Genomic DNA, 70,392 nt, shown 5'->3' with positions numbered 1-70,392 from the left:
ATGAACATCACTCCTCTTTTTGTGCTGAAGGTCAAATCACTGGAACCCAAAAGTGTGCATGTTGTTCTGGGGCTGGGGGGGCAGACAACAGTTTTATTTTTTCTCCCACTTGGGTTGCGAACCTATTTGTGTGTTTAAACAGATAACCGAAGCCTCTTTAATGATGCACTAGACAGTTTAGACATGGCTGAACAGGTGGTCGCACAAGTGCATTGTGGGAGTTCACTGTGTTCTCCTTCACCAGCGAGTGTTTCGCCTGATAGCTTCACTCAGGGTGCGTTCATTTGAAATGTGTTCTCAGAGCACACTCATTTTCTAAACCGGACTTTTTGACCGGTCTCTGGCCCTTTTACGACCGTTTCAGGGCCATGACATGACCCTGTAAGAGAAGCTCCCTGCGTGTGTCGATCAGGCAGAAAACACGCCCTCCCCGGTGCAGACGAGCACATCCCTGCACTTCAGCTGGAACAGAAGCTGCTGTCCTTCTGGGCCACCGGTCACTATCTGGATGAGCGGTGGATGCACTTCTCTTGGAGAGCAGTACTGGTGCTCCCAGTGGCGGGGGGGTCTTGTGCTGCGGATGATCGCTCCTATAGGGGGGCACAGGAAGGTCGTCTGAGCCCCAGGCTGGACAGAGCTGCCAGTGCTGGACAGATGTCTCCTAGGTTGGGAGCTCGGCCCCTGGTCTGCAGAGGGAATCAACACTCAAGGGGCAAGAGTGGCACAAGGCACTGGGCTGAGTACCCTCAGTGCCGCCACACACACCGCCGGTGGCTGCTGTCGCTTCTAATGGTTGGTTGGTTGGTTGGTTGGTTTTGGGTGGGTGGCGGGGGCTGGTCTCAGTGCCACAACATCCTTAGAGCTACAGTATGATATTACAAGACGTCATCAGACGCATTTATTGTCGCATTTGCTTGTGTATCCGCGCCGGTGGATTTGGGATTTGAGCCTCTCCGCGGTCCGTAGCCAAATGAAAACGCGCTGCTCTGATCCCGGAGCGGCCGACAGAACCGCGGCTCTTCAATCAGACGCGCCTCCTCCCCCCGCCGCGCTCGATGGCAGGGTGTCTGCCCGGCCCTGCGCACAGTGCTGCCGGCGGTGCTGTCCCGGGGCAGGGGGCTGTCCGGGTGTTTTTAAAGGTGGATGTTTAAATATAATGTTGACAACAACTTACCGCACGCCACCCCGGACACCAGCACGACACGGACAGGGGCCTGGCCGTCTTTACGACACCGTCCCGCTGTGCGGCCGCACTGTAGCTGCGGGGCCCCGGCTCTCCAGCAGGGGGCAGCAGACACTGCGCCGCTCGTCTCATACACATGCATCCACAGGGGTAGAATTGCATTTGCTTTTATTATTATTATTTTCCTTATACGTGTTAATCCAACAAAAGAAGGGAAAAAAACAGTCTACTCCCTGCATGCATTTATATGTTGTTTACTTGTTTGGTGGTGAAATATGAGGCACTCTGATGCGTCCAGCGCCTGCAGACTCTCAAATCTCCCATATATTTATATTATGCAGATTCTGTAAGATGTGAAAATGGAACAATAAAAGCAAGCTGGCAATAATGAAAGCCTTGCCTTTACATTAAGCTCCCTGGCACCGTGCGCCACATCAGACAGCACTGAGAAAACACGCTCACAACACACACTCGCAGCAGCTACTTTTAGCAGTTTATAATGAGAAACCCCAAACCTGAAGGTTTCTATAGCAACCTTTCAAGAGCCCCTCCAGCATTGTTTCTCCTTTTGGGGGGGAGCACTTCTCACCACACGAGCTAGAGCCCTGCCTTAAACACAGCCCTGCACAGCACCATTGAAACAATTCGGAGGGGAATGTTTTATAGTTCTGCAGAGACTTTAGTTACTCTCGGAGGATGCAGTCTTTTTACGCTTATTCCAAAGGGGCCCATCTGAGCTGAAGTTGTCCGCTGATATTAGTATTTCTCGGGTTTCTAGCCTTTGGACAATCTGAAACCTGAATCCGCCGGCCTCAGAACCAGTCTGCGGGTTCAGCTTTGTACCACTTAAGAGTCCTTTCAGGAGGTCAGCGAAGGTCAAGCCATGAGCTCGACAATCTGATAAAACCCATATTAATTAAACGCTGAAGAATTCACTGCAATGTCCACACTTTCTTCCCCCTCTTTGGCTTAATCGTTAACTTGATTTTCTATAAGCTCCTAAAAATGTAAAGCCTCACCTGCAACTACACTATGAAAACATGCATTTTGGGTGGAATCTCAAAATGTACTGGCTGTACACTGTACACTCGTTCCAATGAATCCAACCTGGACAGGAACAGAGCTGAAACGAAACATTGTTTTTTGTGTGTTTTTCTTATTTTATTTCATTTGTGGCTAAAACCACACACACACAATAAATTGGGACATTGAATCTATGTAACAACCAGACCTCAATCCCCTGCCTTTACTGCGAACTCACCCCCGTGTCTTTGTCAGGGAACCCAGCCTACCCTCCCATGTTGTCTTTTGATCTTGTACTCTCGAGATTCGGGAATGAAAAGAGCCTTCTTAAAGAAAAAAACGCGTTTCCTGCTCAGGTTAATGCGAGTGGTAACACGAGATATTGTTGCTAACAAAGGGAGAGCTATAGGCTGCCGAAGGAGATGTATTTCGTTTTGTGAGTCTATGTGCCACTTTAATTGAAGCTGCTGTTTTCTGTTCTCTTCCTCCATGAAGTGACAGTTTCTGCCTCCTACATCGCTGTCAGAGCGGCTCCAGATGCTGGTGGCTGCCGTGCGTGAAGCATTTCTTTCTTTATTTCTTTTCTTTTTTAAACACAGATGAGTGAAGATGTGGTTTGCAGTCAGGAATGCCACTATAACCCATCCGAGACATGAAGATGGCAGTGGGTTCAAGAAATCACATGATGTTACGAGCAAGTGTTTCGCTCACTCGGTGGGGAGGGAAAACTCTGTTAACCGTGAGGAACCCAGTGTAATGTATATGTCACATGCAGAGGCCTGGTCAACTGTGATCATGTATTTGTATCATGCTTGTTAAATGTAAACTCCACAGTGTGTTCTTTAGGATTAATCTAAAGAATTAGATCATGGGTTTGTTTTATTGCAGAATATTGGTTGGCACGGGATGACACTTCAGATTTGGCTGGGGGGTTGTTTTGTTTTTATCTTTATCAGTTTCTTTGCACTATGTTCACTTCCTTGTTTTCTATCAGCGGTTTGTTCCAAAAGTGGTAATGAACCTACAGTACATTTAAATAAACCCACAAACACAGTCCCGAGAGTCTGCCAAGCAAGACTAGTGGGAGAGGGGGCTACAAAGCTAAGATTACCTGCAGGTCTTCAAACAGTGGCTTTTCACGAGCAAATCAGCCGCATTCCTGCTGAGACTGCAGTTTCTAGAGAGGCAGCAGCACTTTCTGATATGTGAGTTCTTAGAAAATAATAAGTACAAGCAACAAAAATAGTTTCAACACACACCTTTTTATAACTTGTTATATGTACTGCTAATTAACTGGGAAATCAACACTGCTTTCGGGTTCGTGTAAAACCCTTTACATTTGGCATAAATGAGAGCATTGAAGAGGTAGATCGGTGTAGATTTCTAAATTAATTAATAGTTGCTGGTTGGAGAGCAATTTTGTAATTGTTCTGAATCAATCAAAGTTTGTACTCTTGACTCCTGTGAAAATTGTAAGAAGTTCCTCCTCCAAACTTAGTAGCCAATCGAATATCCGACTGAGCTGATACGTTGAAGCAGACGTCCCACACCGATGGTTAGCATCTGGAGGTCTGTTCATGTGAACTGGGGTCAGGGCTTAATTCCCAGAATCACACAGAACATCATTTCAGCTTCGGGCATCTGCTTTGTTCTCTGCTGAACTACTAGTACATTGTCATCAAACAGCACAGGCCGAGACTGACCAACTAAGAAGAAGAATGGACACAAAGCGATTTATGTTGTTGTTTTGTTTTGTTCTTGTTTTTCACTGTCAGCTGCAATACGTTTATAACTAGAATATCCATGTCCACGTGTCTGCTGTGTATTTCAGTTTGAAATGCAATAGAGCGCACAACACCAGCAGTGAACACAGGGGTTGTGTTTTGTTGACCTACTTGTGCTGTAGTAATATCTCTTATTCTCATTGCTTGCAGTTCAGGTCATACACACAAGCATCAGCAAGACTGATATTACTGCTACTACTAATAATAAACCATCATTTTCTTTTAAGGTTAATTGTTTAATTGTGCGACTATTTTATCAAGTTCTTTGAAGTACACTTTAATGTTACTGTTATCATTTTATTTTTAGAAGAGACGTCATCCTTCTGACCTGACTGGAAATGCAATTACTTTTTCCTCTGGCTCTGACAGATAGCTGAGGTTTCTGCTGTGTTCATCAGAAAATTGGCAAATTTTTAAAGGGATTCGTTTAGATTTCCCCCCAATATAGAACCATGAGAGACCTGTGATAATGGGAATTGAGGTGCTAATTTATTGAAAATGAACACAATTATTCTGAATAAAATGCATTTAAAAAAAAACAGGTGCTCTTGCTATCATTTCTCCTTCCAGGTGGAGCTCATAGCATCCTGGTCACAGTCTCAGATCAATGATTCAATTATTGGGCTGATATAGACAAACTGACCCTGCATGCAAAGTAATTTACTAAAATGTTAATTGATTGACCAAGTATTGACCTCCAGACATCCAAGTTATATTCAATTGTTACATCATATGTATTGTGTTAACTAAATGTATATTAAACATCACTTCATGACACTAAAAATGAAGTGCTACCATATAATATTGTAAAATATAATAATGTTCACCAGAGAGGGTCAGAGACCTCGGAGCTAGTCTGACTTTCTTTTTAAGCCATTAAATTCTTGCAGTTGAGCAAGGGTTGAATGAATATATTGGATCCATTATTTATTGTCGACTCACTGCTGATTGCTACATAATATCATCATCATCATCATCATCATTATTTTAGCGTGTTGTTGGGGATCTGCAACTCTCCTCGTCCTTTACCTCCCCTCCACACTGTAGAAAGTTATTTCAAAAGTGAGATCACGGGCCATTTTTTCTACTTGCTGGATTCTTCTCATCTTCTCACTTTGTTATACACTCACCTAAAGGATTATTAGGAACACCATACTAATACTGTGTTTGACCCCCTTTCGCCTTCAGAACTGCCTTCATTCTACGTGGCATTGATTCAACAAGGTGCTGAAAGCATTCTTTAGAAATGTTAAACCATATTGATAGGATAGCATCTTGCAGTTGATGGAGATTTATGGGATGCACATCCAGGGCACGAAGCTCCCGTTCCACCACATCCCAAAGATGCTCTATTGGGTTGAGATCTGGTGACTGTGGGGGCCAGTTTAGTACAGTGAACTCATTGTCATGTTCAAGCAACCAATTTGAAATGATTCGACCTTTGTGACATGGTGCATTATCCTGCTGGAAGTAGCCATCAGAGGATGGGTACATGGTGGTCATAAAGGGATGGACATGGTCAGAAACAATGCTCAGGTAGGCCGTGGCATTTAAACGATGCCCAATTGGCACTAAGGGGCCTAAAGTGTGCCAAGAAAACATCCCCCACACCATTACACCACCACCACCAGCCTGCACAGTGGTAACAAGGCATGATGGATCCATGTTCTCATTCTGTTTACGCCAAATTCTGACTCTACCATCTGAATGTCTCAACAGAAATCGAGACTCATCAGACCAGGCAACATTTTTCCAGTCTTCAACTGTCCAATTTTTGTGAGCTTGTGCAAATTGTAGCCTCTTTTTCCTATTTGTAGTGGAGATGAGTGGTACCCGGTGGGGTCTTCTGCTGTTGTAGCCCATCCGCCTCAAGGTTGTACGTGTTGTGGCTTCACAAATGCTTTGCTGCATACCTCGGTTGTAACGAGTGGTTATTTCAGTCAAAGTTGCTCTTCTATCAGCTTGAATCAGTCGGCCCATTCTCCTCTGACCTCTAGCATCAACAAGGCATTTTCGCCCACAGGACTGCCGCATACTGGATGTTTTTCCCTTTTCACACCATTCTTTGTAAACCCTAGAAATGGTTGTGCATGAAAATCCCAGTAACTGAGCAGATTGTGAAATACTCAGACCGGCCCGTCTGGCACCAACAACCATGCCACGCTCAAAATTGCTTAAATCACCTTTCTTTCCCATTCAGACATTCAGTTTGGAGTTCAGGAGATTGTCTTGACCAGGACCACACCCCTAAATGCATTGAAGCGACTGCCATGTGATTGGTTGGTTAGATAATTGCATTAATGAGAAATTGAACAGGTGTTCCTAATAATCCTTTAGGTGAGTGTAGTTCTCTGTGTGTGAGCCAACTCAGAGCTGGCAGTGAGGACACAAGTGTTCACAATCCTGCAAGGTACTGAAAAAGTTCTGAATCCGCAGGGAAAACAGAGACCTCAGGACTGAAAACAATAGGCTCTTTACACAAAGAGTTGTGGGTGTCAGGAACACACTACTAAGCCACACTGTGAAAGCACATCTGCTGGGAATTTGAGTGCAATGATGGGGTTCTTGTATCAATATGGTAATAGCAATAGTTTGTTGATATGTTATTATGGAAATAAATGTCTCAGTTGTGCGTTTAGTTCCCACTGGCCTTTTTTGTTATCATTCAAAAAAGATTCAGTTGGTTCCCCACACAAAAAGAGTGGGCATCATTGACAAACAAACAAAAATAGATGACTAAATCTAGAACAGTTACGGGTCACTCGGAAGGAGTCTGGGCTGCAGAAACGAATGAGAAAACAGCAGACGGGGGTAAGAGAAGAGTGACTGTACTGTATTTACGCTCACCAGAGAGACTAATCTCCTTAAGACTGGACCACCCACAATCCCACACAACCCCGTCTCCAGCAGTTATTCTCACTTTTGATTCTGCAACCCAGAATAGTTCTTTATCTCTTCCAGTTAATGAGGGAGATTTGTCAAAGTGTGCAGAGCCGGCTCAGTTCTGTTGATTCCAGCACTAAAAACAGCCCCTCTGAGCCAAGGAGTGTGTGATGGCTAATTATATTCCCATAAAAAATTAGATTCACAAGCACTTCAATATGGTGCTCTATCTAAACGAATGCACACAATTAAGCCACTGTTTGAGAGCATCCCCAATTACCTCAGTGAACAGGTCACACACACACACTGAGCAATCGGTTGCTATCTGCCCATCCGTTCTGTGCAGTCCTGTCAGGATAAGGAATGAGCTCTGAGGATTGGATTGTGCCACCACGGTCTTCTCCCAGAAGGCACTGCCAATTAGGAGATTCTTCTAGAGAGACACAATGTAACTTCCCAGCCCTATAGAAGGAGAGGACACTCAACATTTAATCTTAAAAACAAAGGAAAGACAAATTGTAGGGACTGTATTCAAATATATCCGTCTTGAAGTCACTTCTGTTTTTTTATTATTTGGTCGTTTTCTTCCCCATCTGGATTCAGACCCACATATTTCCCCGTAACTGTCATTTTCAGGCAGGGAAACCGAATGTCCTCTATTACAGATCACAGATTGGATTTCGAAAGAAAAACAGGCTGTGCAGAAAGGTGTCTAGAGCGCTGCCATAATCTATCACTCGCTGATGTATTTTTATTTATATATTTTGCAGATAACGGACTGTGTAGAATGAATGCTCGAGGGAGAACATTGTGTGTCTAGACAATAGTCATACCTTGTCATTATTAGTAAGACACATAAAGGCTTTGCTTCTTACAGCTGGAAAAGAATCGCCTTTTCTCAAACTGGGACCACCTTCAAATCCTCCTTTTAAGCCCCCCACTAGGAAAACTCTAATTTAGCTCATGAAAACCAAAGTGCTGATATGTTAATGCCATGTTGTCAAGGTGAGGACCACTGTAATGCACCGCATCATCGTCACATGGGTTTCCAGCCTTATTCCTAAAAAGCAAAGAAGAAAAGAAAGAGGTTCAGGGTTTTGGGATATTCATTCCACCAGAGGACTCGTTTCCTTAGTCGAGACTAATGAGATCATCACTGATTCGACACGCTGGTAAAACCCGTACAATCAGGACACCTCGGGCCAGGTGTCGGAGATCATTGAGGCTCTCACAGTAAGACACTCTCTTGTGTTACAGTGCTGATTTAAAACCCCACTGAACTCCTGGGAGGTTTATTATTTCTCAACTCTCATTGACTGCCCATTGAAGACAGTGTGTGTGTGGAGGGGGGATCCTCTTTTTGTAATTTTATTTACTGGTTTGGTGGAATAAGATTTAATTCTGGATCAAGCACCTTTACTAATTTGTGTGAAATTCTGCATTTTATTAAGGTGCCACTGGACGGCTCTTACAGTGTTTATCAGTATTTGTGTTATTCAGTATCAGTACTGACTATTATTATTCAGAATCAGTATTTCTGTTCCTCTGTGTCTACCTGTGAACATCATGTTGAGCTGCAATGAGAATGAGGGGGAAAGGTGACACACAAGCACTATTTATCTGAAGCACATTTCTCGCCTCCCGAGATGTAACCTGTGCCCCAATATTCTCGTAAAGGTGTATTTTTAACTCATCCCATGGCGTAGTTGTGCGGCGTTTTGTGCGGTGAACTCATGTATCACCGCACTGATGCGCTGTGGCTGCTGGGAGCAATGCGGAGGCCACACAATAAAGGCTTCTGTGTTTTCATTTGCTAAACAGCACGGCTCCCCCAGTCCTGACCTCCCCTCCTCCGCCGTCTTTAAAAAAAGCAGTAACAATGATTTATAACAGCCTAAAAAGTTTGACTTTTCCTGCAGTCTCACAGCCTGTTAGCACCAACACGCAGGAGTTTGTCTTTGGGAAACAGAGCGAAATGTGCCCTGCGGCTCCGTCTCTGTCTGTCCTACTCTCTCTTTCTCTCCGCTGTGGGTGTTGGGGCAGATAGGGTGGCCCACTCTGATTCTCCTAATTGCTGGGGAGGTTCCCCACTGATTGGCTTATTATCATAAGAAAAGGATTGGGACATCTATGTTTACAATCTGATACCAGAGAAAATCTAATTGCAGAGTTGAAATCATTACCACACCAGCTCTGTGAGATGTTTCAGTCATTTAACAGAAACTGTGGGCTGCTAACTGGAGCTACAGAGAACTTCAGATACTTTAAGTGATATTATGCGATGGTGCCTTATTAATTAAACACAAAGACATGCAATCATTCTCTCACAGAAAGACTGTATTTTTGTATTTGTTTGTGAACTGTGTTAATTGACAGATGGCTGTCCATTAACTTTTATCTATGCAGAGCAGTATTGATTTGAATCAGCAGAAGGTAATGTGAGCCAACAGGCACACTCAAAATGTTGGATTGCTTTAAATGATAAAATGCAACAATGCTGACCTAATCAGATTAAACGTAATCTCTGACATTTAATTAATCTTGTCTCGTGAAAGTGACTGAAATGGATTCATATATATGTGATTTCATTTTAACACTGACTGGAAACTATATAAACTACCAATCCCTGATTTATTTACAACAAAAAACAGCATAAACAAACCTGCATGCAATTAGCAGGGATTAGTAAAAGCACATTGACAGTAAATTGTCCCTTTCTTTAAAGAAGCGGAGGATTAGCATTCAGCAAACAATGGCAGCCTACTCCAAACAATGGGTGGTATGATGGTAATTTTGTTTTACTAACTAGCTTTTCTGACTGTATTTACAAGCCCGGGCTCTGAGTTTGCATGCACATAGCCCTAAGTGTTCTGCTAATTGCTTTAAGACATTTGTGGTTTAATGAACATTGGGCAGAAATACAGTATTGACAGCCTTCCTACATAAAGTTACACAACAATGAGTGCAACATTCTTCAGATATCAAGTAAACCGCTGGGTGTGTCATTGTCTGTAGCTAATTCTAATGGCTACACTTTATAAACTCAGGTTGACAGTCTATATAGGTGCTCAGTGACTTACACTTCACGCAGATACACCCAAGCTTAAACCAAATTAAACTTCCCCTCAAACACACGCTGAAAACACAGGTCTGATGGGGAAATTGCATCAGGGAAATAAATAATCTTTTGTCATACTATATATATATATATATATGTATAGCTTGTATCTTCTGTGAATGCAATTACAAGTAGATGTCATGAAAGAAAACTATTTGAAGTTAGACAAGTAAAAACTGGATTATTCTTATAATCATTATCATGTAAATCAGTAAAACACTCATTTACCTCATGAAAACCCGGGCAACCTCTTGTGGTCCGATGTATGTGAAGACCACAGTACATACTATATAATGTATAAACTTTACAGCACAGTGCAATGTTTCCAGTCATTTCAGGATGATGTGTGGTAAGTAACAAACTGTACTCTACTGCAACTCTCTGAGGTCATTTGAAATGTTCTGGAGACCCATAAGTGCTGCTGCCAGTCCCACTCCCGGCTTCAGAAACATTCATCTCATCTGAACCAGCGCTACTGCTTTCTGCTCTAATTGAATTGGGTTTCATTGCTTTTTCCTGTGTTTCCAGATTTGTAAATATGATCAGATTTAACTATGTTACTGTGTAATAGCTGTGGAATAGACCAATGTAAATAATGATATGAAGAAGAATACACTTTTTTCTACTAGAATGAATTATGTTCCTGTTAAGCGTACATCAGTCTCTATGATGATATCTGAATCATATTTCTCTCTCAATTCATTTCATTTTAACTGTGCAACTATTGCCCTTATCAGACATATCACTGGAGAAGCTAATTGTTAGTGGTAATGAATTTTAAAGGTGAGATGTAATTTGTCCCCAGCATGTTTGTAACTCATTTCTTATTTTTGATTTGTAATGGCTTCCTGTGAAACAATACTTTTTCTCAGACAACCATGCCTTTGAAAAGCCACGAGGTGGTGATACAGGAAGTGTATTTCTGCTGTTCCCTCTACTGTATCCCCTCCCCCGACCCCCACACTAAAGTGACAGCCTGGATTTCATTTAAAAACACACATGACCTCAGACACCATTTTGGGCAGGACACCACTCATTTACTCACAGGCAAAACTGAAACACAACTCAATGAACTGATGACCAACAACCTAGACACAAAAAAATAAAGAAAAACAGACGTTGAGGTGTTGTCTCCGTCTGTGATGTAAACTGCCGCCTTGAACACATTTTCCAGCCATGATAAAATGGCTTTTACTGCCATTGGATAATTGGCGTACAGAGCTTTATAGTTTTGGCAGATGTGCCAGCACCGGCTCACTGCTCCAGGGTGAAAAGTACCCAGTTAGATAAACAGGACTGGCCCCCAAACTCGCCCAGCTACCCTGCGGAGTGCCGAGACGCCCCGGCCTGGTTTGTTTGCACAGTTGGTTCCTCAGAGTCTCTGGGTTCGGCAGCTGGACGATGCAAAGAAAAGGAGAACACCTGTGTGTCACTCAGGGACTTTCTTGACTAGGTGACCAGCTTGCGCCTGCATTCCCGCCAGGCTTCCCAAAGGCAGACAGTGAGACGTACTGTATCAGATTACTTCCGCTGACCCACTCTTCTGCAGGCCAATGTATTAAAAAAACTCCTGGTGGCTTAGGGTCCGGTTTCTAAAAGGAGGCTTAAGAGAAAACTTATTTAGTTTGAGCATTCTATTTAATTTAAAAGAGAGAAAAAACACACCAAAAAATAGATTAATTGAAACACACAAAAAAACAAAAAGCCCCTAAGCAAAAATATTATGTTTACACCATTGTTCTGTTGACTGGGATAAGAACATAAGAACATGAGAAAGTGTCCAGTCGAGAGGAGCCCATTTGCCCCATCGTGCTCGTTTGGTGTCCATTAATAACTAAGTGATCAAGGATCCTATCCCGTCTGTTTCTGAATGTTCCCAAATTGTCTCTTCAGCCACATCGCTGAGGAGTTTGTTCAGATTGTGATGACTCTTTACATGGCATATAGTTTAATCTCTGGATGCAGGTAAAGGCAAAGTGATGTCATGCTTTTTACTCATTATTTGACATTAATTTCTTGAGAGATCAGGACACTTATATGTAACACCACATGGATTCATAATTAATAATATGATCATCATCTTGCATGTATATAATCGAGAAAAATCCCAAAGCCCATTAAAACTGGGATGTGACTTTTCTGCATCCCAAATAAAATAAGTATTTTACAGAGTTCATTCAAAACATATTGCTGCAAATCATTTGATTGAACAGGATTTGGAAACTGTAGAGAGAAGATGAAGTTTTCTGTGGTTACAAATAAACCATTTTATTGTTCTTGTTTTACCTTCTAGATACCATTTATCATGCTAAAATCTACTGAATTAATCAATTCCAACTGATTGCTTTACACCACTTTATTTCCTCATTTGGCTAACTTCAGATTTACATTTTCAATTAAATAAATCAGATACATTTCACAAATTTGAAATACTTTATGAGTTGCACATCCTTACCCCTTACTTTTTTATTTTTTTAGTCACTCATCTCTGATTATAATACAATAAAACAATAACATTAATAATAATACAATCAAAATCAATCATGCTGCTGTGTCGTTTGTGGTAATAATAATACAATAAAGTCACATTTCGGACGTATTTTGTTAAACAGAAAGTAACTTAATGAGGTTAAATCTTAACTTCAATCAATCCTATTCTTTGTGGGGAGCATTAATATGCTAATAGAAATATGAATTTGGCCTGTGTGTCAAAGGGCTTGATAATTATGACAGCTTCTATTAAATTTAAACGTGCTGAAGCAAAATCTCATGATTGTGATATCAAAACTTCCCCCAAAGTACAGCTAGTCCTACAAACAGTATCTGAAACCAAATGGATTCCATTGAAGAATAATGGGGAACCAAAAGTTATGGATCCCCTGCGTCTCCAGCACAGGGGTTATCTGTATCTGAACATTCATTGGCAAATGCATTAGAGACCGCACTTTTATAAGCATTATATATTTTCCCACCTAAGCTGCTTTGTTTGAATTCCAGGTAACGTTTCAGGTGTTTATTTACCATATACATTTAGAAAATCATTTCTAGCACCTTTTTAATGCACACTAACGTACATGATATGGTTTGATTTGTATGCCATATATTACATTTCATAAAAAGTATTATCATGACCTCATTAATGCACATCTTAGTCACGCAGAGCAAAGACTTGTTAATTGTGTTTAATTGGGCTGAAACCCCCCGCCGCCCCTGCGCTCCGCCTCCCGTGGAGAGGGCCGGTCCGGCGGGCGGGGGGATAAAACCTGGAGCCGCCCGGCCAGTGGTGCCAACCCCCATCTGCGACCACAGCTGTTACCCGCGTTTCCACAGCCGAGCTGCCTCCTCCATCTGATCGACCCAGAGAGCAATGCCACTGGACACCCTGCTGGAACTTTAAACTGGGTTCAGACGCATTACAGCTCCACATCTACCCGCTTGTGCTGTTTGGACACCCAGCGCGATGCCCGCCTGCCAGCTGCTCGGTGCCCTGGTGCTCCTGACCTGGGCATGTGGCCCGGACGCGGTGGCCGCCGCCGGGGAGTACTGCCACGGCTGGGCCGACGGGTACAACGTGTGGCACCAGGGCTTCCAGTGCCCGGAGCGCCACGACGGCCCGGCGGCCCGGTACTGCTGCGGGACCTGCGCCCTGCGCTACTGCTGCACCGCCCTGGAGGCCCGGCTGGACCAGGGCTCCTGCGACAACGACAACTTCTTCGAGTTTGAGACTGATGGCCCGGCCAGTCAAAAGCCACCCCGAGGTAAGCCTCTAAAAATACTCATTTTTATTAGCAATAGTAGGGAAATAGTTGAGTACGTTGTTTGTGTGTGCGTGTGTGTATAATCTCAGAAACCAGTTTGGTCTCCAGTTCTGCACGAAACGGATTTCCTTTGTCTTGGGGGGGAATCTAATAGTGTGCAATTCAGCGCCTGCTTAATGGCTCTTGGGAAGGTTTTGAGTTTCACTTCAGGGTCGCAGGAGATGAAGAGTGTGCGGTTACACAATCCAGCCTGTTCCCTTTCCCTCTCACCGGCGCTCACAGGGCTTCCCACTATCAAGCAGAATGAGTTCTTAAATTAGGGAGATTGTATGTAGCCTACATGTTATTTTAAAATCCTGAACTTGTGTTAATTGTTTGTTTTCTTCCCCAGTGCCCACATACTTGCCTTTCCTCATCGTGGCCAGCGTGTTTGTGTCTTTTGTGATCATCGGCTCCTTCGTGGCTGTTTGCTGCTGCCACTGCCTGAAGCCCAAGGCAGAGGACCGGCCGAACGGAGCCGCCCCCATCCAGAGCCGCCTGCTGGAGTCGGGGACCACGTCCGATGCCAGGACCCCCTCGCGCCACTCCACTACCAGCTCCAGCTCTGCAGGGAGGAGCTCCGTCAACGGACGCCCGCCGAATATCTGCACGGTGGGAGCAGAGCCAACCATGACCATGTACATGACCACAGCCAATGGGTACCCGGTGATGGGCTCTCAGGGCCAGCAGTACCTGCCCACGGCCCAGACCTCGGCCCCTTACCTGCAGCCCCAGTACCTGAGCTACGGTTTGCCCCCAGAACATGCCATGCTGATGGCCCCAGCGTACTTGGAGAGCAGGACTGCCTATGGCCAACAGCAGCCCCATTCTTTCCCACAGGCCCCCATGCACACTGAGCAGCTCTACTCCGGGGTGCAGATATGAAAAAATCACAGTTGTGCAACGGACGTCTGAAAGCTCCTTCCACACCTACCTGGAGGTCCAGCGCCCGGCCCTCCTCGGACAGAATGTGTGCTAGAGAAATGGCGGGGTGGTCATGTCGGGGTGTTGTCTGAAACGTGTGGGTTTAACTTGATTAGAAGGGTTTCACACTAAATGGCGGCGTTTGTGTGTTTAGTGTCGTCCTGTTGAGCGTGCCAGGAGGGGAGCTCTGACAGTCTAGCGCTATTAATGCTATAAAAGAAGCCGTGAGTGTCTTTGATTAGAACATTTCCTGGGGAAATGAAATTAAAAAAGTAATCATGTACCTCAGAATGTAACTGGTGTTTAGAATGAATGTCAGTGGAAACATTGTTGCTGCGTAATAATAATTCTTTTTCTGTGTTTACTTTCAGCAAAAGGTATTTTTGCATTTGCAGAACAATGTGATGGGTCAAATATTGTTTATATTTGTAATATTTGCTTCTGGAAAAGGAGTGTTTTTTTTTTGTTGTTTTTAAAATTTTTGTAAAATGTGCATTTTCACTGATTTCAGTGTCCTTTTTTAAAATAAAAAGTAAAACTGGCAACTTTATTATCTCTACTTATTCCTAGGATGTTATTCTGACTCCGATAACTGTCTAAAAGAGAATCCTAGATACACAAAGTTATTATAAAAGCGAGATTGAAAGTGTTTGGACTTAATTTATAAATATTATGCTTATTTTAGTTTACATTCTGTTACTTGTTTCAAACAGGCTTGAAATATATTCAATTCATTATTATTCACAAACACACAGAATCAACTCATTGAAAACTAGTAAACTATTCAGAATCAAGGATGGCAGAACCCCCAAAACCTATTTTCTCTAACTCACAGTATAGTAATATATAGAAGAAAAGTGGCAGTGGATTTTATTTTCCTGAGCCGCTTTCTCAGTAACTTAATAGTGCCAGGTAATTACAATGCAGACTGTGGCACATTCTTACAGGCAGGAGAGCATTAACTGCTAAAGCCCTTGTTTATTGTTGAGCTAAATGGGCCACACTCTCCGACTGGAATTTCAGGCTATGCGGTGCGCTGTTTGTGATTGTGCTTTGTCTTAAGGAGACCCAGAGATTTCGGACATTTAAGCTTTAATTGTGATGCAGCCCAGATGTCTGAACAAGAGTGACCCTGCTGCCGGGGGGGTTGTCTCTGTCAGAGGGAACAGCAGGAGGGGAGGTGGGGAGGGCAAGGGAGACAAGAGAAAGACTGCTATCTCCACACACCCAGCGTGGCTTAGAAGAGTCCAGGTAAAAAGGATTGTGTTAATCTCTGAGAAATGGGTTTGGTAGAGTGTGAAAGGTGAGTACATAAGTGCCTCCAGCTGTGGGGATCGGAGGGGGAGGTGTGAAGATAACATTAACTGCTTAAAAGCAAATATAAAAATAGCAACCAATTATGGGACAATATATCAACTTTATTAGTACCCCAGTGTACCATGATTATGCATCAGAACAGAGATTTCTAGGCTAGAATGTAGCGTCAGTGTTTCCAATTTAATTTGAATCTACAAAGGGATTCATCAAAATCATGTTGTTTGTTGTTGATGTTTTGTTTCAGTTTTTTTAATTGTTGTAGGTCACAATTGAGGTAAATATTAAACATATGGTTTGGTATTTGGTGGATGGATTCTATTTATTCACAGTTTTAAGAATAAACAAGTTTTTGACTTTGTTGAGAACTAATGTGTAGATGGCACCATAAACAATCGTGAGAAGAATTGAATGTGTAGATACTTTATCTTGGTCTCACACTGATGAAAAACTAAATTGAATTTCATGCCTGTTTCCTTCAGACAGAGTGTTTTAACTATCATTGATGCTGAGCACCTCTTATTAAAAAGGAAAATGTGTTACATATTAAATAGTTATTCATTTATGTTGAAAGGCACATACATATTTTCAATTCAGAACTCAAAACAACAACTAAATCACTAGTCAAGGTCAAGCACGGCTCAGTGGCGGCTCAAGTTCCACTTAATAAATCCTGTGATCAAATTATATACATTGGTCTTGTCTTCTCATTGCAGCAATGCAGTAAAGGGGATACAAATTATCCACTTTAAAAGTATCTATTTGCCTGTGTTTATCGGTCTAAAAATTGCAGTAGGTCAAAAAAGTAAATAGGGCAATAAAATAAATGATTCTGCACAACACAGGACATTTTTTTAAATCTCAAGGACGTGTTTCTTGTCCTTCTCTGTAAAAATAAATGTTGTGCTCTTCTCTCACTTCTCTTTAGGGAAAACTGCATCTGTTCAAATCTGAGGGGTTTACCACTAAACAGCATACATACGCAGAGACCCTTTCTCATCACTGTCATTACTTCAAAGTATCTGCATTTTGTCTTAATCTGCTTTCAATTTATTTTAATCTCTTAATCTTCCCCCCTTTTGTTTTGGGATGACCATGCAAGTGTTCATAAGGCATTGACAAAAGCTGCTCGGGTCATTTCTCTACAGGCTAAAACAGGATTGCCTGGGATTAGTTCTCCACCCACAGTGCGGATCTCAGTTTAGGGTTGACTTTTTCAGGAAAGCCGGTGTCGGTAACTTTCCAGATGAGGGTGGTATCAGATGATATTCACATTAAGATGATTATTTTGTGGTCTAACGTGCTTTATCCCTTCAACCATCTCCAACGAGATCATGTCTTATGTTCTTATTACTTTGATAGTTAAAAGCATTTACTGGCAGTTTGCTTTGTTAGGAAAGTCAGACAATGTAACTTTTTGGTACCAGTTATTTCAGCGTTAACGTTTTAGTTTTTCTACTCTTTGTTCTCAGAGGTTATATGGTTTATATCCAGCTTGTTGGTCTAGACAAGAGGTTCTTATTGTAGACCGCATGTCACCTGTCATACCCTACAATTAATAAACAACTTGGCAAATTACCTAAAAACAACTGGGTAAATAACCATGAAGGACTGGTGCTGCACTTTTGTAATGTTGTTTTATCACAATGTTACAGGCTGCTTGACTGAATGTTAAACATAGTAACCTACGCTCCACATTGAAGACTTATATCCAGGTGAAAAAACAAAACACAAATAACTTCTTTCTAAGGGAAGGGTCTGAAATAATGACTGTAATGAACAGTGATAATGATATGACACTCAGAATTCCTATTAGATCAACAAAGACTTCAGTTTTCCTACAATTAAAATATTCAAAATGTGTTCAGGTCATGTATTCTTCCACCTGGCATTTTCATAACTGTTTTTAATGTCTCTCTTCATTATTCTTGATAGCTTAAACTTCTCTTCTACCAGGGCCAAGACCGAGTGAGGTCAAGCAGAGGTATTGGGTTTGAACTCCTATGGTTTTTGACCCTGAGCTGGCTTATCTAAGGCACAGAAAGAGTGCTGGTCTCCTGCATGACAATAAACAAAAAGAAGAATTGAGATGTATCCTGCTGGTATTAATTAAGTTTCCATAGTCATCATAATGTATTTTTACTAGAAGATAATTGAGCGTGTTAAGTAAGTAATATTCCTAAATCACTGGATTGCTTTAGAACCCACAAGTGCTTGAAATAAAAAGATGATATAAATCACAAGTTCACTGGTATGCAAATAAACCACTTGAAAAAAAAAAAAAACATTTTGAAATCCCGACTCATGGAATTGTCATTTAATCAATTTAATCAGTGAACCTGTTAGTTACATGACATTTTCACTTTTTATTCCCCTTAAAATGAAAGTGTGCACTGGCAGGACGCAGTGGGGAATTGGTTGCACAGTGACACCCAGTGACAGAAGTAGTGGCTGCAGCTCCTCTACAGGTTTCAAAACTTTTAATTTAGTCTGCTTTTTTATTATTTTTTATGACATTTAATTTGTTATGTGTATGCAATGCTTAAACGCATATATGGAACACATTGTAAGTAAACTAATTATTTGCACAGTATTGCATTCAATGAGATTTAAAGAGCACTTTTTTTCTTTCATGAACTATAAAACAGAGGCAATAAACAACGTGTGACCAACTGTGCTGAATGGTTGAAGTGCCCGGTATAAAGAAGACCCATAAAGAAACGCTTTGCCCTCATAATAAGCCCCAGACCTGCTCTCCAGACAGGGGCGTGGCCGGCCGGATCTCGCGTTGCGTGCGGCCCCGGTCATGTGACTGGGGTTGCGCTCACTCAACATGGCGCCGTGGTGAAGGGTGATTTCCTGAGGAAACAGCCAGGGAGAATATAAATTACAGCGAGTGAGAGAGAAGCGGTCACAGCCCCGGCCCGGCGGACTGGCACATCCTCGCCATGGAGCACATCACCACGCCAAAGGTAAACGAGGGTTTAATAGAAAATGCACTGCTATAGTGCGTAATATGCGTGAGGAGACATCATCACCCAGGTTGTGAAATTAGACTCAAGTGATTCAACAGGACGTGCGGACAGAATACACGGTTTTACATCCCGGCACTTCAGTGTCTGCGAGTGGTTTGTAGTCAGGCTGGGCTGCTGTTGTTTTACAGTGGAGACCCTGTGAATTGGGCATCCCGGAGATTAGCACTGGTCACGGTCTAGTGGCGCAGACGTCCGCAGTTCTGCGCAGTTTCCATTGGTGGAGCTGCGCCGATCTGCTGAGCCCCGGCGCTCCCATTGGCGGAGCCCTGCAGAGCTGCGTTAATCTGCGCTGCACGGCACTTTTGCGAGGTCCAGCTGTTTAATGTTGACATCTCTCTGCTTCACATCTGTCAGCATCTGCCAGCTGCAGTGTAGTGATGGATGATGCTCCGGACTCGTGTGCCAAACTCACCCTGCTTTAATACTTCGACACTGACGTTTTTCGGCAATGATATTGAGCAGTAAGTCTAATACAAAAGCAAACTTATGAAAGTGTTTGCTTTTTTCGTTCAATTACGTAGATTTATTTTTTAAACATTAGAGCAGCAGCACGTCTTTCAAATGAAATGTTATTGTAGTTATACAGTTATAGGGTTACCAACAGCCAGATGAGTTCTGGAGTGAAACTTCATACATTATAGGCATTTCTGCTTTAAAATATGATTATTGTGTATGTCTATAAAAGTGTGCCAGTTTGTCACGACTAGATTCACCCCAGTAGTCAATCTCTGATATATTTGCGAATGTTATTCTGCCTAAGGGGTCCTGAAATGTAGATTGAATGTTTGTTGGCACTTGCCTATGAGCCGCCCAGCTCTGTTATGATATTTCAGGCATATATTTGGAGTTGTTTCTATTTGCACAAACTTATTGTTTAATAACTCTTGAAACCAGCTTGTCTTAAATAGTGCTCCTTAGTCATGTTTAGAAGCATTTCTGGATTATTTTGATTATTGCTTATAAATTAAATATTTTATCCCCGAAATATACTGCATCTATATATAACTATACACCTTCTATAAATCACTACATTTAACTCCAGAAGCAATCATACAACACCACCCCTCTCCAGTAATAGGAATTGTAAGGACAGTAAGATCATATAATTAATCCTTGCTTTTTGCTGCCACAGTGATTCTACAGCAATTGATGTTCTGTGTCAGATTTCTCAATCGTTTTGGATCTAGGACAGGAGATATTTTCTCCTGCAGTGCTCCTTAATGGTAAGCCGCTGAGGGGGTGCTGTTTAAAGGAGGAAAACGGACTAATGGTCAACTTTTGGGATACAGGAGTCCTGTTTTCCTTGTTTTGTTAATCAGTACCAATTGAAATATGGAGAGCAGTTGAGAGAACATTTAGTGAACCTCCAGTGAGGCGGAGCTCCTTAGCGGATGAGGATATGAGAAGCCACATGTCACGGCAAGTCAGCAGATCGGCAGGAACTTTCCGGGACCACTTCCACTAGCGACTGTGGCTCTGAACACCTTTAGGCTGCCTTGATACCACATTTTAATCATCACTGAACCCATGAGTCTCTCTGTCTCTGTCTGTGTTCATGCCTGGCCCAGGTGTTAATGTTTAATTGTGCAGTTTCACCGTAGGCACAATAGAGACCAATACAATAGTACTTAAGAGTTTGTTTGTTTTTCTCTCCTGTTGTTAAGCATCTGTCATCATGGTTTCCTTGTCTTACCAATGTTTATTTGTTTAGTTTTTTCTTTGCTTGTCATTCCCTTTATTTATGAACTGTGGCTAAACTCGTTTCTCTCACCGTGGAAGTGGTTCACCCCAGTCGCTCGTATGAAGTTCTAGAGCTGCTTTGTAAATCCCGGCCCGTGTAAATTCACCCTGACTCCAGTACCTTTCAATTCAATGACACAGGTGGAACAAGTCAAGCTATTAGACAGATACACGAATAAGAAGCCGGCCGTTGGGACCCTTTACCTGACTGCCACCCACCTCATCTACGTGGAGACGTCTTCAGACGTTCGCAAGGAAACCTGGGTAAGTAGCAGGTGCTTTTCTCTCGAGGCCTCAGGATTCTCTCTCGACTCTTGGTGGAGTCAGTCAGAATTATTGCTATTGTGGTTGGCTGACCACTGACTTTTAAAATGAACAATGAACTAACACTGAACAATGAACTTTATTTGCTAATCCTCATCTCGGGACAGGAACTGGGATGAGAAGCACTGATAGGCTGATAAAAACAAAGCTGCTGTTTTTCATTTGTCTCTGCAATGGACCATCCATTCCCATTTGTAGGATCCTAGTGATACGAAGCCTCATTTGTCTTATTGTGATTTTCATAATGATAAATGTACTTCCCTATTACTCCACACCCCTTCCTGTAGAGGCTGTTAATCAATCGTCTGAGGGTAAGAAATGTAGAAATTAAAGAAGAAAAAACATCCTGTTCGAGAATACTTGGCCACCTACGGCAATGAACATTTCTAGTCGGTTCCTATTTTTCACGTTCGTCCCGCGGTTGGGTAATACCTGTCTGACTGTATGTGTGTGTCCTTGTTGTTGCCCCATTTTGTGAAGCTCTCTGTGTAGTTTCCAATTCACGGTCTGTTTTTTAAGTCCTACATGGTGAATGGCACAAGTTAACAATAGTTGCAATGCAGTGACAGCTTCTCATGATACCTCGGTTTGAAATCATTTATTTATTCATGTGTTGAACCCGGAACTTAATTTTTAAGTTAAGTATATAAAGCACTCAACATTATGATTAGTTTTTGGGTTTCGGAATTGATTATCCTTTTCATTGATTATTCTGAGAAGAATTTATCCGCCAAGAATAATAGGCTGCCCTCTGATTCCTTTGATTTAAACTGGATCTTGAAAAAGAATCGGATAGCTCTCTGAATGATTGCAAACAGGACCTGTGTTAAAGTCTTGCAATCCCTGCTTCTCCCCGCTCAGATCCTGCATCACCACATCGCCTCAGTGGAGAAGCTGGCCCTCACCACCGCGGGCTGCCCGCTGCTTATCCACTGCAAGAACTTCCGCGTGGCGCACTTCATCATACCGCGGGAGCGCGACTGCCAGGATGTGTCCACGTCCCTCCTGAGACTGTCCCAGCCAGGTGACGGGGCCTTCTCCGGGTCGTCCATGTGACATTTATCTAGTTTTCATTTGTAGGCCAAGCGAAGGTGAAATGCCATGCATCTAAAACAAAGGATATCGTAGGCCTCTCAGTCTACCAACTGCTTTTCCTCGTGATTTTTCCTTCAGAGATTCTGTCCTTGCCTCCCATCTTCAAAACGCTGGGAGTCTAATGGTTGGAAAGCCTTCTATTGTCAGTGTGTAAAATGGCGGTGTGTCGAGCCAGCCATCTGCTGTCAAATTCCCTGTTAGTCTTGGGCTTTTTATAAAGTTCCCGGGTGCACAATGTTTCCTTCAGATGAGCTAATATCAGTTCTGTTAACGGTGAAGTCAAATATCCGGTGAGGAATCTCTGTATTCCCCCTCGTTGTGATTGTATTTCCTATGATTCATTTACTTGGCAGCAAAGACTTATTCAACCACTTGGGTGTCATAGCAGAGGTTCAGTTCTGAGCAGAAGCTGTGTTGAGGTTAAAACGTTTAAAATGTACTTGAAGGGGGGATGTACATTTTTAAAGTATCTGTAGAATCTTCCTGTATAAAAAGTCAGTGGAATAAGCCAACATAGTGGAGAGAAACAGACAAAAGCAGATTCTTTGTGTTGTCTGTGTTGCTCACGACACAGTCATCAGGAATTCCCATTGCAGGCCTTGTGTCTGAGTTCAGCCCTTGAATTATGTCAGACAGCAGACGATCGTTTGAACATTCGGTTCTCACGGGTAGTTTTTCTGAACCCATATTGCGAAATCCTTCCCCAACTTTTCTCTGCTTGCTTTACTTTTTGCTTACTTTTATTTTGTGGGAGGATTGGCTTGTGACTGGAGTTTTGGAAGAGACTATTTCAGTAACACCCTGAATCACTGATGAAATGTGTTTCTGTGTTTGACAGCCAAAGCAGAGGAGCTCTATGCGTTCCTGTACAACCCCCAGCAGAATGAAGAGGCCCGGGGGATGGGCTGGGGCAAAGTGCAGGTCAAGGAGGACTTCAGGAGAATGGGGTTGCCCAATGACTTCTGGGAGATGACTGACCTCAACAAGAACTATGCGGTACTTTGCGATTTACATTTTCTTCTCAGAGTAGTTGATATAAATTCATACAAACGCTATGTTCGTGGATCAGTCATTCAGGACTGTGTCTGATCTGCAGGTCTTATAAAAATCACATGACTGAGTAATTGTCTTCTGTTTCCTTTGAAAGTTTTTCATGTGTAGTTCCTGTTCTGCTTGCGTGTTGTATGGTGTGGTATTGCACAGGGGAAGCAGTGCGATTCGGTGTCATAGCGAATGTGTTGAAATCTGATCTTTATTGTTCTTGGAGAATAAGTGCCCTATTTAGATCCCAGCGCAGTTCAGAAAGGCCTGCGTTTGATAATGGTGTTTTCTGCTTAGAGTGGAAACCTTCTGGAGTTGAATTATACACCTGTGGGAGTCTGGATTGTGAAGGTGTCTACACAAGAGTAATGCACACACAATCAGAGTGTGCATTGAAACATAGGATCATCTTGCATTAAAACCAGAGATGGTTAGAAATCACTGAACTTGATAGATTTTTTATCTTTAACAGCTGGGAATGATTTTAAAAACACTGTAAATTCACACATTGCCTGTTAACTGTTACTTTTGACTAATCGTGAGAGATAAGGGACTCGCTAGGCATGGGGAGCGGCCAGGATACTATACAGTTACTCTTACGATATGGTACGTGTGCAGGAATGTGTCTGAGTACCGATGTGCTACTGGCTCTTTCTTTGCACAGATCTGTAGTACCTATCCATCTGAACTGGTTGTTCCCAAGACGGCAAACAAGTCAACAATAGTGGGGAGTTCAAAGTTCAGGAGCAGGGGGCGCATTCCTGTCCTCTCCTACTTCCACAAGGACAGTCATGTAAGTTTTAATTCAATAACGTTGCAGTTCTTCCTGATGAAATTGTCCAACATTATGAGGTTCAAAATCTTTTTATTCCTTCCTCCGGATTGCCCAACTTTCACTGGGAGCTTTGGGTGAAAACAAAGCAGCTTTTTTCCCTACCAAACATGTAATATTAGGGCATATGACATAATTTTAGTTAAGCTTTCAAGTCAAGTAACATTGGAACTGTGATGAACGTGTAGGTTTAGAGCGGTTGTCCGAAGGGAGTCAGAGATTGTGTCCAGATGTTCTGCCTCTGGATTAAAAGTTCGGTGGCCGCGGTGCTCTGCTAGTGATTGTCCTTGGCGTGGACTCGGCGCTGAAGTGTCCTTCTCTCCCTGGCGCAGGCTGCCATCTGCCGGTGTAGTCAGCCTTTATCGGGGTTCAGTGCCCGCTGTGTGGAGGATGAGCACATGCTACAGGCCATCAGCAAGGCCAACCCAGACAGCACCTTCATGTATGTGGTCGACACGCGGCCCAAGGTATGTATCGGTCAGAGGACCCCGTGTGTTTCCTTGTGTTGGCTGATTATCAGGGCTGCTCACCGACCCCTCTGTCCTGATTGACAGTTGAACGCGATGGCTAACAGGGCGGCTGGGAAGGGTTATGAGAACGAAGACCATTACTCCAACATCCGATTCCAGTTCGTCGGCATCGAGAACATCCACGTCATGAGGAGCAGCCTGCAGAAGCTTCTAGAAGGTAATTCTCTCCGGGCTCTTCCTTTTAAAATGTAAAAAAGCATGTACCAATTTAGCACTGGGGCAGGTGGCTTTGACCCAGCGTGTTATATGACATTTATTTTCATCTGCCGCTGTCTCTACAGTGTGTGAGATGAAGTCTCCCACAATGAGCGACTATTTGACTGGCCTGGAGAACTCTGGCTGGCTGCGGCACATTAAAGCTGTGATGGACGCCGGGGTTTTCTTGGCAAAGGTAAATTCCATATTCCATAAGGCTTGTACAATGATGCTAGGTAAATCTGACGTTTAGAGTTCACACTGTCTTTTTTTTAATTATTATTTTTTTTTATTGATTTGTGTTGTATTGTTAGGATGTCTGTCGAATGAAGGTCTGGCTTATATATGTGGCTGTAATTCAAGTTGTTGAGAATACCCAGATTGCAAGCTTAATGAAACCTACTGCAAGATATTTCTACAGCATTATCACGTATCGGATGTACACAGGAAATGACCGTACTCTTGCACCGATAACACATGGGTGAAGCTGTTTTTCTGTCCGACTCTTATCTGCTCTGAATGTGGCGTAATGCTGAATCGACAATTTCAGCCTTCTTTTTGGCTCTTGACAAATTCCTCATTCACACATTTTAATAAAAGGCATTAATGTTTCTGGAATTCATTGTGTTTGCTTGAGAAATAATGCTCTCTGTATGGTGAAATTACTGTGGTCTTCCTCTTCAAACCAGGTGAGCAGTAGATGAAAGTCGTTTGTGCTACAAACCCATTGACGCAGATCCGTTCTTAGCGTGTTTGACCCTTTGTTGTCCTGGCCAGGCCGTGACAGAGGAGAAGGCCAGTGTTCTGGTGCATTGCTCTGACGGCTGGGACCGCACGGCCCAGGTGTGCTCCTTGGCCAGCATCCTCCTGGACCCGCACTACAGGACGATCAAGGGCCTGATGGTAAGAGCTAGGATTTAAGCCCCACTGCTGCTATACTGTTCCTAACTGCGTGTGCGTCTTTTTTACTTTAGTGTAGGCCTTTATAACCCTCAGTTAATGGTTTACTTCAGTAGCACTGCAGAACGGGTGCAACATGCCAGGAACTGTACGATAGGATCAGCACAGTCTGTTTTCCACAAGCTAAATGTGAAACCGAATCTGGCCAATATTTTAACAAGCCTTCCAACTTGCAATTACCCAAAGCTTTCCTGCGATCTGGGTTCTCGCCTGGTCATATTTAAGATGCATCAGATTACTAAGAATTAATGTTTTTCAATGTATTTATGAATCATTATTGTGTAACTGTTCTAGCTCAGTCTGTTGTTACCTTCACTAACTTCGCAAATTAAACATCTGCCAACCGTTGTTCTGAAAAGTGTCCCGTTTTAATGATACTAATGATTCTTTGTTTTCTCACTTGAAGGTTTTGATAGAAAAAGAGTGGATATCAATGGGTCATAAATTTACACAAAGGTATTGGCTTTTAATCTACCTAATGATAAAGAAACTGTGCGTTATATGAAAACTCAGAGTGGCCGGGTAGCACTAACAACATAATTTTACCAATAATGCAGATACTCACAAAAACTAATGGGCCAAAGAAAATAAACCGACTGACTAATGCTTATCTTCCTCACATTGTGTGTTGGAGGAAATACCGTGCAGCTCAGTACAGCAGGAAGAATGATAGGGACAGAAAAATCCTGAAGTTGGATAGCTGTCTTTTTGTAGCCCTGGTTGCTTGAGGCCCACTTTCCATTGACTATCGACACAAATAATAACTAACCCTGTCTGCACATTGAGGGACCATCATCAAGGGAAATATATTTATTGTGAGCTGCTGTTGTTATTTTCAGGTTGCTATGTGGTTGCTGTCTGGCAGTTTCACTCCTGTTGCGTTAGCCTGATTTAGCTTAGCGCTTGCGGCTTGTCATCGAGAACAATAGAGCGAGCAGCCCTAGCTTGACTGTGTAAGAGTCTCATGTATGAGGATACCTTCCAGTAAAGCTGTACACTGAAACTACAGGACACCTTGGGTCAATCGCAACGAACTGAAAGCAGTGTACTAACGGGAGTACTAACTAGTATGCAGCTCCGTACTAAAGTAGTCCGCAAATACCTATTGCAACAAACTCGGCGGCTGAAGTTCGTCTCCAGCTGCGGACTAAACAAGGTCTCCATTGCAACGAACCCCAAAACCACTGCTGCTGCCTCTAGAGGAGACTAAGTCCGGGACTGACTCGGTCCTGCTCCAGCTACGGACTAACTATGGATATTACCGTACTAAGTACAAATCACAATGTATTGACTACTTTTGTAACTGAACTACTCACAGCTCGATTCGTAAGCACAAATCGTATTGTTTTACATATTAAATAGTTACTTTTTTGTTTTTGACATTGAGGAAATGTAATGTATTAATAATGCTGGTGAAATTGACACCACCGCTAACAAAAATCATAATTAAAATAAGACCCAGTGTACAATTTGTCGGTCTAGGTTTTATTAAATACTATGAAATAACTGATAATATAGTGAAAGCTCACTTGGAATTGCCCAACCCAGCTGGAATTGCAATGCACTATTATATTAATATATGGAGTTATAATACAGTTGTGCTGTATGTAGCCTATAGCCGACTTCGTATATTAGTAAATGCCAGTATAGTAGTACACCGTGTCCAGACAGGGCTGAGAGCTCAGCTCGGGACTGCAGCTCTGTTCAGTGGGGCGCTGTAGGGCTGCGGTGTTGGGGACGTCGGGTCCGAACCTCCGCCTGTGCATCATACCTGTTCTATTCTTTGAAATAATTCCTACCAAAGTATTACATGTTTGGGGCTAGATTAAATCAAAACTTTGACCTACCCGCTAATAGCAAACTACAAACATGTACATCATAGCGGTTACATTTCTGATTAGAAGAAAGTGTCATCTTACTGAAAATGAAGCTGCAGTTGAGTACAGCTCTGTAGTTTTCTATTATCGGGTGGGTCAAAGTTTTGATTTAATCTGGCCCTTATTCTAGATAATGTTTTTGGGTCTCGCTTGAGGAGATGCAGTGCAATGGGAAATGCAATTTAGCTTTAACAATATATCTTTGTTCCATAAATAGTCTTGAGTTTAAATCATTAAATTATATAAAACATCACAAACAATATCGTGTTATATGGCATTGGCATTTTAACTCAATTAGCAGTGCCAAAGCACAGCAGCGTTAGCATGTCAGCACCAGCGCTCTGCTCAGGTTTGAGTCAAGGCCCGGCCTCTTCACTGACTTCACCGCCTACTTAGTAGCAGAACAACAAACCTGATCCTTAGTCTGGCACTAAAGCTGGGAATCAGCTGGCAACTTTAGTCCGCAGCTGGGGATGATCCTGACCGCACTAACTAGTACTCAACTCCGTACAGAGCTGCGCACTAACTCTGCAAGTTCGTTGCAACTGACCCCTTCTTACAAGCAAGAGTAAAGGTTGTTTAGTATTTTACAACCTTGTGTACTAGTGAGATGAGTAACACTCAGGCCATTAAAACACGCACTGTTTTTCTTCTCAGGTGTGGCCATTTAGAAGGAGACCCCAAGGAGGTGTCTCCAGTCTTCACCCAGTTCATCGAGTGTCTTTGGCAGCTGATGGAGCTGTTTCCCTGTGCGTTCGAGTTCACCGAGAGATACTTGATCGAAATCCACGACCATGTCTACTCCTGTCAGTTCGGGAACTTCATCGGCAATTGTGAGAGAGAACGACAAGAACTTAAGTGAGTGGGTGACTCTCCGTCTCCCACCCCCCGTTCCTGTGTCGGTGTCAGTGCCATCCTCGAGACTGCGGCGCTCGGACCTCGGGTTAATGGTTTGAGATGTTATATTGCTGGTAACCTCGGCAGAAGTTAAAATGTAAACTCGTTTGGTTCTTGCTGTGCCAGTTTCATGGGGGAATTTGAACTTTTCTTGCTAGAGACCCAAACCAGCTCCTGACTGCCTTCCAAATCTCTCAGGGCTCCCTTATACATTATTAGAACATGAGTGTCCATCGTGCTCATTTGGTGTCCATTAATAACTAAGTGATCCGAGGATTTGTAAGATTAGTTTGATAAGCCGATTGTTTTTGTACAGGGGAGATTCAAAATGTGTGTTTGATGCATAGTTAACAACATAATAATTAAAAGATCACATGTCTGACTGGGGGGGACAAACTGCTGTTCAGTTAGTCAGTGTAACGGTTTGGAGTCTCGTTTCTCAGGCTTCAAGAAAGAACCTATTCCGTCTGGCCCTTTCTTCTGGAGAAAACGCCGCAGTACACCAACCCTATTTACAAAGGCTTAAAAGCATTCGGTGTGCTCAGACCCAACACCCTCCCTTTCAACTTCAAGTAAGTTTTCATTCGTGAATTATGTTACTCCTGAACACTGATTATAAATCTGATACACGTTCAAGTATCGAAATGAAAGATATTACTTTGGCAAAACAAAACTGATACAATATCGCATGAAAACACTGGGGTTAAATAAGGACTAGACCCAATGACAGTTTTGATCCACCGATCTGTACCCCGTCACAGTTAAATGCATTGTTAGAAGCCGCTCTCTGCTATATATATAAATCAAACTGCGAAAGGTTACAGCCTGGTGATTTGCCATCTGCGCGGCTGAAGGTTAACTTAATAAGAATCCTGTTATTTCATAAAAATGACGGATGAGTTTTCCAGAGGGCTGAAGAAGTGTGTGTTGTTGTCAGAAACGGAATGATGTTTTTTGTTTTGTTTTGTGTGCAGGTTTTGGTGCGCCATGTATAATCGGTTTGACAAAGGGATGCATCCCAAGCAGTCCATTCTGGATTACTTACTCACACTCAAGCGCCAGGATGGCGAGGGGCAAGTCAGCGCACTGGAGGATGTAAGTATGCTGAACGCTGTGGAACTATAGAGCTTTGAGATTAGATGTTTAGTGCGTCGTGGAGCACAACACAAGTAGTCTTTTATATCTAATTGGCACAATCGCTCTGCCAATGAAACAGATTCACTCGTCTAGGCTGCTCTCCTACATTACTGGAGCGATTTTGAAGTTTGCGGAATTGAAATAAAATGACAATACAAAGTTGTAAGATTATAATTTATCACTTAGAACAGTCTAATGAACATTAATTAGTTTCCAAACGGGGGTAGTAATATTTCAGACTGCATCTGTGTTTATATGTATGAGTGCTAAACAATGCTTTTCACAACAATGAACAGAGATGAATTGCTTTTTAAAGACCACTGTTCCTTGACCTTTTCAGAAGATAGCGGCCGTTCCCAGGACTTTGCCTGATGAAGCCCTGGCGTCTTCTAACGGTCTCACCCCTGACCAGGCCTCACCTCCGCCTCCGCCTCCTCTTGGGGCCCCTGCGGACCGGAACGGGGCGCTGACCAATGGCACCGGAGCGGAAGACAAGGGCGTCTCTCCCAGGGCGGTGGAGGAGAAGCCGGCCGGGGAACCTCCGCTGATAGTCGCCAACGGAGAGACGCGTACGCCTGAGATGACCAAGTCCCACGGGAAGGTGGAAGAGCCCATTGGAGCTCCCACTGCTGTCGTAGAAGAGTAGAGATGGAGGCCGGAGTCCTTGTGGGGACAGGAAATTGGTAAAGGCGAGATGGCTCCTGCAGGGGAGTGGTTGTATCTAGTATTATTAACTGACTGATTCCCAATGTGTCCTAACAAACGAGTGCGGGGATGTCGGTGACCGCTGTTCAATAACTGCCAAACAGGGAAGGAACTCCGCAGAGGGTGAGGGGTGGAGAGGGAATGTTTTGGATCGGTGGTGTGTCGTGTTCACGCGGCCGATTGATCCCCTTTCAGATGCTCTTGAGGTGTTCGTTTGTCCGCTTGTTAATTTAACCCGTAACGACTACGGGCTTGAAAATTCACTCACTCCATGTCTTGCGTCTGAATTAAACGGCCTTTGTACCGAATGTACGTCCTAGTCAAGCCCGCTGCCGTGTGCCGAGTGAGTCTGTTATCCAGGGAGTGATAGAGCAGAAGCGCAGCAATGCAGTGCAGTAGGAAGACGAACGCAACCCTGATGAGTTGTACCCTGATGAGAAGCTGCTCTTGACGAAGCAATTCTGGCAGCACGGGCATTTGTTTCGACAAGAATAGGGAATAAAATCCAAATGCAACTACAAAAACATTAGGTTTGGTTTTCGTGATTTATAATATATGCTGTACATTTTATAGTTTAACCAAAAGCTGATTTTGTTGTTTTGTTTGTTAATTTCATCCTTACTGTACCTTCATTTGTTTTATTTCCTTTCCTTATAAGGATTTGTATTGGAAAACTGCGGATTTCCACAACAGTGTAGGATACACAGGCTTTACCGTTTTTTTTTTTTTTTTCCTCCAATGGTAGCATTGCTAGGCAGCATCCGTCCTCTCTGTGCTGACAAATGTTAAACACGAGCACATAACTGTTTCCTGTAAGATGGTTTCTTCAAAGCAGAGCAAAAGTAGCACACCTGAACTACAAAATATTATGCAATATCACCTTCCTTGTGTCTCTAAGTGGGATTTGTTACATGAGAGTTTGCACGTGTATCGTTAGTTTGCCAAAGTGCCGTCCTAATCCAGCTTCTGCTGTAGCGCACTAGACATGTATAGTGGATCCCAGGGCAGTGAGGAATAGACATGTCCTTCTGTCGTTCTTGGGGGGCTGTCTGCGCCCCACTCTGTGTGGGCCTCGGAAATGGAAAGATACTCAGTTTGCACACGGCATTGTCGGTCCTCAGCACTGCTGTGTGATAGCAGATGCACTGGGGGGGGGATTGCATTACCAAATAGACTGATGCTGCCACTTGAGGTGAATGTGTTTGAGCTTTCAGCTTCCTGTTTGAATTCTTATTACACTCAGTGTGAGGAAATGATCTCCTCGCCATATAAAAGGAGTTGTTTGTAGCACCACTGTTTCTGTGTTTGTTTTTTCCCTCTGCATTTGTATAACATTAGGATGACTTGTGCCGCCCGCCTTCCTTGCAGTTTAATTATAACTTGTAAGGTGATTAGCGCATTTGTATGCTGGACTTGTTTTATTTCTAGAGTTTCCTTTGGTGATACTCTTTCTGTTCAGACAAGCTGCTGTACACGTGACGCTGCAAATCGATATCTTTGTTACGCTTTACCTCGGAAACTGAGCACACTAGTGTTATTATGAATTGTGTAATTATTTTATATTTAGTTGAAAAAGTGATTGGCCAAAATCCATCACTCCAGAGTCTTTTTCAGTTGAGATTTTTACTGTGAGGTGTAGAGAGAATATCATAGCCGATTCATACAGTCAAGGTTACAGTTTGTATAGACGTGTATATACCCATTTCTGTTTTTTCCTTTCTAGTTTCACATGTAAGAATGAACGCTTTCAGTCAGCTTCACAAGAGAAGTTACGCCTTGTCTGTTTAATGGAGGATCCCAAGTTGTTAGCCAGCTGTCTAGTGAGCCAGTATATTACTTGCAGTGTAGATCAGATGAAAATGAGAGTGGGCCTGGACAGACTGTACTATTATTAAAGTGGTATTATTGGCTGGCATTTGTACATATCATTCAATTTATTGTCTAACTTTTATTTGACTTTCCTAAATCCTTTCAAAATTGTTCCATTGAATTTAATGGATCTAAGGAAATTAGCAATAAACAGAGTTCTTGATTTTAGAAAGGATACACTGGAGCACACATAATATGTACTATATGTGTATGTATATATATGTGTGTGTGTACAGAGGTGTAGTTGAAAGTATTCACACCTTTCATTTGCAATAATGTTATTTGGTGATTCATTTAGTTTAATAAATATTATTAAACTCTCCTTATTTATCAGTGATCTACTTTCTGGGGCCAAAGGGTGGCCTCTTAGGTTCAGAACACGTTACTGAAGAAGGTTTGATGATGCAATAATGGCATTTTGCATGTTTTATTGGCGATGCTACTGTGATTCTGTATTTTATTTTACATATCATACATAACAAATTAAATCTGTATATTCTAGAACTGAATTGGACTTCACCAAAAACAAATCATTCTTTAACTGTCCTGTGAAAGAGTTGACTTATGTATTAAATATAATGACCAATAAATGGCAGAACCGAGGAAATTCAGAATTGCCTCAAGGAATGTATGTGCATCTGGCTAACGAACCCCATGTTTTCAATATAATTTAAACTGAATAGCATTGTTCCAGGTGAACGGTTGTGAATTATGATTGTACTCTTTATTGGTGAAAGCCCAGCCTGCTATGCACATGCTTTTACTTCCTTATCCCACTCACAGACATGTGCTCAGTAGTGATTTCTGATTCAGTACGTTGGCAATAGCTCTGCTGTAGCATCATTATTAAACCCTCTCTTGAGGCAAGTTCTTAAAACGTATGTCTGTGCTTCGCATACGAGACGCATCCCAGTCTGTGAACCGAACAGAAACCGGTTTCAGATCGACTGACTTAGTTTTAATTCCGGATCTCTGTTTTCTGCTTGTGTGAAATATTGCCCCTGAGTTGCTCTCCTTTCAGGGAACTTAAGTGATCTGAGTGCATAAAGTATCAGTCATCTGTTATCTTTTCGTAGCATCCGTTTTCTCCTTTTGCCCCTCCTCTGTGTCTCCCCATGAACTGGCCTTTTGGCTTCCTCCTGCGGCCCAGATTGTGTCGAACAGTCAGCCTTCAACAGTGATCACTTTTCTGACGGTGTTTTCAACTGACTCTGGGTGTTTCTTGCTATTAAATGTTTACAACAGAAGTTAGTTCCTCTCCGGCAATGATTTTAAAACAAACCTGCTAATGTTTTGCGAAAACGGCATTGATTCGATATCGTACAAGCATTTACCATGCATAAAGAAATTGCGCACATCAGGCAAAGTAAATCCTTTTGTGTGATGTCACTTCCTGCTTGAGATGTTACCCATCTGCAGGGATATCAAGCTCTTACTGCTACAGTCACACCACAGATGTGTGTCCTATGATTATCTGCTAGAAAGGTCAGAGACTCATCACATAGAAGGACATGCTTGTAATAAAACATGTGACATGACATTTCAGCACTTGCATTCCCCTGTATAGATTCGGCTCAAATTCTCTCTGCAAATGTTGTTTTCTTCTATTCCACCGTATGTCTTAATGTCTTTTCCGACGATAATATTTCAATAAGTACCTGTCGGTTCTGGTGCCAGGTGATGCACACGATAATCGCCAGTGCTGTGCTGAACCGCTCGAGCGCTGTGCCGGGTTCAGCATAGGCCAAACTCCGTTTCTTTGTCTTCCATATTTAAAGCAATTTGCGTTGAAACAAAGCTTCTGACTGAAATAGTGCAGAGTCACGAATAAGGGCTCTAACAGAGGATCGCTTATTGGTCTTACTATTTCAAGTTGGCCGTGTTTGATCAAGTTTGACTGCATTAAGGGAAACCACAGGCTCTTACAGGCCTAAAAATGAGATTGAGGCCTGGGAGGAGCTCTGTGTTTTTTTGTTTTTTTTATTGTTTGTATCCTGTGTTTGATTTTCTTTTTTAGGTATAAAAGGAAAAGGACTTGTTTGTATTCCAGTTTCCCTGTATGTTGGTTTAAATACTGCTTCTTCATAATAAGTGTGTATGTGTACAGCTATGAATGTGTCCAGTATTGGCAATATAGGTTTAAGTTTCAAAAGCAACAAATCAACAAAGTACGTTGATGTGCACCGACCTGTGCTCTTCTCGAGGCGCTATAACTCGTACTCGTGTTGCTGTGAGAGCACTGTGTTGTGAAGGTGGATTACGTTGTCCTTCTGTAAAAGTATTTAAATTCCTATTGACTTCAACTGCTCTGCTCTGGACAATTGTACACATACTGCTGTCTTATAGCTGTCCTCTATTAAAGGGAAACATCACCCTCTCATTGTGTTGGATTATTGTAACCCGTGAACCTCGTAACATGATTATCATTATTTTTTAATTGTTATTAGTCTCATCAATGTCATTTTAAGGGACGCGATCCCTGCATATGCACTGTCACACTTTTTGTACTGTATTTGATAAATAGCACAATTTGATTTCTTTGTTTCCTTTTAAATCTTAAAATGATGTCTTTGTAAGCAGTGCAATTTTTATTTTCTACATGTCAATGTAATAAATATGTAATATACATGCATTTTGTGTCCGTCACTTGTCGATGTGTGTTTGTGCGTCTGATATGCTGATCCTACGGTCTTCTGAAACATTCTCGTTGAAGGTTTTTAGTGTCACGTAAAGTAAAATGTTGCAGTACAGAATACAATACAGAACAATAGACTGCACCTGTGAAAACAAGGCTTTTGGTCTAAGAATTTAACATGTGCTTCAGTGTTCCAACTGAAATGGGCAAGACTGTGCAGAATATCGAAACTGATTGAAGGTACCAATGAACATGTAATTGAAGATGTTTCATGAAGAATGTGTGTAATTTATTATTGGTAAAGAGGATCTCTCACTCTCTCTCTCTCACACGCACACACATGATAAGCTAAAGGCACATTCACTTTATCTCTGGTTACCCATAGTGCTTTGGGTGAAACACAGCTGGGATGTTTAGAATTTGCAATCTGGCACTTTCCAATTCAATGGTATTTAGCCTTTAATGGCAAGATAACATTCCAGTCTGAGGCAGCCCTGAAGTGTGTGACCGGCTGTGAGTGAATATAAGAAACCTCCACTCCTCCACTGCGTTGCTTCAGAGAGTATTAACCGTTAAAAAGAACAGGTTCGAAAGCACACTGAGGGATTGGCACTGATATTCTATTTATACTTTTTTTTGACAACTGTTATGTTCTGAATGGAGGTTCCTATCCTTAAGAAATTTCTCTCATTCCAGTGTGTTTGTGCAGCCACTTTGAAGCAGGAAAGCTTGTCAGCACTCTTATATAGTGAGTCATCTTATTAATAATGAGGATTTCCTCCTGGTATCTAACCATTTATTATATTGAAGGGGTAAATGAACGTTAATGAGGAGGTATGTCTGCTAATCGATTAATAATGGGAATCTGGATTTACACATTTATATTCTAGTACATGATGTTGGCTTGAGGTTTTATCTGATAATGAGAACATGCATTATATATGAAACCTGCATTATATGTATATGCTGACATTCTAACTTCTGTGCCTCACTGACTGGATCTTCCATGTTACTGTTTGACTTTATGTATTTAAGCAAACTATTTGAACTTAATATGCTTAGGTATCAGTACTATCTGTTCTGTGTCTTCCAGACCTCCTGGCATTTAGCCACTGTGTTCTGCAGGAAAATAAATGCAATCTCATACTTTGCTCCAGATATAAATTCAAAGGCATCTGCATAATTCATAATAATTATATATTGCATTAGATAAATACTGTTTTTTGTTCTCTATCCTAAGTCAGTTTATCACGGCAGTTGGGATTTCACATTATCTGAGTAAGAGGGTAAAAAGTGAAGAGAATAATGTTTCCGTAGGTTGGTTTTAACTTCCTGCTTCTGCTCAAGCGTGCGTTTCTGTTTTAGGCCCAACGGTTCCAACCAAGAGACGCTTGGCAGCCTGGGAGACAGCTGACTGTAATCCGTTACTGTGGCAGTGTGACAGCTGACGGTTTTCATGGCACAACGGCCCGGCAGAAAGTGTCGAGCAGCACTGCGTATTAATCCCGAGAGCCCCTTACACTGTCTTCGCAATTCCAACGACTAATTCAGCTCCCAAGGTTAAAGGGTGGTTGTGGAAATGTACATCACAAATACAGAAATCTACAATTCGCACAGATGTTCAAGAAAGCGTCACATTTTAGTGTTTTATTATTTTATTTTTCTGGTTTCTGCATTAACCAGTAGGTAAGAATAGTGATTAATTTGCAATTCACACAATATACACCAAACATAATAATAATTCATACAAGGTTACAAGGAATGTATGTTCAACATAAAAAAATAAGATTTTGGACTTTGGACATAAATGTGAATCCTTTTCCCTGCTTCCACCACGTCTAAGCTGGGCAGTAGTGCATGCCTATCACCTATCTATATTTACTCTCCCACTTCCAGCTCTCCAAGAATGGAAGTTTAGGGAGATCCATTTGTAGGCTAAAATTAGCCCCCCTCTGTGACCAGGCTATTCTGTGTTCCTGAGGTATGTCAGTCAGAGGAACCCCGTGCCTCAGTGTGCCTAGTAATGCCCCGTCCAAAAGCAACTTTTTAACATTTTGTTTATGATTGAGCTGCCTACGAAAAACATGGATGATGGATAAGACATTGTTGCTGCTATCATCACGGTTTCTTCTGTGACGTCATCCGAGACTGGGGCAGCTGCCTTTGAAGCAGGTTAGTGGCTACTATTGTGTCTTAATTAAATGTGTCAGCATTGTTCTTCTCTGCTTTGTCAGGATATGATATCTCAATGCACCTTTAGTGGTGGTATCACACATGTGAATATATATATATATATATATATATATATATAGAGAGAGAGAGAGAGAGAGAGAGAGAATGACAATCTGAGTCATTCTGTAAGTAAGAGTGGTTCACAGGTTGTTGTTTAATCTTGATTTTGATCAATATATTGTGTGTGTGTATGTATCTTAGATGCATGAATGTTAAAATGATCGAGAACTTGCTAAAATATATAATCAGCTATACTTTATACTCGACAGCTTACTAGGATATATTGAAATGTGAATTCTATGTTTATTTAGAACTACCCTAATGTGTTAGACACAAAGTATAAGAAAGTAGTAAAGAAAGATTAGAAAAAGAGGTTAGGCCATTGCTTCTGTGTCACTTGTTTGATTGCCAGTATGTTAATGATCCAAGAATCTTATCAAGACATGTTTTTAAGAATCCCATGAAGCTGGGGGTGGGGGGGTTGTCCCAACTATCAAGGTCCCCATGACTCTCTTGGCAGGAATATCTCTTCTCAGTTACAGAAAATACAACAACATCACAAAGGTTTATCTCTGCCCCTGCCTTTTCAGATATGAGCGTAAAAACAGTTTGATATGAAGAATGGTACTCAGAACGCCAGTCATGATGAGTTTAGTGGACATTTCCAAGATGTTTTCCATGCTGCAGCCCAGAGAGGAGGAGGACGACGGCGAGAGACAAGAGCTGCACCAGGCGGTGTCCAACGATGACGACGGGCTCCTCGCAGAGCTGCTCTCCCAGGACAGATACCGGCGGTTCATCGACAGCAGGAGCGGCTGGGGAGTCCCGGGCACCCCCCTGCGCATGGCGGCGTCACGGGGCCACCTCCGGTGCCTAGAGGTGCTGCTGGCCCGCGGGGCGGAGGTGGACAGCCTGGACGTCAAGGCCCAGACGCCCCTCTTCACCGCCGTCAGCGGGAAGCACCTGGACTGCGTCCTCGCCCTCCTCAAGGCCGGAGCGAACCCCAACGGCAGCATCTACAACAACTGCTCCCCGGTGCTCACTGCGGCCCGGGAGGGCGATGTGGACATCCTGAGGGAGCTGCTGCGGCACGGGGCCGAGGTCAACGCCCGCTCCAAGGTCCCCGAGTGGGCTGCCAATGCCACGGCCTGCGGGGGACCTCTTTATCTCTCCGCCGTCTATGGACACCTGGACTGCTTTAAGTTGCTTCTCCTGCACGGAGCAGATCCGAACTACAACTGCACAGAAGAGAAGCTCCTGGCCCGGATCAAGCAGCCCAAGACGGTGCTGGAGATGTGCCTCCGGCACGGCTGTGGGGTCGAGTACATCCAGCTGCTCATCGACTTTGGAGCGAATGTCTACCTGCCCACAATCATCATCGAGAAGACCACCAAGCAGAATGAGGCGGTGGAGCTGATAATCAAAGAAAGAGGTGAGCAGGTTGAGGAGACACACATAGTATTGAACATAAAATACAATTAAGATAAAATACCCCAAAGAAAATTATTAGTAATTATTAATAATAATAAAGATTAAAGATTGGCAGACATTGGAAACTAATTAACTTAAACAACACCATTACTGTCGGTCTCTCATGCGACCCTATAAGTAACTGCCTTGTCTTTGTTCTCAGTTTGTCCCAAAACGCTGATGTCTCAGTCACGCCTTGCAATTCGAAGTTTCCTCCAAACGGCCAACAACACGCATTCCATCGACCGCCTGGACATCCCGCCCATCCTGAGGAACTATTTGAAACACACGACTTGACGGGAGGGAAAGTCAGTGAAGATGCTAAATACATCATTTTATTTATTTTGTCTTTGAGATATTTATTTCATTCCCAAAACACATGACAGGTGCGGAGATGTGTTTTAAGAATTGTCACCCAGACACAAAATGTCTTCTGGCTGCTTTATGACATGACTGTAGGCTGTGGGGCTGTTTCAGTATACTTGTGTGTATATTTATGTATATCAGAAGGTTGTGTGTGTATTTATATTTAAAAAAATCATAAACATGCTACAACAAACCCAGAGATTCTCGTTTGGTTTCTATTGTGTGTTGCGTCTAAATATCACTGAAAATGATTAATCTTTCTACCTGGTTGGATAAGGTTTCTTTTAGCATGCGTTCAGTATGCAGATAATGATTTTCACAGTCCTTCCCTTTTGTTTTCTTCATTTCTAGCTGTAGCCTACATCAACAATATAAAATGTAATCAACAAGATTAATTAACTTCTTCAATTAATCTTTTCTTCAAAGATTAAATGTATGTAAGACAACATTAACACATAAAATAACTTACAGGTATATTGAGCAATAAAGGAATATACACCGATCAGCCATAACATTATGACCACCTGCCTAATATTGTGTAGGTCCCCCTTTTGCCTCCAAAACAGCCCTGACCCGTCGTGGCATGGACTCCACTAGACCCCTGAAGGTGTGCTGTGGTATCTGGCACCAAGACGTTCGCAGCAGATCCTTTCAGTCCTGTAAGTTGAGAGGTGGGGCCTCCATGGATCGGACTTGTTTGTCCAACACATCCCACAGATGCTCGATTGGATTGAGATCTGGGGAATTTGGAGGCCAAGTCGACACCTTGAACTCGTGATTCATCAGACCAGGCCACCTTCTTCCATTGCTCCGTGGTCCAGTTCTGATGCTCACGTGCCCATTGTAGGCGCTTTCGGCAGTGGACAGGGGTCAGCATGGGCACCCTGACTGGTCTGCGACTACGCAGCCCCATACGCAACAAACTGCGATGCACTGTGTGTTCTGACACCTTTCTATCAGAACCAGCATTCACTTTTTCAGCAATTTGAGCTACAGTAGCTCATCTGTTGGATCAGACCACACGGGCCAGCCTTCGCTCCCCACGTGCATCAATGAGCCTTGGCCGCCCATGACCCTGTCGCTGGTTCACCGCTTTTCCTTCCTTGGAGCACTTTTGATAGGTACTGACCACTGCAGACCGGGAACACCCCACAAGAGCTGCAGTTTTGGAGATGCTGTGACCCAGTCGTCTAGCCATCACAATTTGGCCCTTGTCAAAGTCTCTCAGATCCTTACGCTGCCCATTTTTCCTGCTTCTAACACATCAATTTTGAGGACAAAATGTTTACTTGCTGCCTAATATATCCCACCCACTGACACGTGCCATGATAACGAGATTATCAGTGTTATTCACTTCACCTGTCAGTGGTCATAATGTTATGGCTGATCGGTGTATACCCATATAATATATATAACACACAGCTGAGTTAATTTGACTGAAAACTAGCTGTTTTAACTGCTTGCACCCTTTAAATGACCCTGCAGTCATTTACTGAATATATATTTTAAGTCCATTTCAACTCCTAGGGGTATGCAACAGTATTGTGCAATACTGGCTCTGGTTTCTAGTTCAGTACATAGTTACAATAGCCTATAGTTTTTTTTAAGTTATTTCTAATCCAATCTGTTCAGAAAACACACAAGAGCAACTTCTAAAAGGTTTGGGAATGTCATTATTTGTTTGAAACCGAATCATTGCAAAACAACACAAATGTCTGTGAATGTATTTGTCCAAGGCATTCATTACCAACAGTTTTAAGAGCTGCTCTGCACACATTCCTGCACAGCAACAGAGGGGAATGTCGTCACAGGCATCCCAGAATACACCTCGACCCCGAGACCGTATTTAATTGGCTATTAATGTGTGCAATCGTGTCTTCTCATTGGACGCTGGTAGCATCAATAATGACTGTCCGACGCATGCTAGCCAATCCGGGTGTCCTCAGGGCCGGTGGGGGCGTGGCCGGCAGGAAGGGGGCGGGCGGGCGGAAGTGTTTCTGTGTTATTCTGTGTTCAGGTCCTCCGCCGCTCGGCTCAGGTGAGTGTCCTGCGTGTGTGCAGCAGCCCAGTGGAGCCCAGAGGTCTTTACAATATATTACACAGTGCGAGCAAAGCACAGCTCGCCCGGCCGGCTGGTGTTGCGCTTGAGTCAGTCATTATGCCCACAGACGAGCCACCCGCTGCTGGGGTTGAACATGCATAGACACCGCTGTGCAGCTGCGTTTTAAACACGATGGGTGAAGCAGCACACGAAGCTTGTCAAATTGCAGGCCGTGGTAGCTTATTATTTTTAAATTTGATATGAATATTTGCTCGTACCAGAATGAAGTGTCGGCTACACGCTTCAGGAAGTGAGCCCTCACGCTGCTGCACAAAGCGCGTCGCGCCGGCGGTCCTGGTGGCCCTGGTGGCCCTGGCGGTCCTGGCGGTCCTGGTGGTCCTGGCGGCCCTGGCGGTCCTGGCGGTCCTGGTGGCCCTGGCGGTCCGGCTCACACCCACACAGCAGCAGCTTCACAGGCTTTACTGCCTGGGCGTTGTGTGCAGTGAGCTGCTCCATAGCTTTGACAACTTTTGGTTTTTAATCTGCCAACAAACTGCTTTATCGTGAACTGGGTCATACCCCCATGCAGACCTGCCACTGTGGCTTTCTAGACTTGGGACTGGGTATTAGAGGATTATATGAAGTCAGTTTGTATCTGTGAGGTAACTCTGACACTGGCACTAAGATAGTTCAGTACAGCGCTTGGTTGGTATTATCTTTGGTTCTAGTCAAGTTGCAGAAGACCTGCATACATTTTCCTCTCGCAGTCCTGTTGCACTCACGGCGGTGGCGGCTGTGTGCTACCACAGAAACTGGTGCCCGTGCAGGACAGTGCCTTCCAGGGCCTGCATTGTACCAGTCAGTTCAAACCCAAGAGCAGTGTCACTGCTGCCCAGTGACCTAGGCCACAGTAACGTATGGGCCCTGAGGAGAACTATCCCAGAGTCAGTAGAGATCAGCGCAGGTGTTCATTGACATGTTCAGCTATTTCTTCAGTGCACACATGTATGCGATGACACATGATGGCTGTGAGTTTCCCCAGGGCAACCCCCCAAACACACGTCATTCTCTTGTCCTAGGAAATTGATGAACAGTATCTCTATATGCAGCGTAACGATGACCGTGAGAATAGGTCACAAATTGGACAGAGTAGATTGAGGGTTTAAGGTAGATCTGCGCATGAGGAGTTGTCCTTATTAACTAATAATAACAACAATAACAAAAGATCACACTTTCACACAAAGGCCTATTTCTAGTTGTTTTTCCAAGCTCTCTTTCATGCTCCAGACTAAAGACGGAGGGAAGGAGGAGGAGGAGGACGACGGCGAGAGACGAGAGCTGCACCAGGCGGTGTCCAACGATGACGACGGGCTCCTCGCAGAGCTGCTCTCCCAGGACAGATACCGGCGGTTCATCGACAGCAGGAGCGGCTGGGGAGTCCCGGGCACCCCCCTGCGCATGGCGGCGTCGCGGGGCCACCTCCGGTGCCTAGAGGTGCTGCTGGCCCGCGGGGCGGAGGTGGACAGCCTGGACGTCAAGGCCCAGACACCCCTCTTCACCGCCGTCAGCGGCAAATACCTGGACTGCGTCCTCGCCCTCCTCAAGGCAGGAGCGAACCCCAATGGCAGCATCTACAACAACTGCTCCCCGGTGCTCACCGCGGCCCGGGAGGGTGACGTGGACATCCTGAGGGAGCTGCTGCGGCACGGGGCCGAGGTCAACGCCCGCTCCAAGGTCCTCATCTGGGCCTCGAACTCGGCCGTGTCCAGCGGGCCTCTGTATCTCTCCGCCGTCTATGGACACCTGGACTGTTTCAAAATCCTCCTCCTCTACGGGGCCGATCCGAACTACAACTGCACCGACGAGAAGCTGTTCAGCCGGATCAAGCAGCCCAAGACGGTGCTGGAGATGTGCCTCCGCCACGGCTGTGGGGTCGAGTACGTCCAGCTGCTCATCGACTTCGGGGCGAACGTCTACCTGCCCACACTCATCATCGAGAAGACCACCAAGCAGAACGAGGCGGTGGAGCTGCTGCTGAAGGAGAGAGGTGAGCGCAGGCTGGCTGTGGGTGAGGAGGTGTGGATGTGTGGATCATGGGTTTATTGAGTGTATGAGATTCAAACGAGGGGTTTATTTTGCTTCATTATCAGAAACACAAACTGAAGAGCCTCCTTTCATTTGTCTGTAAAATCGTATGTTCTTTTTCACAGCAGACACCCAGGTCCAAGGGACTTACAGCTGTTACAATATATCATTATTGGACATGTAAGCCTAGACTGATTAAATTAATACATACATCAATCCACCCTCTCATAAGTCTTCTAAACACTAAACTAAACTGTTTTGGGTAATAAATTGGTGAAATCTGGGAAATCAACCATAAATACTCCGAGAGCCAACACTATACACCGATCAGCCATAACAGTATGAGCACTGGCAGGTGAAGTGAATAACACTGATAATCTCGTTATCATGGTACCTGTCAGTGGGTGGGATATATTAGGCAGCAAGTGAACATTTTGTCCTCAAAGCTGATGTGTTAGAAGCAGGAAAACGGGCAAGTGTAAGGATCTGAGCGTCTTTGACAAGGACCACATTGTGATGGCTAGACGACTGGGTCAGAGCATCTCCAAAACTGCAGCTCTTGTGGGGTGTTCCCGGTCTGCAGTGGTCAGTACCTATCAAAAGTGTCCAAGGAAGGAAAAGCAGTGAACCGGCGACAGGGTCATGGGCGGCCAAGGCTCACTGATGCACGAGGGAGCGAAGGCTGGCCTGTGTGGTCCGATCCAACAGACGAGCTACTGTAGCTCAAATTGCTGAAAAAGTTCATGCTGGTTCTGATAGAAAGGTGTCAGAACACACAGTGCATCGCAGTTTGTTGCGTATGGGGCTGCGTAGCCTCAGACCAGTCAGGGTGCCCATGCTGACCCCTGTCCACTGCCGAAAGCGCCTACAATGGGCACGTGAGCATCAGAACTGGACCACAGAGCAATGGAGGAAGGTGGCCTGGTCTGATGAATCACGAGTTCAAGGTGTTGACTTGGCCTCCAAATTCCCCAGATCTCAATCCAATCGAGCATCTGTGGGATGTGCTGGACAAACAAGTCTGATCCATGGAGGCCCCACCTCGCAACTTACAGGACTTACAGGATCTGCTGTTAACGTCTTGGTGCCAGATACCACAGCACACCTTCAGGGGTCTAGTGGAGTCCATGCCTCGACGGGTCAGGGCTGTTTTGGAGGCAAAAGGGGGACCTACACAATATTAGGCAGGTGGTCATAATGTTATGACTGATCGGTGTATATATTCATTTCAATAACTGGTCTAACATTGTTTGATTATGTAATGTAAGTTAATGTTGTAGCTCTTTGGTCTTTTATTTCCCCAGAACGGAAAAAAAAAAATGTAGGATTTAGTAGAGAGATGACAATGATTAAAATTTGGTAATAATGTGTCTCCTGTCTAGGTTGTCCGAAAACCCTCATGTCTCAGTGCAGACTGGCTATTCGGACTTGCTTGAAAAAGGTGGGTGGAATGTATTGCATCGACCGCCTGGACATCCCGGCGACGCTCAAGAGCTTCTTAAAACACCGAACCTGAGAGTCGAGACTCGGGCAGCACTGAGCCCTGGGAACAGCACGATACGTTGTCTTAAAATACGTATACATACATAATAATCAGTTTTACATAGCACTTAATGTGTAAGCATCTAATATCTTAAAAAATTAAGTGATGCCTTTTTTTATAGATTTTTCTGCAGAGGAGAGAAACTTTTTTCTTATTTTTATTTAGTAAAAGATGTTTGTATTTGGTTGTGCTCTATTGCAGCGCCGTTCCATTTCTCTACAGCCACTGCGAGCAGATTTGCATAATTGTGTGGATATTTACTGTGGTGCTCAGTATGTGTGTACCAGTTCAGGAATGCTCTGAGCCGCGGTCGACTGAAGGAAAATCTCTTGTGGAAATGGCTCGGTACGGATTAGGGACAATAGTGTTTTATATAGGAATCTGGAGATGTTTTATGATGCTGTACTGAAAACATGGATTTTTATTTAACCTTTCTTTTTAATGTATGATATGGATGTAATATTTTTTGAGTAACCGTAGAAAGGTTCACAACGTATGTACTTACTTGATTACTTGATGTACTACACATTTTTAAAAGCCTTAAATACATATTTTATCACAGGCTTCAGTCTTTTTCTTTAACATACATAACTGTGTTTCTGATGTAGGCCTATTGGTTTGCATGCACTGTGTTTTGAGTTTGTCAGCAGTTTGACATGGTTAATTGGTGGAAAAACAAAGTTCTGTGCAAAACAACCAACTTTTTAAAATGTTTTCATGAATAAAAGATGATCATACATAATCCCATTTGTGTTGACGTGTATTCCAAACATTGTTGCCATTTGTGACGGGATAGTGGAGGTTGTGAGTCTTTGTAAGGTAGTGACTATGTTCAGTTGTTTAACCGTGTTTTTGTTCACTGTTTCATTTCAGTTTAGCCAGAACCCCAGTGTAATAAAGTACAGTACTGTTGCCGATTGTCTGAATGTAAATGTGTACTTTATTTAAGAGCCACTAGGTGTCGCACTACCAAAGGAGTATCACAAACCCTGTCTGCAGAGGCGCTCCAAAACATGACACACGAAGACCATTTTGCTTCTTGTGTGTTGAACATAAACAAGCACGGTCCTACTTTGCATTGCAGATCTGACTTCTTTGTATGTTATTTCCAGGTTTTCTTTTTGGATTTTGTAGAGTTTAAAACAAGCCATGGCCAGATGAACTCAAAGGATTCAGTTACATGTGTAAGACAAGGCTCATACAGGTCTCTGTTCACTTATTTAAACTGTAGTGCCATGCAGAGACGCTGGGTAAGATGTTTCATAACCGAATCAACTGATTTTGTCTGGGAATTCTAGGTTATTATCTGTATAACTTTATTCATATATTAATGTTTTCATTTAAGAGTGATGTCGTTGCCCAAGGGTGGATAAAACATTACCTTGTGCTAACTGTCCATATTGAAGTGGTCAATCAGAAATGCTGAGTGCAATTTTAAATTGAAAGAGGACACCTGTAAGTGACAGGGCAATATGGCGCAACGTACAAAAGCAGACGCCAGGCCGTGCATGGAGGCGACCGCTCACTGGGCTGGGACTGTGGATGTTGGCAGTCCAGAAGGCGCAGGTTGGAAAGGTCGTTTACCAGGAGGCTCTCGAGGGGGTCAGGTGGACAATCCTGCTGCTCTTTGGTATCTGGTCCCACCACTGCTGGGCAAAGGCAGAGAATGGACCAGTATGAGACATCTGAAGATCAACAGCCCCTCCTTTGCTGAGTGTGCATCATTTAGGCTCTTTTAATGGATCAGCAGGGATTGTGAATCATCGTCAATATGGCTCACATTCTGTGCTAGCGAAAGGAGGATTAATAAATACAGGACTGAAGAATGAATAAACCAGGGGACCTGGAGGTCTACACGTCCCGCACACTGTATGTGCAAAACATCTTAAACAGAAAGAAAAAACAGCTGCCTTTACAGAATTTCTGAAATCAGGATGTTTTTAACTAATGCATAATGAGATTATATGGATATTAATCGAAACTGTAGCTAATAGGTATAATGCCCTGAGCTAATTTTAAGACAAACTCAGCCTAAACCCCAAATCACATTAACGTGTTATGCAAAGTGCTTACACCACTGCTACTACAACTGCGGCCATTACTAGTGCTACAGGAGTGGCCACTTTATTAGGTACATGACTTAATAGCGAGTTACTGCCCCTTTTGCTCCTTTTACAAAATTGGTTTAAAAGCCTGGAGGGTGAGCGTTAAATACTGCACTTAGACAACCCAATGTAACAGGCACAGTGAAACCTATTTCCCCCCATTTTAGAAGTACATATAATTGACAAATAAGTATTTACACAAATAGAGTGACTGTTATTTGTTAGTTTTACTCCAAAAACACCTCTCTTCTAGACCTTCCGTGAATCAAAACAGCCGCCACAAACAGCAATGGCACGCAAGGGTCGGCGCTGTGACCGAAACAATGAGCTCCACACAGCCGGCCACCTCACCGCTCCGTCCCCCGCGCAGTGCCCGCTTTGTGCCCGCTTTGTGCCGGACGTCCACACCGGCCCTCCGCGCTGCCCGGACGCGCCTTTCTTTCCCAACCGAAGGGCGCCCTGGTCCCGCCCTCCCGCGACGGGATTGGACAGCGCCCACCGCTCCCTCCTCCCATAGGCCCAGCCCCGCGGCCCTCCCGCCGCGGCCCCGCCCCACGCCGCGCTCGGTGTCGTCGGTCAGTGAGCGGCTCCGGCGGGAGTCTGCGCCGGCGGGACGGAAGGGACGAACCGGGATCGGGCGCCAGTGAACCGGATTTACTAGCGCTCGCCACCGCACAACATGTTGCCGCTGTCGGCGGGATGGATGCATCAGGTGAGCCGTGTTTGTTCCTCTGTCTCCTGCTGCCTCGGTGCCCGGGCAGCTGCTGTCGGGTTCCCGGTGATCGAGTCAAGCTCCTGCCGCTGACGGTGCAGCTGGGCTGGGGGAAAAGCGCTGCGGATGAGCCGCGGCTCCGGGCACGGAGGGTGCTAGAGCAGCGCACAGGTTTGCTCTCCTGCCCTGGCGTGGCCGGGTGTATCGGCGGGGTTTGCGGCGCCGTGCGGTGGGCATTGTAGTCCCGACACACCGCTGCCGCCGCGGCTCCTGAGCGCCGGTGTCTTTTCAATTGGGACCGCGGCGCTTCTGCTGTCGCGATACCCAGGAATGCGTCTCTCCCGGGCGCTGTCGACGCGGGTTCGCCGGGAGCAGGCCCTCCGGAGCCGCCCGGACCGGGCTGTGTTGTGGTCGGCCTCGCAGCTGCTGCCAGGGGTACCTGGGAGCGAGGTCGTCTTCGTGTAGCGCAGCTCTGAGTGGGTCTGCGCTGCTCCACCAATGGGAGCGCTGGGATTGTGCAGATCTGCGCAGAGCTGTGGGAATCTGCGCCACAGGATCGCCACCCTAGTCGTGGGTTAAGGAGTCCAGCTCGACCGGGGAGCGTGAACAGCTTGTGCTGCCTGCGTGCTGTGAGCGTCCTCAGGGGTGTTGTGTTTGTGAGATTATGGTCAGCAGACACTTTTCATGTCCACCACCCACCTGAAAGAGCTCAATTCTGGTCTTGTGTTTTGCTGCTGATTGTGTATTTTCTTTTGTATACCTGAGAGTTATGCACTCCTCCCTTCTTTGTGTGTTTCCAGCTTATTATAGAGTTTACACAGTGCATGGTGGTTGATCAGTCTTTAACTATCTATAGTGGATCATGTATTCTTCTAATTATATTTAGTGGGCTCAATGAACCTTGATAAATCTGAGTAGATTTTACAGATAATAGCCAAGTCATTATTTCCTTTGTTTAAAGTTATATTTCTAAGCAAGAACTGGAAGCTGATGACAATACATCTCAGTGTTGGTAAACAGAAATAGTATTGCAGTGCTGTTTGCCTGCTAGGGTCTGGCACCCAAAAACGTGTGTTAAAAATAAACTGCATGTGACTGGACACGGTCAAACCTGACTTCAAGGAGCTGCAGTGAAGCTGGCATTTAGTCTTGCTTGCAGGACCACCGTGTGGCTAGTATTATGTATTAGTGTATTGCTGTAGTTGTGTTTGCCAGTTCAACTTTTGTAAACAACACCCTTTGATGTGTGGATGAAAAGTAAAGCATGCTTTTATAATATATTGTCAGCCTAGGCCTCCGTTTCATTCATAGTCTGTGGATCTTTAGATTGAGATGAAAACCTCTTCACACAATGTTTAATACACTTCTAGTCAGTGAGAAACTGGAGTTACTATTAGGAGTATTTCAGATCTGGCAGTGGCAGCCGCTCTCGATGCCACTAGTATGAATAAGAGCCCTGACCCCATAATCTGCGCACAGTGTCCTAGATTTCACCCCAGCCTAATCATGCTTATCTTTGTCTAAAGGTGCGTCCAGCAGCTCTGTGACTGTTGCCCTTAATAGTGCTGGTGCTGCTGCTGCAGAAACAGTGCCTCTTTAATTTACTTCTGAAATGTAAAAGACATTTCTGATGAAGCGTTCTTTATTGAAGCTTACCTTGACACAAGTTCCTGTTTCATTTTAATGTATGTACTGCAGGCAGATCAAGTTATATATGTTAAAAGGTCTGAAAAGCCTTTCTTTCACATCACAGGAAATGTTACATCAGTGTTTGCTTTGATCAAGGAGGAGTGTAGGTTTTTATTTGTGTTCAGGGTTTTAAATTCCCTTGAAATTCCCATTACAAAAATCAAGGTCACTGTAAAGATTGAAAACACGACAACGCTCGATTTTGAAGCATTTAGCAGAATAAAGAGATGCAGTTTGTTGGATTAGTTTTGGTGTATATTAATAGCCTATGTAAAATTGCTCAGTGAGTGGACTGTTATTGTAAAGCCTAGGACACCAGAAATACAACCATTAAAAAAAACAATCAGTTGTGATATAGTATCATTTTGAGAAGAAGTGTCTGGAAAATTAGTTTTCTAATATTGGAACTGCAGAAAAACTTTTTTTTTTTTTCACCCTAAGCCTGTAATCTGTTACTCGCAGCACATGACATTTTAAAATGACATCGTGATGAAATACAACGTCATTTAATGTTAACCATGTTCTGTTAAATGACAAAACCACACAATAAATCCAGATCTAGCCAACAGAAATTGTGGTAAGGACTGTACTAAATTTCTTCAGCAGGGCTGGAATTGTGTTGCCAGTAAAGAAACACCATCAACTTTTAATATATGTGATATCTAACGCTCTCAATAGGTTAGGCCTATAGAGTTTAATGCACATGGAAGCTCTTTTAAAATCTCTGTTCCCTACTACTACTGTGACGCAGATGCTCTTCGGTTCTGTATGTATTGTGCTTTAATAGGTTTATGCTCCAGGCAGTCTTTGACCTCTCCAGCTGGACACCTACAGGAGGCTGGAGATCTCAGGGCTTTGTGTTCTGTCTTCAAATGGGTTTTGCCTTTCGAGCAGTCGGTCTCCATTTCAACCCTCCTGTCTAAGCCTGGGTCCTGTAACTTACTGTAGAGCTGTTCTCTGTGGTTATAAAAAGGCAGTGATTTGCCAATGAAATACAATTTTCTGCTTTAAGAAGGTAATCCTCTTCCTGGTTTAATTAAGTTCTCTGCCACATATGATTTACGATGGAATGGAATTGAGATTATTAGAAGAAGATGATTGGGGAGAATTTCTGACCTTGAGTGGAAGTTATTTTGCTTAAACTGTGTGTTAGTTCACAGTCTTCACAGACTGATAGTGGGAATTAAGATGAGCAGTTTTCACAATGTGCATGAAGTTTACCAGCTTCAGCCTTTTCTTTTGCAAAGTAATACAAATTTGCATCTCTTCAACATAGGCCTATGTGTGTGTTTTTACAGGTAGAATATAATGCACATACAAGCTGCATTGTAGTGCCAGATATGTGAATATTTAACCGTGATAAGGGCTGAGAGAAGTAGTATTTAGAAACTGATGGAGAAATGTCACACTCACTCAAGGAGGGGTGTGAGATATTCTGTAAATAAATGGAGGGAATAGCTGGACTGTTTTTAATGACAGAAGGGTCTTTGTTTCAGGTGTCATTCACACGTGTTTAATAAGACTGTTTGGCTCCTAATGCTCTAACCACCCCGTTTGACAGTCTGACTACAGTTCAGTCACTACGCTTGGTAATGAGAAATCCTGCGTCTCCTGTTCGTGTGTAACTGTTTGTGTGTGTGTTTCTCTGCACTGTGAATGTGTGGGCATGTTTTATAGTGCATCCTGGGTAATGGATATTAAGGAAAATGTGAGCCACCAGCCATACTTAATTAGACTACTACAATGTCATTAAAATCTCTTGAAAGTGTGCAATGTCCCATGAATTACCTCAGGAGCATGACAGTGATGGGGAAAAGTGTGGCAAGTGAAAATTGTATTTCCTGTACAAACAGTCATACTTCTCCACAACTCCAGCTTCCCACAATTCCCTTAAAGACTTTGAAATGTAATGATTATGGCATCTTGAGTCAAATAAAGTACATTTTAATTTGCTGGTAAGGACCATGTTGCCACCAGTATTTAAATAACCTTGTGACCCTTGTAATTGCATGTTTTAAAGCTGAAGAATAAACCAATCATAATAAAAAACAATCTCTCTCTCTATCTCTCTCTTGCTATATATATTTTTAGTTCTGTGATTGTAAAGTTACAATTGTAAGGTAAAAGAAAATGCTCTTGACTGGCTACTGGCTACAAGTGTACTAATCCAACATGACCTGATGGATTATAAATGAGAACAAGACTCGTCAGTGTCTCTCGGCATACTATTCTTACTGACCCAGCAGTATTGTACTCGAGACAGCCAGGGCATGGCATTTAAGTCATTTTATTTAGTGAAGACTCCTGAGAGAGTGAGAGAGAGGAGGGGGGGTGGGGGACAAGCCATGAACATCAGAAGTGGCTTTGACTGCATTGTTACCTTGAATTCTCCTTATAAAGGCCTTGCAGGAAAAGAAAGCTTTAAAACCATTAAGTCACCTTGAAAAGTGATTTTTTTTTTTTAAATCGTTGCTTTTGTGTGCATTCACTTATCTCTCTCTGTTCTGATTTTGTTTTCCAGAAAAACGATGGCATCGCACTTTCGTTCTAGAGGAGATTGTGGCCCCAGTGTTTTCACCCATGTTCATAGTTGAGTGCATCCTCCAATAGACAACGTTGCCATGGAGCCTGGCCGGGGAAGCGAGCAGACTGCTGGAACAAAGCCTTTGTCTGGTGGCTGCGAGGAAGCGGCCAGGGGGGGTCCGGCCCTGGAGCTGGAGGCAGACCAGCCGTCCGAGTCTGCAGAGAGCGCTCCCCCCGAGCAGCAGCAGCAGCCTCCCGGAAAGTTGAAAAAGACTGCCTTCAAACTCTTCGGGGGCAGGAAGAGCATTTGCACCTTGCCCAGTTTCTTTGGCGGCAGGAGCAAAAGCCATGGCAAGGGCTCGTCCAAGAAGGGAATCCGCAAGAGTAAGACCCACGACTGTATCAGCGAGGCAAGCTGGGAGGACGGCAGGCGGACCGGGGACGTCCCAGCGGGAGACTTTGAATACCACGGCAGGAAAGGGTCGACCGCTGCCAAGACCCTCACAAGCTCCCAGAGTGCCCATGCGGTGCACGATCCCAGCAAGAGGCCCGAATGTGGAAAAGCGGACGCATCCCTCTCGCCCGCTGCCGAGCTCTGCGATCGTAAATTAAGCACAGATAAATCCCTGTCCTTCCCCCGTCCAAAGAGAGGATTAAAGGGGTTGTTCAGTAGCATCAGACGTCACAAAAAGAATAAAGCTGTGGATTGTGAGAAAAGTGAGACCTCTGAACCGTCTGTGGAGGACCCCGCCTCTGTGTGTCGGTCGAGTGCCAGCCATCGTGAGAGCAAACGACCTACCAGTTTGACAGAAGGAATTCTGCCCATCTCGCTCAACGGCAGAGAGGTCTTGTTGGCCACGCCTGAATGTACTGAAGATGAATATTGTTTAGAGAGAGGCATACCCACGACCGACGCGGACAGTGATTCCTCGCACCAAGATCAGGCTCTGAAGCAGGCGGAGGGGCAGATACGAGAGGAGACGGCGGAGATCCTGAATGCGGACGGGGTCACGCTCGGGGCCAGCTCCGATGCGAATGGCGCCCCTCCGAGGAACGCAGACGACGACCTGCCTTCGGTCCATTCCTCGGACCAGATCAGCTCGATGTTCGGGGACGTGGCCTCCCTGAAGAGCTTCGACTCCCTGACGGGCTGCGGAGACATCATCGCTGACCAGGACGACGACAGCGTCGCCGAGAGCACCGTGTCGGGGGAGAGGAGTCGCACTGCCGGCAAACGGAGTTCTTGCTATGTCACGTACCAGGGAGGTGGGGAGGAAATGGCCACTCCTGACGAGGTGGATGAGGATTACTTGCAGGGCCTGTGGGAAAACGAGGCGGCTGCAGATGTGTGCTACACCCCCAGCCAACAGCCAAGCTTAATGGAGGCCGACGTCGACCTGCAGATGACCCCCGAATCTCCCGTCGTGCCCTCTCCGCGTTTGGACACTGCTAGTAACTCTGGTTTCCTCCGAGCTGTTAAGGACACCACCAGCACAACCGGAGACCTTTTGACTCCGCAGAGCGACCAGCAGGAATCGGTCCCCAACAGCGACGAGGGTTACTACGACTCGACCACTCCGGGGCCGGACGATGATGGAGGAGACAGCCTGAGTCGAATTCGAAAAGAAGGGCTTCCGAGGGACAGCTACAGCGGGGATGCGCTCTATGAGCTTTACGAGCCTGACGATAGCCTCATGAGCCCACCTCTCGGTGATGAGTCTTCCTTCGAGACCCAGCCGCCCACGCCAGACTCTCTGGAGTTTTTGGGTTTATCTCTGCAGAGCACCGACACCAAGCTGCGCCCGGGTTTCCCCCATCAGACCGGTCTCATGGAAACCGAGGAGGCCAGACTAGCGAAGATTCAAAAGGAGATACTTTGCCGGGAGCTACAAGGAATGAAGAAACCCTCCTTTAAAGAGCAGGTGGCGATGAACAAAGCCAGATATTACGCCGAGAAGAGTGTCATTGAATGTATCCCCAAGTTGAACAAAAAATATCCCGTTTGCCTTAAAGAGGAGGAGGAGGAGGTTGTGCCACAGATGGGGACCAGAAAAGGGAAAGGTGTCCTTCAGGAGTCGAGCAGCGTGAAAGAAAATAACAGAAACAATCAGATGCCCCCCTACAACGGAGATCCCGAGAGTCAAAAAGCCAACGGCAAGCCCCTCCATGATCTGAACCCTGGAGATGCGCTTCCCGGCACACACGCCTCCAGGAACTTGCCCCAGCTGAAAGAGCCGCTCTTGTATGCAGATCAAGGAAGTCGAAGGCCCGTCCAGTCCGAGAATAAAGACAAAATTTATCCTTCCAGTAAAATGAAGACTGAAATCGAGCACGACCAGGCGGTGTGCTTCTCCCAGGCGTTGGTGGACTTCACCAAACACGCCAAGTTCTTCAGCCACCTCTCCGAAGGCCTGGGCGGCTCAGATTCCGGCTCTTCCTTCACACAGAACATGCAGGCGCTGCCGGCTATGGTCACGTTCGATGTGGTCGACATGGAAAACGAGGGGGAGTGCGACCGGCAGATCGACATGGGCACCGACGAGGACATTGCGTCGCCCTTCGAGTCCTACGACGAAAGCTACCTGCAGAAGGACGCCTTTGCCGAATGTGACGAACGAATGTTTGAATTCTATGATCAGAGTTCCTTTGTCCATAACAGCTGGGGGGTCGCCAGTCTCCCTCGCCACCTGAGCTTGAGCAGAGTGAGCCCCCCCATGCCGGCTCCCTTGTCGCTGAACAGGAGGAGCAAGTCGCTGGACACCGACAGCTTGGAGTTCGAGGTGGGGGACGTGTACGTCGCGCAGCCAAAGGGGAGTCCCCAACTAAATATCCTCTCCAGATCCGAGCGGGAGTCTCGGAAAGCTACCGCTCTTCACTGGTCCTCGGACTGCAAAAGGACCGGTCAGTCTGCTGGGGCCGGCGTGAGGGAAAACACCTCCTCTGGGGCGTGGAAACCAGAGCCGGCATGCAGCTTCACCCTCCCTCTGGCAGAAGGCAAGCGAATGGGGCAGACGCAGGGTTTTGGTTCGACCGAGGCCGCTGTGCCAGGAAGTGGCCCGTCCGCAGGCCAGTCCCCGAACTGGAAAATGAGACCACAGGTATCGAAGCGGCTGTCGCAGGAGAAGGGGTCTTGTAATCCTATACTGCAGGCCCCCAGGCACATGGCCAGACCCTCGCACCTGCCCCTGCAATCTGGCGACCGCCCCTCGCAATCCAATTCAACGGGGAGCAGCAGGGAGCCGCTGTGCAGGAACCGGGCTCCCGTTGCGCCGCTAGATGACCGAGACGAGGCTTATTTTGCCAGGAAACCTCCAGGGAATCAGTACTCCGATCCTGCCCATCAGCACCCCAAGGTCAAGCCCGTGGGGGTCACCCAGGGAGTGCCACATTTCCGCTCGGACACCAGCGATCCTCTAAAACCGGCTGTGGAGCAGCAGCGTTTCGCCAGCAAAGGGAGACGAGAACTTGAAATGGCACCGGCCATCGGATGTGGGAAACGCACTGCTTAGGACGCCGCACCCTTTAAACACACAACTCGCACGCTCTCACAAATGCACACACAACCCCGACTGTATTGACATTATCCGTAGCTGATCTCGTCATCACATGTGTCACCAAAGACAGCCAGCAATTTACTTTATTGTTTGATAATTAATATTTGTCCAGGAAGAACCCGCTTTCTCTGGGGAAACTAATGCAAACAAACTGTTTTGAAGGTAGCCTTTTATACGACTGCTGCCAGAAAGTCTATTGAATTTGACATTTTCTGTATTTTATTCCGACCGAAGATCACAAGACTCTGCCTTAGGATCGTGTGTGTCTTGAGGTTGCACAGTGCTGCATTGATCTGGTTTCTCGTTTATTTGATAATCTGCCCCTGCAACGACGGAGCCCACTTCACGCTCTCACTACGTTTTATGATTAGAGAATAATATAGATTTGTGTCCTTCGTAGTCGACCATAAAGCCAGTATTTTTGAAGGCAATTAAGTAATTTTAACAGAGAAATAAACATTAACATTTAGTAAATGTATCTTTTTCATTTGTAAACTAGTATTTATTAGAATGCAAAAAAGCTAACATTTCTTGGGATTGAAATGCTCTCTTTGAACCGTGTTTTGCTCCCAAGTTGAGGATATGGCCTCATTCTAGGAGGCAGGATTAGGTAGACGTGTTTATACTCTAGATATTTGATGCATCCTTCTTTCGAGTAGGTGACCCGTTTGCTTCAGTTCAGTCACTGGTGTAACACTGGTATTGAATTGCCCAGGACGTGCTGTATTGTCTGAGGTATCATGCTTTGAAATGGTTTGGAGGTCTTTGTTAAATGCCAAGTGTATGTAGTTGCAAAAAAAGGGTTTAATATGCATATCTGAAGTCTGATTACCAAATGACGCCTGCGTATGTCTTAGAGGTTTCTTTCTTTTACAGCTTGGTAACATTGGAATTTTTGTATTTAGGGGCTTATTTTATATTTTGAAATGTTTACATATCTTTGTTCTGTTTTTTATTTTGGTGCTGTTTACAAGTAAAGGACTACTGCCTGGTATTTGATGATAAAATCAATATGTACTAACTTCTTCTTTTCCTGTAAGTGTTAAGGTTATATTTAGTATCTTTGCTGGACTGCTTTCTGGAAATAGAGTTTCGATGAGTAAGAATTAGAGACTCGGAGGTCTGAACTGGTTTCTCATTCAGTTGCTTCTAGTAGTGTTTGCTATGAGTTCCTTAACTTAACAGTGAACAAATGATTCAATTAAATATATATAGTAGAGTATATCTATCCATCTATCCACAGCATTTTAAAGAATATTAATTTACACATGACTGTTACTATGAAAGGTGGTCACATTGGCTGCTATCTTATAGGTCAATATCTAGGCAGCTGTGGGGTGGAGTCGCCTGTGATTGACAGCAGCTGGACGTGAGGCCTCTACCGACTTCTGGAATTGGATAATTGTTACTCATTAACGATTGATCTCCAGAAAGTGGAGTCTAAATACTGATGATATAATAGCAAAACCAAGTGTTCTGTTATTTATTTTATTAAATACTATTCAGTCGTCCTTTAATAAGTACTTTTATTTCTTCCGGTATTATATATCGCTTATATGTTTTGTACAGGTGTGCTCAAAGTCAGGTCCTGGAGATTCCCAGTACTGCCAGGATTATTTATTTCTCTGTAATACTTCACTAAAAAAAAAAAAAAAAATTCATTGGGAAAAAAAAAAACGGACGCATTGTGGCATCTCCAGGATCTGCGTTTCGGCTCCCTTCCTTGATATAACTTTTATGAGAGGGCAAATACCATGTAATATTTCCCGAGAAGATGTTTTGCAGTTGTATTTTTACTTGCAAAGCTGTAGCACGCTGCAGTAAGTTATTTTTGGGTTTCATCCCCAGGTGTCTGCTAGAAACAACTAGTGAAAAGCTTTTACTTTTATTTTACCTTTGCTTTTCTTGCGTGTGACAGACAGAATCTCACTCCATTGCTCAAACATTGTGGTTGAAGATTGAAACTAAAGAAACTTCATACACAACTTTGAGTGAGTGACTTTGTTTAGGAAATCAAAAGGCTCGGGGTGTTAACAGCAGGTGCATGAAGAAATGAAGACCCAAACTACGACTCATTAAGATACAACGTTACTCCGGGGAGTTCATTTCAACTTGTCACTGGATGAATTTTTACCCAATCATCACAGTTCTCACCGGAGCTAGAAACACCTATTTGAAAGTGTAATTTCTAATGTAATTAGGTTTTGTCCCCCCTCCCCCACAGTGCTGGCTTTACACAGCATTTTTCACCACTCTGAAAAGGGCTGAGTGCGTTTGGCCTAAATCATTGTGTCAACTTTTCTGTCAAGCTAAAACTACCAAGGCCACATTTCTGTCTCAAAAGTCCATATCTTTCCATTCACTGCCATGAAGACGATGAATGTCATCGCTAATTAACCACGTCATTATGGAAATCAAACCTTTTTAAAATAGGCACCTTGAACACTTCAGAGACGTTTTAAAGTCTAATGCGTTCTGAACAAATTAATCGGTTATTTTTAGTATGATTTTAAACTGGAGTGGGGAAAAAAAGTTGTATTTACAAATAGTTTTGATTGGTTAGTTTTCATGTGTTGGTCATTGTTCTGTAAAAGCTGTTAGTGTCACTCAAGGCCTTTTTAGTGGACTAAACTGGAGTAAATCCAATTCACACATCTTAATCAACTACAGAATGTTACAGACCTAATGTGATTTAATCCTGCAGAACAGATTGTACGATGTATATACAGCTCTGGAAAAAATATTAAGAAACCACTTAACATTGATTTCTGAACTTGGAGTGGTCTTTTAATTTTTTCCAGAGCTGTCTATAGCCTGCCTTGAAAAATAATGTTCTCCTTGTTCAATTTCTAACTGGAATAATGTAAAATATATATACACACAAATATATATATATATATATATATATATATATATATATATAACCTAAAATTGTAACACAAATTCAGTCCGCACTCAAGTGCCTTTGCCATTCGTACACAAGTGGAAAACATTTTCAAGGAAGCCTATGCCATTGTTGCTTGCGAAAGTGCAAGTCACCATTGTTTGTGTTCTCTGGCGTTACTGCTCCTCGTTCAGATTAGATCAGCGTATTTTGAAAGGGGTTTCTGCTACAGTTGCCAGCCAGCATCTTTAGAGTGGAGCTGCCGAGTGACTCACGTCTCCTTAAAACAAACAGTCATGATCAGACAAACAGGCCTTTGATTCCTTAACGGATATAATCTCTGATCTGTAACTTTTTCTGAACCTGAAACACAAAAGCGGCTTGAGTCGGGAAAAGGCAAGTGAGTTCATTCTGGGTAATTTGTTTAAGAGGGATAAGGCCTAATCCCATTTTCTTGCTCTTTAGAAGTCCTTTGTTCGGATACGAGCCCCACGTGAAAGAATGCGGTTTTCCGTCTCCTTCTTCGCGTGGACTTGCCCGTCACTAAAGAAACCTTCCCTTCCATCGGGCTAAACCAATAACCGAAAACAAAGGCATAAATCCATCGAAAGACAAGGAAACTTTGATCACCCAGGCTGTCTTCGTCCTCAGCACAATGGATGTCTTTTCTTCTAATCGCAGCGCGTCTCGTTCTCTCAGCCCGGGGATCGGTCCTGTGGCTCGGTTTCAGTGCAGCCACGTCATTAGCCATTGTCATTTCACGTCCTAGTTACCAGAAGAAACGCGTAGTAGTGAGTTTCACACAAACCACTTTTCTTACGAACTTTATCTTACCGTTTCGTGCCATCACCCTTTCTTGTTTTCTTGGGAATCTGCGTTTGTGACGATTGTTAACCATCTGCGAGGCTTGCCTTATTTGCTGCTCATGTTTGGTAGCCAGGCCGTGTTTGTTTAGATTTCGAGTGTAAAATGGCATGTGTGTCATGAAGTCAAATTCCTAGCTCCACTACATTTGTGGATGAGCTTAAGTGCCAATAAATTACATCTTTCCATAGTGTCGAAATGACAGTTGTACTTGCAATTTGTTTTTTGCTTTGTTTGTTTTATTAATTCTTAAATGTGTAGGTTCTTATTTCCTATTGTAATATATACAGAAATCTGTCTTCAGTTCAGCAAACAATACAAAATAGTAATCTGAAAAAAACACACGCTTCAATTGGAATTAGATGCTATATAATTAAGTACGGGGGCATTAGACAAATGCCAGAAGACATTTTGTTCGTATGTGTTGAATAGGGGATAGGCACACCCTTGGCCTTAATGACTGCTCCAGTCTTTTCAGTAGACGGCTGTATGAGTCTACCTGCAGAGACACTTCTATTGCAGTGAGAGAAGCTGGTCTCTGCAGTCCACTCCTGCATTTTTTCCAGTGCATCCCAGAGGTGTTCTATGGGATTGCAGTCAGGAAATAGTTTTAAGTTACTTAAAAAGCCCTTTATGTAGCAGAATGTTTCATATAATTTGATTACTATCCAAAGGAGGGTTGTCCTATTGCTTTTGGTGTATATTGTATAGTCTCTGTGTTTTTTTTTTTTTTTTTACCCCAGATGTAAATTTTGTAGCGTCAGACGCATTGTACTCCAAACTAATTTCTTTTCCTGCTAATAGTGGTACCTTTCTGTTTGATCAAATGTTGTTTCAGACGAGCATTGTAAGCTACATCCTAATTCAAATAAACTTGAACACTGCACTGTCAACGGGTTTTAAAGTAGTGTCGTTTATCAGCACCACTTCAGACAGGTTTGCGATGGTGAGGCCTTCTCTCTCTTGCTCCCGGCTTCACATCTCCACAACTCTCTGTCAAGACTGTGGATTCGAAGCAATGTTGGGGCGGCCATGTTATTATTTAATTTTATTGATGGCTGACACCTATTCCCAGGGTGACCCTCATTCGGAAAGGACAATTTCGGCATCGTTACAATTGGGTAGGTTTTGCAGTGGAGCAGAATGCGGTGGATCAATGAGTGCAAGTGAGGTGGGAAATGATTAAAACCATGTGTGTTAAGGAGTAAAGCAGAGGTTAGAACATAGAACATAAGACCGTGCCCAATCGAGAGGAGGCCATTCGCCCCATCCTGTTCGTTTGGTGTCCATTAATAACTAAGTGATCAAGGATCCTATCCAGTCTGTTTTTGAATGTTCCCAAATTGTCTCTTCAGCCACATCGCTGGGGAGTTTGTTCAGATTGTGATGCCTCTCTGTGTGAAGAAGTGTCTCCTGTTTTCTGTCTTGAATGCCTTGAAGCCCAATTTCCATTTGTGTCCCGGGTGCGTGTGTCCCTGCTGATCTGGAAAAGCTCCTCTGGTTTGATGTGCTCGAATGCCTTTCATGATTTTGAGGACTTGGATCAAGTCCCCACGTAGTCTCCTCTGTTTCAGGGTGAAAAGGTTCAGTTCCTCAGTCTCTCAGAAGGACATCCCCTTCAGACCTGGAATAAGTCTGGTTGCTCTCTGAACTGCCTCTAGAGCAGCGATATCTTTCTTGAAGTGTGGAGCCCAGAACTGTCCACAGTATCCAGATGAGCTCTAACTAGTGCATTGTACAGTCTGAACATCACTGCCCTTGTTCTCAATTCTACACTTATATATAGTGACAATATACCCTAAAACTCTGCCTTTTTAATTGCTGTCGACCTGTTCTCCCTCACTTGGCAGTGTGAAGTAGTGCTGTAATGGAGATGAGCATTTTGTAGATTTCAAGTAAGAGAGATGGATTGTGGGTGTAATAATTAAGTCCAGAGACACTAGTTCATGGTTAGAGGACGTGTAGTGTTTATGTCCCTTGGTCTGCACTGAGCCCCCCCAGCAGAGCGTGAGTACACTCACCTAAAGGATTATTAGGAACACCTGTACTGTGTTTGACCCCCTTTCGCCTTCAGAACTGCCCATTGATTCAACAAGGTGCTGAAAGCATTCTTTAGAAATGTTGGCCCATATTGATAGGATAGCATCTTGCAGTTGATGGAGATTTGTGGGATGCACATCCAGGGCACGAAGCTCCCGTTCCACCACATCCCAGAGATGCTCTATTGGGTTGAGATCTGGTGACTGTGGGGGCCAGTTTAGTACAGTGAACTCATTGTCATGTTCAAGAAACCAATTTGAAATGATTGGACCTTTGTGACATGGTGCATTATCCTGCTGGAGGTAGCCATCAGAGGATGGGTACATGGTGGTCATAAAGGGATGGACATGGTCAGAAACAATGCTCAGGTAGGCCGTGGCATTTAAACGATGCCCAATTGGCACTAAGGGGCCTAAAGTGTGCCAAGAAAACATCCCCCACACCATTACACCACCACCACCAGCCTGCACAGTGGTAACAAGGCATGATGGATCCATGTTCTCATTCTGTTTACGCCAAATTCTGACTCTACCATCTGAATGTCTCAACAGAAATCGAGACTCATCAGACCAGGCAACATTTTTCCAGTCTTCAACTGTCCAATTTTGGTGAGCTTGTGCAAATTGTAGCCTCTTTTTCCTATTTGTAGTGGAGATGAGTGGTACCCGGTGGGGTCTTCTGCTGTTGCAGCCCATCCGCCTCAAGGTTGTACGTGTTGTGGCTTCACAAATGCTTTGCTGCATACCTCGGTTGTAACGAGTGGTTATTTCAGTCAAAGTTGCTCTTCTATCAGCTTGAATCAGTCGGCCCATTCTCCTCTGACCTCTAGCATCAACAAGGCATTTTCGCCCACAGGACTGCCGCATACTGGATGTTTTTCCCTTTTCACACCATTCTTTGTAAACCCTAGAAATGGTTGTGCGTGAAAATCCCAGTAACTGAGCAGATTGTGAAATACTCAGACCGGCCCGTCTGGCACCAACAACCATGCCACGCTCAAAATTGCTTAAATCACCTTTCTTTCCCATTCAGTTTGGAGTTCAGGAGATTGTCTTGACCAGGACCACACCCCTAAATGCATTGAAGCAACTGCCATGTGATTGGTTGGTTAGATAATTGCATTAATGAGAAATTGAACAGGTGTTCCTAATAATCCTTTAGGTGAGTGTATACCAGGCAACAAGCCATAGACAGGGGCAGTCAAAGCCTGGACAGGGAAGAAGTGGATCGAGGGAGAGAGGAGGCAGAGGCAGCAAAACTCCACTTCAGGTATTCAGACTCCATATTTTAACAGCCAACCAGTAACAACATGACTTGCATGCCATTGCAAACATGGGTTTTTCAATCGTTCATAAGAAAACTTATACTAAAGCACCACACGCATTTATAATTTCTGACATATAGCAGATGCAAACAGTTCTAGATGAACAGGACTGATTATTGCAAACACCTTTGAAACCAATATTGTTATTAAATAAATATAAACTATTAATATTGGAGTCATCAGGTGGAGATCATCCCAATGTCATGTGATCCTCAGGTCGTTTTTCCTTATGATTGAAATAAGACACGCCCATGTGTGTGTTTTCCTTTGTGTTTAAGTGTTTCCGCGATTATCTAAAATAAAAGTTTAACAAAACTTAGAGAAAAATGCTACACCACGTGAGACGGGTGCGTGTGCTGATTGGTTGAGCTGAGAAAATGGCTTCAAACACATCCGGGCTGCTTCCCGCCTTGCTTGGAAAATAAACCCCAATGACAACAGGGTGGAGAGACACTGAGGATATGGTATGTTGTGTCAATTTCTTTTTAATTGTTTAATTTTTAAGGATGTCAGTATGGTTAGATTGTGTTGAAAAGGCTCCCAGTCACCTGTGCACTTTAACGGTGATGAAACACTCAGGTAACACATTTCTATGTTTGTATATTTTACTTATACATTAATAGCCTACAGTTACACTTAACTTTAATTTTAGTAACTAAGTTTTGTGCATGACATGTAAATTACAGGTATATTTAACCTGTCCAAGTTGTTACTGAAAATGTAAATAAATCGGTAAGAGGAGGTGGAGATATTATTTGCGATTTCCCGCCACGCACAATCCAAACCAGCAGTGATTTGAAATCCCCTCCCCGGCCAGGAATTTACATCTTCTTGTCACTTAATATAATTTCATGCATTTAAATAATACAATAAGTGCAACATATTGGAACAAATAAAGTAGAAAGTCTTAAAAATTAAATTCTGTCCGGACCTGTTGTGGGCAATTCTAGAAAGGTCTGTGCTTGTCCCGAAAAGCGTGTGATTAAAAACAAATGTTAGATCCGGTGAGCTGTACTTGTGTGCAGTGTTGTTTTAGCTGCTTATTTTGACACCTCACTAACACATAGTATAGTGCAGGGTCCCAGCCCTGGTCCTAGAGGACCCCCTACCCTGCTGGGTTGTGATCCAACCGAGCTCTCAATTATTTACTTGAACCTTAATTGAAGTAACAATCTGCTTACATATTACTTTAATTTAGTAATACAAGAGTTGGTTCTTTATTAAGTTATTTATAAAATTCTATACTTAATTTAAACCCCGAACTGTTTAAAAAAATGAAAAAACTGATTTAGGAACTTATTAGTTCAAATAAGGGTTCAATTAAGCATTTGAGAGCTCGGTTGCAACAAAAACCAGCAGGGTAGGTAACTCCTGGTATAGTGTAATGTCCACCACTTAGTCAAAGCTGGTAAACCAGGGGTGTCCAAACACGGTCCTGGGGAACCCCTGTCCTGTTAGCTTTGTCAGTCACCCTAAATCGCTAATTTCAACAGATTGGGACCACATGGAAGTTACTGATCAATTAAGCAATTAATGTGTTTAAGGGAATTCTAGTCAGTGAGGGCTAAAAAGGGCAATTAATTTTGTACAGATTTGGTATAATTTCTCAAATCACCTGCTTAATTGATCACATTGAAATGGTTCCAGATATTTAAAGGTGACCTATAAAACCTGTGGGATAGGGCCCTTGAGGATTGGGCTGTAAAATATATCAGTATGGACTGTTTTCAATATTCCTCTGATGAGTATTCTGTGTTTTTCTTATGTGAAATGTGTACTATTTCAACACTATGACCCAGTTGCATTTGAAATGGCTGTGATTTGCTTCCCAAACTACTCCCAGTTCCAGTTATACGGATACAGAAAAGGCTTCGTGCTTCATTTATCCTTGTTTTGAAGAAGGAAAATGTGCAGAGTCAGATCTGTCTCTTCTCTCCACGCTTTGCCTCTTGCTGCGGCTGATCGCGGCTCATTATGGCCCTGAGAGGGGTGTCTGTGGCTGGTCACTGGTGGCAAATTGAAATTCAAACGCTATTTAATTACCACTGGTGGCTAATGGGCTGCCAGGGGATGTGTCCTCAGAGCAGGTTGCAAAAGACAGATCATCCTCAGACGGGATCTCCCCTGGGATCCTGTATCAGCCCTAATTTATCTCATTGAACATTCATAGGTATTGATTCGGGGGAGGGGAAAAAAAAGAAAGCTGTTCCTCTGATCCCTTTCAGATTTTCAAATAAATGCAGCAGATTATTACTTGTTCACCTCAAGGCAAGCCACAGACATGAGCCCGTTTTGTGTGACATCCCAACCTTTTCCTATTCGTTATATATATATACATATCATTCTGTTATTCTGAAACTGAAGAAACTGTCTTGCATGTCAACAAAGCCAGCACACAATTTAAGAGCTGTGTTTTACACCAATCCCTCATAACATTATGACCACCTGCCTAATATTGTGTAGGTCCCCCTTTTGCCACCAAAACAGCCCTGACCCGTCGTGGCATGGACTCCACTAGACCTCTGAAGGTGTGCTGTGGTATCTGGCACCAAGACGTTAGCAGCAGATCCTTTCAGTCCTGTAAGTTGAGAGGTGGGGCCTCCATGGATCGGACTTGTTTGTCCAGCACATCCCACAGATGCTCGATTGGATTGAGATCTGGGGAATTTGGAGGCCAAGTCAACACCTTGAACTCGTGATTCATCAGACCAGGCCACCTTCTTCCATTGCTCCGTGGTCCAGTTCTGATGCTCATGTGCTCATTGTAGGCGCTTTCGGCAGTGGACAGGGGTCAGCATGGGCACCCTGACTGGTCTGCCTCTACGCAGCCCCATACGCAGCAAACTGCGACGCACTGTGTGTTCTGACACCTTTCCATCAGAACCAGCATTCACTTTTTCGGCAATTTGAGCTACAGTAGCTCGTCTGTTGGATCAGACCACACAGGCCAGCCTTCGCTCCCCACGTGCATCAATGAGCCTTGGCCGCCCATGACCCTGTCGCCGGTTCACCGCTTTTCCTTCCTTGGACACTTTTGATAGGTACTGACCACTGCAGACCGGGAACACCCCACAAGAGCTGCAGTTTTGGAGATGCTCTGACCCAGTCGTCTAGCCATCACAATTTGGCCCTTGTCAAAGACGCTCAGATCCTTACACTTGCCCGTTTTCCTGCTTCTAACACATCAGCTTTGAGGACAAAATGTTCACTTGCTGCCTAATATATCCCACCCACTGACAGGTACCATGATAACGAGATTATCAGTGTTATTCACTTCACCTGCCAGTGCTCATAATGTTATGGCTGATCGGTGTATATAAGCTGTCACATAATCAACCAATCAGGCATGATGTATACCTCCGGCATTTTTGCAGAAACTTAGAAACAGTGTGTTATTAAATGTATCATCAAATGCTGTTTCCATGATATGTTTGCTGTACAGTTACGTGTGTTTGTTCCTCCAGGTGTTAATCAGAATTGGCTTTTCTCCAGTTCTTGCTTATGATCTTTAACATCCATCATTGATAAATGCCCTGGTTGCTCTTCGGATAGAGTGTGGAGACCTTCTCAATCACATATTGATTTAATTTTTCATAGTGAAAGACGGTTAATAACGGACTGTGTAGCAGTGCTAAGGATCAGGTCGGAACAGAACATTTGTGTACAGTTGGCATTCAGCTCCTTAATTGAGAGTGTTGGATTTGCCTTTTCTTTTATTGCTGTTTTTGTGAGTTGCTGAATAAGCGGTGCTTTGCTGTTTGGTGAGTCTTCCAAAGGAAAGAAAAACAGTGTGTGAAAAACAGTCTCGAATATTTAGTAAAGTGGGGTCGTGTTAAAGCAGGACAGACAAAGCTGTCGAGTTGAGCTTAACTTTTAATTGCACTCGTGGAATGTAATGGTTGACTAACACTGTAGAAGAGAAAATGACTTGCATGGCCGTCATCCACATCTTGTTTTGCACTTTTCACTGAAATGAGTGGAATGTGTGGGTTTTGATGTTTTTTGTTTTGTCTTCCCGAGGGGCGGCCCCGGTCCCGTCCTCGCTGCTCCCGTGGGGTTTGCGGAGGGTTTTCAAAGGGAAGATGTACTCATCCCTGAGCCACTGCGTTGCCATACCAACCCGGATCCCGACTCAGCCAGCCCGCGTCTCGGGTGAACCAGCAGACACGTCTTAGCACATAAAACTATAATCCCCAGCACCAGTGTGCAAGCTTTTCACGAGGCCTGCCTGACATTTATTTATTTATTTGTTTGTTTATTAATGACTGGAATGGAAGTCAAGGAGTGTGTTGTGTGATAAGCAGCATCAATTATCTTCCTGCTAAATCTGTCAGTCATTTAAATAATCAATTTAGTGGCCGTATGGCTAGGAGACACCAGCCTCCCACTGAGCATAATAATGGACAGGGCAGCTTTTTTTTTCCCTTTTCCCTGTTTGCAACGAGTGATTTTTCTGCACGGATCCTGTGATCCAAAAAAGGGGGATTTACAGTAATCCTGCTCGCTCCCGTCAGCCACCTGGATGAGCGCTGACTCTTATGAGGCTAATTCTCCAAGTGTCAAAGCGAGTGGATGTTTTCACAGAATTCATGCCAACTGCTCGCTCCTATCAGCCCACAGGAACACGGCTTTCAATGAACTGAAAAATGCAGCGGCGAGTTCCCTTTGTTTTGTTTCCATGACACTCGGCTCCACAATTGCATCTGCACAATAGATAAGGTGTCTCTTTTTTTTCCTCTCCTCCTCCTCCTAAAAAAAAAAAAAAAAAAAGGGTCTGTCTGTATTTAGACCAATGATTATTTCTTTAAACCTTAAGAGTAATATCTTCTGTCATTAAATTATTATGTATATACTTTTGCAGGCATGACATGGGAAAGGGAAGCTATAGATAGAAGTGAGTGCAAACATCTTGGGGAGCCTCCATCCAGCAGTGGATCAATATGGGCTGCTGATGAGGATATATATAAGAGCATAAGAAAGTTTACAATCAAAGTGATCCAAGGATCCTATCCAGTCTGTTTTTGAATGTTCCCAAATTGTCTCTTCAGCCGCATCGCTGGGGAGTTTGTTCAGATTGTGACGCCTCTCTGTGTGAAGAAGTGTCTCCTGTTTTCCGTTTTGAATGCCTTGAAGCCCAATTTCCATTTGTGTCCCCGGGTGCATGTGTCCCTGCTGATCTGGAAAAGCTCCTCTATATTAAATGTATATTGTGTGTGTGTGTGCATATATAGTGATAGTAGTGATAAAGGGCTTGTATCTGCTTGTAAGTTGCGTAAACATAGCAACCTTTTCACAAACGTAGCAATTTTATAATCCCATTGGAGTTTAAGGGATCTTCCGCAAAGTAAAACTTTGTCTGTTCAGCTTCTCACTTTTCACAGTTGGTTGCCTGCTGTCAAATGTTTCATCTTTCCCAACCACAACAGTCACCCCCTAGAATGGGATCTGTGATACCTTTTCTGAGACGTCTGGAGGAGCTCAAATTGAAGAGCCCCGCAGAGCTAGAGTTGTTACAGTTTCTGCAGTTTTCTGACAAAGACTTGTAAAGAGAAATCATGTTTCATTTCCTTCCACACAAAGCATTTTGCGTTTTTGTCAGTGTGAGTTTTATTGTGCCAATTAAGTGAGCTGACACCCCGTGTCTCCAGCAATTACACTCTCTGCTCACCTGCCACAGAAAGAGCGCTTTGAAAGTAACAGTTCTGAATCACCATTATGTAAACCAATCATCTTCAATCTTTGAGAAGGAACTGTACAATTAAACTCTAACACCTTTCAAATATTTGTCCTACAGTCCCCCAAATTATTTTAAAGTAAAATCGTCATATTAAAAATAATACATATTTTCTTAAATGTGCACCTTGGCCTGCTATGGTCTGTGGAGATGTTCTTCATTTTCCTTTTTTAAATGTTAAATAGCTCTCATTTTGTTTCCATTGGTAAGCATTTATGATTAAACATTTTAAATCCTTACTGTTTGAGTTATATTATACACATATTGTATAGAACAGAGTAATCCATTAATTCTCTGAATCACAAGACTAACAATCCAATATTACAGTTAAAAAGCTTAGTTGTTGCCCACACTCATTTTAAAGGAATCTGCTACAATACTTGACCAAATGCATTTGTATTCTGTAGAAGAAAAACAATGGTGGAACTTAAAAGTTTATTTCCCTAATTAATCATCATATGAAGCTATGGAGACACAACTTTAACGTTAACCCAATCAATGGCTTTTTGTTGAGTTTTTAGTCATTATTACTTTCATCATTAAAGCATAATTAGCAGGTTACAGTGTTTCACAATTGCAAAGACACATTTCTTGAAACCTTCACCCATTTTCTCAAAACTTTAAACACAAAACCAAATCTTCAAACTACATTCACACAATCCCTGACTCTTCTGGCAAAATCATACAATCACCTCAAAACCATTTAATCTGTGGTCAAAATCAAACCATGCTTTCAGATCACACACACAGGCAGTCAATATCGCTACAGAGCAGTCGTTAGACACTACATAAAAAAATGGACAACACAGCGTCCAGGGCATGTAGTTACAGAAAACAATGTTTATTCTATATAGGAAATGCATTTTGCAATAAATAAAAGTATAGTAATCACAACTTAGTACAGTGAATATATTATATACTGTAAGTACTGCAAGTAATACAGTATTGAATGTATGTATATTCAGAACTTGTGTAAAAATACAGCAGTCCAACTGCAAAAGCCCAAAAAAACTCTAAATGAAAAGCACATTTCAGTACAGTACACTCAAATGTTGTGCAACTGCAAAATCAAAGTCAATGAGAGATTCACTCTGCCTCGGCATCTCTTCTTTGGGCCGGGTCCGGCCAGAGGACTGCGTCCACATCACAGGCAGCGTTGTCCCTTGCCAGGCAACAGCAGGACAGCACGCCACACCTCTGTCACCATAGGCCAGTTCCATTGCCTGCAAGAGATTTTCCCTGGTATATGGGTTTCATCATAGACCTTCCCCCGCCATGCAGAGAAAAGCTCTTCTATTGGGTTTTGAAAAGGGCTGTATGGTGGAAGGCAAACATTTATGAATCGCTGGTTGATGTTGAACCGCTTGCATATGCGACCACCACAGTGAGAGCTGACATTGTCCCAAACCACAACAGACAGGATGCACTGCCTGCTGATGATCCTGCTGCTCACGCTCAAACAAGACATCCCGAAGACCACCCAGAAATATAAGAAGATGTTCAGTGTTATATGACCCCAGGGTTGCATGAAGGTGGAGAACCCACCGATTACTTCTGGCTGCACAAAGGGTTACGTTTCCACCACGCTGGCCAGGGACTTCCACAATGGCACGTTGGCCAGTTATGTTCCTGCCTCTCCTTCTTGTCTTCGCCAGATTGAACCCTGCTTCATTTACAAACATGTATTGATGGGGCCTTTCCATGGAATCCAATTCAAACACTATATAAAACAGATAAATAAGTTTAGTAAGTGATACAGAAAGACAGACTTCTGCAATTGTGTATTTGTATGCAGTCCTGATTTACATACACTACAATATAGTGCAGTTTACAGTGACAGCAGGCTAGTAGCATATAATTGTACTGTGAGCATCGGCGCTGAAAGTGTCCGAGTGCACACTTACTTGCACATACTGAAATCGTAGATCTTTGACCCTTTCTGAGCTGCGCCCAAAGGCTACGCTGTACACGTGCTTCATGCGTACCCTGTTGTGTTGGAGGACACGGTCAATGGTAGAAAGGCTGACACTGTTGACTCCTTCAAAGTTTACATTGTGTTCAACTACTCTTTGCAGTATTTCACACAGTCAGATGGCATTGTTTTGAAGGACCATATCAACAATGAGAGCCTCTTGCTGTTGGGAGAACATAGCAGTCCTTCCACCCTCATGTGCTAGTCTTGCAATTCTACAAAAAAGGAAAATACAGTAAAAATAGTAATGGACATTACTTGTATACATAACATATTGTATGGTAAGAAAGGTTATCTTATTTTTTCCCCAGTCCCCTTTCTATTGACAAAGTAATGTACTGAATCAAATGTATACA

At 43.7% G+C, this 70,392-nt stretch overlaps 6 protein-coding genes and 1 long non-coding RNA gene across 7 annotated transcripts in view; 5 read left to right on the top strand and 2 right to left on the bottom strand.

Moving 5' to 3' along the window:
• Nucleotides 1-1,313, bottom strand: part of LOC136759707 (uncharacterized protein C8orf48) — a 6,990-nt gene extending 5,677 nt beyond the window's left edge. Inside the window, exon 1 of the mRNA XM_066714697.1 lies at nt 1,175-1,313. The gene's annotated coding sequence lies outside the window, so the exon portion shown is untranslated. The remainder of the gene's footprint in view (nt 1-1,174) is intronic.
• Nucleotides 1,314-13,288: 11,975 nt separating this feature from the next.
• shisa2a (shisa family member 2a) lies at nt 13,289-15,245 on the top strand. Its single transcript, XM_066714586.1, has 2 exons — nt 13,289-13,749; nt 14,141-15,245. The coding sequence occupies exons 1-2, from the start codon at nt 13,452-13,454 to the stop codon at nt 14,671-14,673; spliced, it is 831 nt and encodes a 276-aa protein (XP_066570683.1). The 5' UTR covers nt 13,289-13,451; the 3' UTR covers nt 14,674-15,245.
• A 3,589-nt stretch (nt 15,246-18,834) lies between these two features.
• Nucleotides 18,835-34,895, top strand: mtmr8 (myotubularin related protein 8). The gene is made up of 14 exons (XM_066714696.1): nt 18,835-18,998; nt 20,943-21,065; nt 21,987-22,149; nt 23,059-23,216; nt 23,926-24,054; nt 24,426-24,560; nt 24,648-24,780; nt 24,905-25,014; nt 25,596-25,721; nt 26,185-26,234; nt 28,313-28,513; nt 28,996-29,124; nt 29,527-29,647; nt 30,030-34,895. The coding sequence occupies exons 1-14, from the start codon at nt 18,975-18,977 to the stop codon at nt 30,333-30,335; spliced, it is 1,908 nt and encodes a 635-aa protein (XP_066570793.1). The 5' UTR covers nt 18,835-18,974; the 3' UTR covers nt 30,336-34,895.
• A 1,799-nt stretch (nt 34,896-36,694) lies between these two features.
• On the top strand, nt 36,695-39,163 carry LOC136759705 (ankyrin repeat and SOCS box protein 12-like). Its single transcript, XM_066714695.1, has 3 exons — nt 36,695-37,070; nt 37,721-38,562; nt 38,764-39,163. Exons 2-3 carry the CDS (start codon nt 37,752-37,754, stop codon nt 38,895-38,897), a joined length of 945 nt encoding a protein of 314 aa, XP_066570792.1. The 5' UTR covers nt 36,695-37,070; nt 37,721-37,751; the 3' UTR covers nt 38,898-39,163.
• A 1,823-nt stretch (nt 39,164-40,986) lies between these two features.
• On the top strand, nt 40,987-45,377 carry LOC136759703 (ankyrin repeat and SOCS box protein 12). The gene is made up of 3 exons (XM_066714694.1): nt 40,987-41,004; nt 42,277-43,054; nt 44,475-45,377. The coding sequence occupies exons 2-3, from the start codon at nt 42,286-42,288 to the stop codon at nt 44,606-44,608; spliced, it is 903 nt and encodes a 300-aa protein (XP_066570791.1). The 5' UTR covers nt 40,987-41,004; nt 42,277-42,285; the 3' UTR covers nt 44,609-45,377.
• Nucleotides 45,378-45,552: 175 nt separating this feature from the next.
• On the bottom strand, nt 45,553-47,232 carry LOC136759704 (uncharacterized). Its single transcript, XR_010820101.1, has 2 exons — nt 47,092-47,232; nt 45,553-46,281 (listed from the first exon to the last, which is right to left on the bottom strand). It is a non-coding gene; the product is annotated as an uncharacterized LOC136759704 (long non-coding RNA).
• A 59-nt stretch (nt 47,233-47,291) lies between these two features.
• On the top strand, nt 47,292-59,859 carry amer1 (APC membrane recruitment protein 1). The gene is made up of 2 exons (XM_066714693.1): nt 47,292-47,452; nt 51,663-59,859. The coding sequence occupies exon 2, from the start codon at nt 51,763-51,765 to the stop codon at nt 55,171-55,173; it is 3,411 nt and encodes a 1,136-aa protein (XP_066570790.1). The 5' UTR covers nt 47,292-47,452; nt 51,663-51,762; the 3' UTR covers nt 55,174-59,859.
• Nucleotides 59,860-70,392: the final 10,533 nt, after the last annotated feature.

This window comes from Amia ocellicauda, chromosome 10, assembly GCF_036373705.1.
Source record: "Amia ocellicauda isolate fAmiCal2 chromosome 10, fAmiCal2.hap1, whole genome shotgun sequence".
Lineage (NCBI taxonomy): Eukaryota > Metazoa > Chordata > Actinopteri > Amiiformes > Amiidae > Amia > Amia ocellicauda.
This window is presented reverse-complemented; position numbering and strand designations above follow the sequence as displayed.

What these genes read in the sequence shown, in the direction of transcription:
- mtmr8 (XM_066714696.1), top strand. Translation starts at nt 18,975, where the DNA reads ATGGAGCACATCACCACGCCAAAG. An exon ending in AGCACATCACCACGCCAAAG is followed by an intron (nt 18,999 to 20,942) that starts GTAAACGAGGGT and finishes TCAATGACACAG; the next exon opens with GTGGAACAAGTCAAGCTATT. An exon ending in TGGTCGACACGCGGCCCAAG is followed by an intron (nt 24,561 to 24,647) that starts GTATGTATCGGT and finishes CCTGATTGACAG; the next exon opens with TTGAACGCGATGGCTAACAG.
- LOC136759705 (XM_066714695.1), top strand. Translation starts at nt 37,752, where the DNA reads ATGGTACTCAGAACGCCAGTCATGATGAGTTTAGTGGACATTTCCAAG. An exon ending in GCTGATAATCAAAGAAAGAG is followed by an intron (nt 38,563 to 38,763) that starts GTGAGCAGGTTG and finishes CTTTGTTCTCAG; the next exon opens with TTTGTCCCAAAACGCTGATG.
- shisa2a (XM_066714586.1), top strand. Translation starts at nt 13,452, where the DNA reads ATGCCCGCCTGCCAGCTGCTCGGTGCCCTGGTGCTCCTGACCTGGGCA. An exon ending in CAGTCAAAAGCCACCCCGAG is followed by an intron (nt 13,750 to 14,140) that starts GTAAGCCTCTAA and finishes TTTCTTCCCCAG; the next exon opens with TGCCCACATACTTGCCTTTC.
- LOC136759703 (XM_066714694.1), top strand. Translation starts at nt 42,286, where the DNA reads ATGCTCCAGACTAAAGACGGAGGGAAGGAGGAGGAGGAGGACGACGGC. An exon ending in GCTGCTGCTGAAGGAGAGAG is followed by an intron (nt 43,055 to 44,474) that starts GTGAGCGCAGGC and finishes TCTCCTGTCTAG; the next exon opens with GTTGTCCGAAAACCCTCATG.
- amer1 (XM_066714693.1), top strand. Translation starts at nt 51,763, where the DNA reads ATGGAGCCTGGCCGGGGAAGCGAGCAGACTGCTGGAACAAAGCCTTTG.